Source organism: Stegodyphus dumicola, chromosome 9, assembly GCF_044657685.1.
Source record: "Stegodyphus dumicola isolate Sdum_Otavi_A_Nest chromosome 9, ASM4465768v1".
Lineage (NCBI taxonomy): Eukaryota > Metazoa > Arthropoda > Arachnida > Araneae > Eresidae > Stegodyphus > Stegodyphus dumicola.
In genome coordinates, this window is record NC_140776.1 from 152,069,631 (window position 1) to 152,120,161 (window position 50,531).

Here is a 50,531-nt window from a genome sequence, read left to right on the forward strand (position 1 = left end):
ACTTCCCAATGATTCGACCTCGGGTAAAAGCATCCAGATGTCGTCTAAGAGATTGATTATTCGCCATTTCTCACTGAGGCAGCAACTCGGCGTGATTTTAACTGCTATACGGCGTGCAATCTCTTTGCCAGAAATACTGATCTTACACCGACAACATGCTTTATACTACTCAGACACTCCTCCATTACGTCTACCTGCATATCTGCGCATGTGCTACCATACATCACCTTACTTAATCTCCTGATTAGTCTTTCTGTCCGCTCTGCCTCTTTGTTCAGCTGATATGCTAATTTTTCGACTTCGTCCTTAATTTTTGCACACCAGTGTAGTACCTGACCTCTAGCCACGTCTTTCGCAACTCCTACCATTCAAATCTCCAGTTCTGCTGGATAGGTTTGTTGGAAAATCAGTTGTTACGGAATGGCAACGAAAGAGAGATTGTTGTTCTAAGGATAGATGACTTAATTCAGTTAACTCTTTTTTGCGGATGTTGCGTGTTGTACATGAACCTATTACACTGTGCTGAAGAGAATTAAAATACTATATTTTAATTCATCTTTCATCTCGTCTAATTTTTAAAAAGTAGCTCATTATTTTTGCTTTCGTTTTCATACATTTTTCACCACCAGACGAGTGAAATCCTTTTCGGTTCTATTGTCTAATACTTTTTTAACGGTTTTTAGTACCAGACTTTGGAACTAATTGACTTCATGGCTACCTTCGCTACTAAAATGTGGTTTAGGCCTTTTCTCAGGTTAATCATCATTGTAATGCTAGCCATACTTACAGTTATGATCAAACGTTTCGTGTTGTTCTACTGAGGATCGGGCAACCGCTCAGGAATTTCTTCAAAGTGATCCAGTTTACCTAAGTCCCGGGGGTCCTACCTAAGTTACCCGGGGGTCAACGCAGAGAACTATGTGAAGCTAATGGCTAGGATCTGTACCTAGACAGTCTCAGCCAGGGTGTATAAAATCACGAGCCTGGCGGTTCCAGAACTCGGAGTTGGGACATCTGTAATGAATTTACTTGAGGGTTTGACGTAAGTCGTAGAACTGATGGTTCTATAGCTTGGTGTGGGAGGCTCCACGGTGTTGCACTGCACCGAGTTTGCCAGGTAATATCCTGATGTGACGTGCTGTCCGCGTAGTACTGGTGGGAGCATTTAAACCACCAGTGAGTCCATCAGGTGTTCAGGTCACGCCCTCACCAAAAACCGAAAACAGGGAACCTCGGCCACGACTCGTCGGAGGGGGTTAAAAGTGGAGTTAAATTCGTCTGCGGCTTCAGACATAATGTGCTTGTCAAAACTCCTGCATGAGCAATCAAACATGTGCGAGTTGTTTACTGTCCCATAGAACACTCGGTAATATACCTAAAACACATTAATTATACCAACTCTAGAAATTAGGTGGTGCACATCATGAGTTTGTTTTATGTGATTACGGCAAAGCCTCGAGGGATATCTGCCTAACAGGAGGGATCCGTTTTTAGAAGATTTTTTAAAACTGGCTCATATACCAGTTACAAATGGGAAAAACCAAAAAAACGCCCATGTAGCCAGCCCGTTTGCGGCATTCTAACCTGAGACAGAACTACCAGTGTTCAACGACGCTTCGGCCACTAGTAGGCCCGTGCACTTAATTGGAAAGTACAATTCATTATGCAAACAGACATGAAGGAGATAATCAATTGTGCACTGTTTTAAGTAATCAAATGCTATAAATGCACAGCTGTTACATTTCTTATTATTTATTATTCATGTTTATATTACGTAGATCATACATATGATATAATTATGAATTAACACAATGACAAAATGTGTGCACTCTTTAGCACTCAAATGCTCATCAATTATTTTTTAACTGATTATTACATATCCATAATAATTTGCAAAGAACTGATGACTACAGTTGCTGCCAATTACATGATCGTTATATGAATTAAAAGTTACTTCAAATAAACTTTTTGGCAATGTTCATTTTTGTATTCATACATACATACATATATATATATATATATACATCTAATAAGTCATATATTTACATACAGATAGAGAGATGCGATGGTTTAGAAGTTGTTAATAACGTATATTTATTAGTATTAATGTAATGAATAAGATTTATATTAATGAATGTATATACAAATGTTTTTCATTATGCATAATAATAAATCCATAAATTTCCAATGTTTCAATATGTAGCATTTACAATAAAAGTATAGTTTCTAATGTAATTCAGAAAGTATTTCATTAATAACAGAAAAATAATAGACAAATTTTAAGTATTCTCATTATTACATAAGCTATGCTTTTCTTTTTTTATGCATCTTTTATGCCGTTTAAAATGTGTCATTGATTATGCAATTAACAATTTAAAAGATAAGTAATTAGGAGAAAAGCCGCGCATATACAAACGGATTTAAAAAAATTATTCAACTTAAATTTAAGAAATAAAATTCTATTATATAACAGTGTTATAATACACGATCAGCACGAAATACGGCAAATTTGGCGAACTTTTGGCGACAAACAATTTGTAAACAAATCCGAACTGCAAGAACGTCGTAAAATACTATCAACTCTGAAATTTCCACGATTATATATTTAATGAATATATAAACATTTAAAAAATGACTCAGGCAGTTATATTACAACAAAACAGCAATAATTAAATCGGCTTCTATTTCCACCGTCCATGACTTCACAGTGAGAGCCATCGCCATATTGAAAGTTACCCTTGATCCATCAGAAGCAGAACTTTCGTCTGATTGGTTGAACGTTTGAGGAACACGTCTCCAGCCGGAACATTTTCGGAAAAGTTTTAAAATGTTGCTCGTAGCCGGGACATGTTCCTCCTAGCTAGACGAAGCATTTCTATGAAGCCTCCCGCTTAAAGCAGTGCTACTAGAATTTCGTTTCTCGGAATTGTCCCGCGTAGCCGCGCGCGTCCCTAGAAGTGAGGTTTTTGCGGGCTGCGGCTAAGTTTTGGAGTTTGCCGCCCAGTACTAGTACTACAGTCTAAGGGAGAGTTCAATTTGTGATCAGACGCACTGTGACCTCCCTCTGCCTAATATCGCAGTGGCTAATCGCACCGACGGTGCGAATAGCACCACCTACGTTCACACCACCTACGTTATATATGCGCACAATCAGCCCAGGCACCAGCATTTTACGCCGATTTCCGTAAGGCAGGCGATAGTGAGAGCTAAGATTGTTAACCCTAACTCAGCAATAGAAAGGGTTGTTAATAGTTTACCAGCAAGAGAATAATTTTCAAGTAATAATTATTAGTTACAAAGATGATGTCAATCTATATACATGATAATGTTCAGGAAATGATTAGATAAAATAGGGATTTAATTATGGTTCTAATTGCAAGCGAGGACGTGTAATTAGTTAAAAAATCTTTAATGTACTGACAAAAAGGCTACAGAAATTACTTAAAATTCTTTTATTTAACAGAGGAATTTTTATGCAAACTTAGACCCTAGTCTTATAGCATAGGACTGCCAGAATTTATTATTCAATAAGAAAACTTACTAAAAATTATAATATTCTTATATATTCATCATTTTTTCAGTATTCACTCATGTTTATAGGTTCAAATGCCATATTTCAAAATCAAAGTTATTTATGAAATAAAACCTTATACAATCTGATAAATCATTTGTGTGTGCAAATTTTTAAATCTAAATCTCTCACATTAATTTTTTTCTGTCTTTTAAATTTCATCCCATTATTTATTTCAATTTAATTTATTATTGTGCTTGTACTAATATTTCAAAGTTCTTTGAAGTACTTTATGTGTCATGAAAATGCCAAGTATTTCCATAAAAAAAATAAACAGGCATACAGAATTGTTGATAACCAGTATTATATGATTAATTAGTCATTTAATAGTTGATTTAATCGCTTTTAACTTATTTCATGTCTAAATTTTCAACACAGAAAACCTCTGTCGAATTTTTATTATCTTTCCTCGGACGAAGATTTTCAAAGAGGAATGAATTAAAGTCTTGATTGCGCAAAACACATCTTTGAAGCTAACCGTATTCTAAGAAGTGCAAAAAATGTAAACAAGATTTTGTTCCCCCCCCCCAAAAAAAATCAGTCATTTAAACTATTTCAACTTTTCAGGAAAACGATAAACATTGCGAACATAAAAATCTACCCTTTTTTATATGTACTTTAATAAAAGGAAATATGTTCCTTTTTTTTATAAGAAAAGGAACCCATTTTCCTTTCTAAACTTCTGAAAGTCGCTAACGCTTAAAAAATGATAAACTACGCCAAGGTAGTAACCCGTCTTTTAAAGAAAAGACTCACTACAACACTTAGACATTTCGCATACGTAGTATCCGCTATGAATCTAACAGTTCAATGCGCATGCGTGGTTAATGGTGGTACGAATAGTTTGAGCGGCTAATCGCATCGCTGGTGCGAATAGCATCGGGCGCCTAATATGGAGGTTTTCAGCAAGGCCACCTTGATAGGAGATCCCATCAAGATGGCTTTGTTTTCAGAAGGCATCAGTAGCGTTACTTGCAGAAGAGGAGTCTTACCCACCTAAGTTAGTTGGTTCTAACTTTCTAGCGGAAACTGGCTGAACCAATCCCAACTCAAAGCATTCAGAAAAGTGAATTAATTCGTTCTGAATTAATTTTAGATACGATAATCCGAAAACATCACAAAAAGTGTGTTATTACAATTTTCCACGTTTTAAATGTGCAAATTCAGATTTTCGACTTTGGCCGACCTAAAAACGAAAGAAAAGGTTTTTTTAGTTTTTGCCAATTTTATGCTTTATTTTGTTTCTCTTCTCTCTCGAAAACAAAATTCAGACTTTTAAATATTAATCACGAAATGAGAGTAGCAATATCGTTTTTATGCCCAAATATAAATGAAGTTATCGAAAAAAAAAAAAAAAAAAGAAAACACTCATCTCAAATTTTGCTTTTAATGTAATTTGTAAATTAATATTAAATAAACATTTTGCTTACTGTAATGCAATTCTATTTCGTATTTATTGAAAATTATGATGCTATGCTTCTTTTACAAAACATGTTATAGGTACACTAATCAATTAAGCAGGAAAGGACTTCAAATGCAATGACCGTAAATCGTTGGGAAGACATTCGCATGCATGTACGTTTAAGTATGCTGTCCACTGTAGTGAACAATCTGTAGCAATTATTTAAAACGAAATTTGAGTACAATTATTTTTTTTATTATTACTAAGGTTATTTTAAGTAGAAAAAATCTGATGTGTACACCACATGCCTTCCTTGTATGGAATATTAAATTATACGCATTTTTTTCTTGCATTTCATTTAAACTTATTGGATTGAATTAAATCTACTTCGCCGACAGCGCATAAACCACAATAGAATAAATGCATTCTTTAAAATTCACTCTAGTATTATATTTCGTTCATATTATAACTCATAATGCACAAAATTTATATCATTTAAAGAATAGAATTATCTAATCGTTGCCACATGTTCTATTCAAATACTATAATAAAGCTAGAACGATGTATAAAAGAAATTAAGCAAACAAAGCAAAAAAGAAACAGTTTTTCACAGACGATTGAGTATTTCTCATTCAATTAATTCAGTTCTCACTTCGCGAGAAGGCAAAAATACATAAAAACTCAAAATATCTATATTAAAAATTACGAAGTAAATCTTAAACACTTATTTCCTCGAAAAAATTCCAGAAAGGATTAAGCATGATTTAATTGGCAATAATAAATGAAGGCGCTATCTTTGTTGTTGCGAAGCTAAGTTTCTCTAGATTGGCAACAAGTCCACTAGTCTGCTGTTTCAAATGTAAACAATCAATGGCCGCCATAAAGAAGGCTTAGCGGCACTTAAACAACATTAAAATTGTTGATAATTCTATGAATATTGCATACAGATTTACTAAAGGCATAAAAACCTTAACCGGAAGATAAAAACAACATAATTCAATCATTTTGAAAGAAAAAACTGTGCAATTTACAAACATATAAGAGTAAAGAAACCGAGATTACTGAGCCGGGTAACAGAGAGAATATATATATAAATATATTTATATACGTTTGGTGCGTTCGATTGCAACCAAAGTACGAGGTGCACATCTACATGTTATAACAGTCCCATATACAAAATTTCAACGTTCTGAGGCAACTCGTGTTGTAGTTATGCGAGATACGTACGTACATACGTTCATACAGACGCCACGAAAAATTGTCTTCAGAATTAATTTTAAAGCAGTTTTATGATTTTTTCGGAGGAAACGAGTCTTTTATTCTGTTCTTACTTACAGATATCACGCAAAAACAGCGTTAAATTGCATTCGATTGCAGTCAAAATGGATATTTTCGTTGAAATATGCTGCCTTAAACTTTTCGCGATTACAATACTTCCTTTTTACTTCGTACAAGGAAGTAAAAATACAAACATTTTCGTTTGACTTCTCTAGATTATTTGTATGCAAAAAAGGGTTAATCGAGGCGCCAATGCAGCAGAAGCTACCCGAGAGATTTCTGTAGTGGATGGAGAAGGTGCAATGCTTGAACGAAGTGCAAGAAATTGGTTTGCCAAATTCAAAAATGGAAATTTCGGTCTGGAAAATGCTGCTCGTTCCGGACTACCAAATGAGTTTAATGAAGAGCATTTGAATCAACTTCTGCACGAAGACGCGTGTCAAACAACTCGAGAATTAGTCGAACGAATGGGTTGTAACCAAATGACTATAGCTCGACATGTTGGGTTGATAAGGAAAGTACAAATACTCGGATATTATTAACTAATTTATTGTTTCTTGTTTTATTAAAATAATTTTTTAATTAAAAAACTGCCGTTTCTTATGTTTCAACCATATTGCAATGAAATTATTAAATTCTTATGAGATCATATAGTTCGCTTTTCATATTAAAAATTCGCTCTATTATGAGTAACATGAATTTCTTTGTAAACATTGAAAATTTGTTATTTTTCCGCAAAACGAATTTCTCAGTTCTGACTCAGAACTATTAGGCATACCCAGATTAAAACCTACAGCAAGTTATGCGTTACTCAAATCCGAAACAAATTAAATTTTAAAAAAGTGTAAAATACTCGTATATTTGTTGTAAAATCACTTTTAGTGATTTACAGAAAACTATGACTGACAGAGGAACTAATTAAGTTAAAATCCATTTATTTTCAAATATGATTTTCAAAAGCCCAGCTATCATGAAAACATTGTCATAATAGTACTAATTTATGCTTATTCGCAAGCTAATTTAACTAACATAGGTATACTATGTGGAACTTACAACAACAAGAAACTTAGTTTCCTTGACTGACTTCCTCATTTGCGCTCGTTTTGCTTGATTTACAACCTATGTGTTTTTTACTGGTATTAATTCGTACAAATAATCAGGGCAACTGATGACACGACTCTTCAAGACAAGGAAATTTCTATTAGACTATTTGTCATTAAGATAACATGAACATTTCCTTAAAATTCGAAATAAATTAAACGACGAGTTAAATTAACTGATCTAGAATTCTATATCGATTTTGATTGCAGGTATCTTAAATTGTCGATTAACTGGCAGAAATGATTCATACTTACAGTTCCTTTTTGCGAAAAATTCCTTAAAATGTATGGGACTTCTCCTAATTTGGAATAGTTTGAATAGTTAGTAGGTAGAGGTGGTCTGAAGTTTATGGTGCAGTATTGGCCACTCATGAGAACCTGTCCATAGTTATTCTTCACTGTTGTATCTACGCATTCGTCGTAGGATCCAAAATTAGTTACAGTTCCAGATAGCATACCATCGATTGCCGTACCACTGGAATCCAAAACTGGATGAGAAAAGTATTTTAGTTATTGAAAAAAATATGGTGGAACCGTATGTAAGAGAAACGATGTTAAATATGCATTTAAGTAAAAATCTCACAAATTAAAAAAATAAAAAACTTAAATTGCAGTTCAAGACTTAGGAATGATTGTCACGTAGACGATATCTTATTGAGTCAGAACCCGAGAGAAACGTTTCGCAGAATTATAACTAATTTATCAACATTAAGACCGTAATAAAACGCCATTTGATGAAGCGTAGAAAATACCTGAGATGTACCTATAACTTAAAGGTAAACTACAGCTTTTACTCTGACAAGGAATGCTTTAAGTACTAAACAAATTTTTGGACTTCAAAATTGAAAACGGTTCAAAATATCTTAGCATTTAGTCAAACAAACAAATTATATTGGTAATATTTCACGTCAGAAATTAAATTATATGATTCATCTACATAACGGCTTGTCTTATATGTACATCAAAGGGAGTTGCAGTAGCATATGAAAAAAGATCTTACAGCACAACTACATTAATAATACCGTAATTTCCGGAAGAAACGCCGTGGCGTTTAAGTGTTTAAAACTTAAATTTTCAGCGGGTGCGGCGTTTCTACCCATGCGGCGTTTAGGTGCACTGAAAATAAAATATTTCCTATGATGGTCATTGTACATAGTTTGGATGGCCTTGCCATTGTGCATAGACTGGTGCTGTTCCCACACAAAAGATTACTCAGTTGCTTTTTGCGAACGTTATTTTGTTTACATTCTTTCCCTTGAACGGACCTACATGCCTTATTCACCCTAAACGAGACCTCAGAACAATAACATTCTTCCCCCTTTCAAATCAACATTCTCATCGGTTTGAATAGTCTCTCTCCTCTGTGATTCGATGAATCTTCCAGGACCCATCCTCTCCCCACCCCTGCCTTTTCTGCAATTTTTTTCAAATGCGGACACGACACCACCTGCTTCGCAATAACGAACTCTGACGTATTTCTCCTTCAGCATGAATAGATTTTTCTTGGCATTCTGCCAAATACAAATCCCATCAGTTTGGGTACAAGTACTTGTTGGATAGTTTTTAAGTAAGAAGGGAACGGAAAATTTTTGAAAATGTCTCTAAAGGGCACAGAAGCTATACATTTCTTACCTTTAATTTATTTTTGAGTTATGGTTTCATTTCATGCATTTTTCTTAACTGGTATGTCATATATCAGGACTTAGGTTGAGTTTTTGCATCTATACGGCCCACGACGATGTCACGCTCAATTTAATCTATTGCGGCGTTTACGCTGATGCGGCGTTTCTGTGTAATTTTAATTTTTTTCCCGCCATTTTTCTCGAGTGCCGCGTTTACGCTGATGCGGCCTTTCTTCCGGAAATTACGGTAATTAATTTATTTGAACCTTAATTTGTCGTCAAACTTGAGACAAAGCAAAAAGCAGAAATTGAAGATTCATTAATGCACTTCGAATGCATACGTAACCATTGATCTAAACCCGCTAACAATATATAATTCCTACTATGAAATCAAATGAATAATTTTATGTATTCTTAACTAATTTAAACTTATCCCGGAAAGACTCTCAAAATTATGGTGCACGAAAAAATTCTTAAAGTCGAGGAGCGGCTCTTGGAAAATAAAATTTAAGGCATTCTATTGTCTCCGAGTTGAATATTGTAAACTTTGGTTATTTTGGTGTCCATATGAGGGTGAATTCCTGCCACCTGATGTTCTATTATTTCATTGTCTCAGGAATCGGGACATATTGCTGGAACTCTTGGTTCTTTTGGCTATTATTGCTAAGGCTTTTTGTTGCTTTGATATCGCAATGGAATACTATCTTTTAATTCATCTCCATCACTATCATTGGTACCAAAACATGAGGTTTGCAATCCATTTGGAGCCCACCAGTGACCAAACGGTAAAGTCCCTGAACACTGGCAGTTGACCTGGATTCCATTCCACGCGAACAGGCTGGCTGCATGGACGCTTTCGTAGAGTTCCCTAAATATAATGTGGATACGAACCAATTTCTGTAAGAAAGTTATCCACGAATGCATGTCTCACCTTAGATAGATAGCCCACGAGTGCTTTGTTATAATCAAATAAAAAAAGCCCTTTGGCTACTCGTACAAGATATTTGTTATTCTTATTGTTAGTGATCGATAATGTCCTTATTTATACATGTCCGTTCTTAACTCTTAAATATATTACGTTGCAAATCTGTTTGTGGAAATATCATGAGCGTATTCAACTCTTTTCTAAGCCATGTTTGGGAGATTACAAATCGTTTCATTCTGTACTCGTTGTTTAGTTCACAGGCTGGATGATTTCTGAAATTTTCATGACGATTGTAGCTTGGAAGTGCTTTTTATTGGAGGCATTTTTTATTCGTTGCTGTTTCTCTTTGAAACTCTTGCATGAGTTTTATCTATATATTATTATCCTGAATAACTGCCGCCCAGACGGGAGAGTAATTAGCGACTCTAACTGCCTTACCAAAAGGGCCGGGTTCGATTCCTGGTGAAGATATGGATGTAATTTGTCCTTTTATGTCGGGCACTAACCATTTTTAGTCTTTTGCCGCTACTAAGGCCAGAAGTGGTGGTCACTTTGTGATGGAGGCACCTAATAGGCGGCCACGGTTACATCCTATGAGGGGATAGACAATTTACATCCAGGCCTTCTCCAGGATTCGAACCCAGGTCCTTTGGTATCGCACTCGGTTCCTCCAACCACTATACCCGTTTGGGCGGAATGGCCCACCTAAATTAAATGTCTCACTAATAAAGAGACCATCACTTCCAGTTTTTGTAGTGGTCAACGCTTATAAACGATAGAACCTGCAATTGGAAAAAATAAAAATTAAATAATTTATTAGTCCAAATGGCGTTAGCGACTGCTAGTCCTAAAATGGCATTTTGTGTTATCACTACATATAATAAAAGAAGAGTCTGTGTATCTTTCGTTCGTGCTGCGCGTAAGCTAATAGACCCAGGGCTATGAAATTTGGTATTAGGTGCATCTAGACAAGAGCCAGTGCACCTCAAAGCGATTTTTTCAAAATTCGAATCAGATTTTTTTATTTCATCTTTTCGATTTTATCGTATCAATTTGAATAGTTTTATTCTTTTAGAAATGTGGTTTTGGCAACAGTTTTTCATTCAATTATATACTGGACTGCTGACTGTGGAAAATCAGCACTGTTGCCACTTGGAAAAATGAGGGCGATAATTCTGTGCCTTTTTAAATTTAACTGTTTCTCTTGGATACTGGACGTTTGTGGAAAGAAGGCAACGGGAATATGGTTAAGTTATTTATTAGGATAATTAACATTTGTATTAAGGGATACTGCTTATTTCATTTTAATTTTGTTATATGTAATACACTTTTTTATTTTTATTTTTATTTATTTATTTATTTATTTATTAGTCCAAAGGGATTTGAATCCCGAAGGACTATTAGTTTCGTTTTGGCATTTTGCGTCGGACGGATAAATGTCGGTTCACTTTTCAAACTGTTGCCACAAAATGATAGAGTCCTGCATTATATTTGAAGAAATTAAATAATGAAAAATCTGCATAAATGTATATATATTTCTCGTATTGTGATAAAACAACGGTACATAGAGTCATCGAATTTTGAATAACGTAATGCTCCAACGAATATGAGCATGTGGAAGACCAAATTTGAAATTTGAAATTTGTTTTATGATCGATTTCCTATTTTTTAAAACTTTGACGAATTTTTGATTAACAAACTCAAGGATTTCAAAGCGAGCAATGGCAACGTTGTGCAGAAAAAACATTTTTATCTCCAGCGCGTGAGTCTCTGTATCGGAAATTCTAAAGATATGCTCGTTTTAAAACTATTTTGCGATATTGCTGTTGCACTGGATCTTATGGTTTAAGTGCGAGGAACATGATATTTAATAAAGAAAGGTAACACACAAAATGTTAAAAAAACGCCCCTTTGGACGTAATTTAAAATCTGAAACATTTCAGATTTTGTTTTTTTATTTTATTTATTTATTTATTTATTTATTTTTTATGAAGTTGTTCTGCAGAGTAAAATTATATTTATTTTACTTTGCCCTTTTATTCATTTTATTGCTTGCTTACCCTTTTATTCAATAATAAATTAAATTTTTTAAACATTTTCTTTATCAGTATTAATGATAATATTTCGTTTTTTTTTTTTTTTTTTTTTTTATCATTACGGTTAATTTTTTCGCATATCCTGTTTAAGCCGTCGCGGATATCCAGGGATACGCATACTTTAGGTTGGGAACCCGTGTTACGGGTACCCCTGGCGATACCACAGGTGTATGATGTTCGGTTGAACTTCTAGATGAATCCTGTGAAAACAGTGAGAACAATGACAACTCGTGCGACCCAAATAACGGATATTTAATGCATTTAAACTCCAAAGAGCATAGTAGTAGTATATGGGAAAGACGACTGAACATTTGAAGTTTAGCCTGGATTCGAAGCCAATTAGCACGAGCTGCCTGCATGGCCGATTTTATAGTTTTCCCTCTGTGGAAGGCCCTTGGAAAGAAAGTTTTCCCAGAGCTCTGCCCATGAGTAATCAGCTATTTTACCTAAAACTCACTGCATGTAACATGAATACGAACCTTATCCTTTAGAAACTGAACCCAGAAGCACTAACCTTCAAGTGCTTGGCCATAAGAAACATTTTTAACTCAATTTATAATATTTCTGAAGTTTAATGCTATAACTGTTTTTCTGAGCATAATTCTATATGGCATATTTATGAGTAAAAACTACTGTGTGAAAACATTTATATGCTTTAGTGTAACGAAGCTAAATAACATGAAGAGGGAGAAACATAAAATTGTAAAAATAAAGCGCAAATTTCAAAGTAATTTAATTGCGCTAAAGTTAAAAGTTAAAAGTATCTCAAAGCTTATTTTATATTATGCCCAAAGGAACGCTTATTTTCCCCCTATTTACATACACATGCACGTTTCGAGAGCATTTAGGCTAATGATCCTTTGGGCTAAAATATTTAAAAACATCCTACGTTTAGAATTTTTAATAGACAGTCTCGCTTGCTGGACATAAACATTTTTTTTTGGCCGTACAGTGTTCCCATTGCTCGCTTTGAAATCGTTAAGTTTGTTAATCAAAAATTCGTTAAATTTTACAAAAATTGAAATACACAGAAAAATATTTATAAATAGCATATCTTTAGGGGTATTCTTCAGGAAAGAATACCCTATCTTTAGAATTACCGATAGTCACTCTCGTGCGCTGGAGATAAAAATTATTTTCCTGCACAGTGTTGCTATTGCTCGCTTTGAAACCATTGAGTTTGTAAATAAAAAATTCGTTAAAGTTTTACAAAATATGAAATAACAATAAAAAACTTGGGCTTCTAGGTGTCCATATTCGAGTGGAGCACTACGTTATTCCAGTGGAGTAGCGATCATAACTGGCGCCTAGGAAAAAATACCTTTTTGGCGCCCCCCCCCCCGAAAAAATCAGTGATATGATGAAAATCTTGTTTGGAAACCATTTGGCGCTCCTCTGCTAGCGGCGCCCGGGGCATCATAAATTCCTTGCCCTCCTCCGTCGGTACGCTACTGCGTTATTCAATATTTGATGGCTCTAGGTATTGCTGGTTTTTCACAGTGCGAAAAGCGTGCCTACATTCATACAAATTCTTCATGTTTTAATTTCTTTAAATGTAATACAGGGCGATAATATTTCGTAGCAACAGTTTGAAAAGGGATTCAGATTTTTATAGTATATATACCTCTAGAGCCTTATTATAGTGATTCAACGGAAAATCCCGTTTTGAGACGAATAGTCCTTCTAGGCTAACCAAAATAACAACAATAAAAATTTAGAGATATTTAATGGGCTAAAGAATATAGAAATAACAGCAATAAAGGATAGTAAATGATTTATAGCTGCTGATTTTACTCAGCACTGTAACCATTGTCGAGTTTTAAGTGAAGCGTAATGTTTATTATGATTATGATTCGGATTATTGGAGGGTGCTGCGATCACCGAGGCAAGCGGCTGCTCCTTCGCAGCGCTCTGTATAAAAGTGAAAAACATTCCTTTTCCCTTAGTGATTATCAATTAAATTACTTTGAAATAGTGTTTTTTCTACAAAACCTATACCTTTTTCAAAGATTTTAACCTCCGATGTTGATGACAATAAAACAGCGGACAATGTGCGGACTACGAAAGCCTGGAATTTTAAGATAAGTACCCTTCTTTCATCTAAACTAAATCAAATTTCTATAAATAAGTACCTTTAAATAATTTAATTTTACTTTTTCATCAATTTTTAGCATTAAACAATACTTGAAATTGCTCATTGCTTGTGGCTTCCTTTGTGGTTACAATTCCAAAGAGACGCCAACGTTATCAGTTCACGTCTGTCATCACCTACAAAGCCCCTCTTATCTTGTTTTGAGGAATCTCGTGAGAGGAAAAATTGGGGATTTGGGGCATCGCGCTACTTCCCTCTCGGATCTTTTGGTTCCTCCGTTTTTTAGATCGCTTAAATATATTTTCGCCTTTAAATAATATTATACCCCACCGATTTTTTTTCTCATACTGTTCCTTGCTATGCAAATGTAAGGGATGGATTATTCTTCATTGCCTTAAATAAGTTCTTAGAACTATGAGTTTATATAAATAACAGTGTGCCTCAATGTATTAAACTAGCATTAATTAACTAATAATAAATTATGATAGTAAAGTAATTAAACTTGTAATAAATTATGATAGTTAAATTAATAAATACCATGTTTAATTTATGTTTTTAATACATATACTCTGTAATTTACACACACACACATATATATATATATATTTGGTATTTGCTCGGTTGTGGTCTTTTATTGTGTATGTTTCTATGTGTTATGTAAGATAAAATATATGAAAGCAAACTTCTAAACTTAATTCACTATAACTTCCATTATTTTCTATTTCATTTCAGAACTTCCTCTATCTGTCCTAAAAATAGCGCTTAAGTCTAAACTGCGTCATTCAAATTCATCATGCGATCTTACTTAACCCATAATGCAGATCCCTCTCGACCAATCACCAAATTGTAAACCAAAACTTTTCTCTTCGCATGCTTCCATCTTGCATAACTACGCACTTCAGCTTCTGTCTGTGCTGTGCTTGGACGCAATTTCGCTACGCTGCTTCCTATTGCAATAATATCAATAATGTAATGGTACGAACAGGCACGATTAGGGTGCCAAGTGATCTGTGGCCACATAATGTCAATAGGAAATAAAAATGGAATTAAAATCGCCTCGACTGCCAAGTTTTATTTACGAAGTCAACACATTAGCTTACGACGCAATCGGAATGCTTCCTCTTCAATATAGCATAACTACGCATCAACAGTGCTCCGTCTTTTTCCATGCTTATATAATGTCAAACTTCCTCTTCAACATAGCATAACTACACATCTACACTGCTCCGTCATTTCCTTGTGCTTTTATTATTATGACATATATATATTTGGTATTTGCTCGGTTGTGGTCTTGTATTGTGTATTATGTTTCTATGTGTTTTGTCTGCTGCTGTTTTTTTTTTTTTTTTTTTTGAAAAATGTATGAAAATGTTGGGAACAAAAATAGCAGAAGTTGCTTTAGTTATATTAATATATACTTTTGTCTGATGTTATGGGTCTTTTGCTGTTGTGTCTCAGGATGCAAGTATACATATTACTTTGTATTGCATGCTAAATACCTTGATACGAAGCTTTTTAACACTGTCACCTTTTTTTTTTTTTTTTTTCTTTCCCAGTATCACATCTATTCAGCATTACCAAACACACTCACTATACAAACACCTGTGAGACACTATTTATTGTAAATGAAGACAGCTTTTTCTCCTTTTAACTGCACTCATGGACACAATCGTATTTTAGGATATTTTCTACAATTTTTCCTTTTCTTTCTATAGGCACTTCCCCCCTATTTTTTTCGGGCCATTTATTTTAAATTTTGTCCCATCTTTTCTTTTTGACCTTTCGAACTTGTACAAAATGTACGAAGTTCCTTTTTACTCTCCTCTGAAATATGAAATTGCCCCCCTTTCTATATACCTTTCCTTCGCACCTTAGCTTGATTTTTCGCTCATCGGTACAGAAAGACTTAGTAGGCGCAAAACGAGACATCTGTCTGTCTTTATTATGATTCGGATTAAGAGGTATTACTGCCGAAGTTGGCATCAGAGCTGACCGCCAGTAATAATTGAATCCTTTATTTGTGTATATGTCTTTAAATGTCCGAAGCGCTGCACGAGTTTAATTTCTTGTTAAAATATGGCTGAATCGAACGGTGCAGAATTTCCTAGGCAAGTTAGTATTATAATATTGTCTTATGTATGTTATTATATTTGATAATACGGAATTTGTTTTCTCTAAATGTTTTTCAGATCTTAAATCTGCTCGGTGGTTTTAGGCAGTTTTCAGATAACCGGCCCTTGGCGATTTGTTGATATCTCGAGCTAACTATATAATATGTAAAGCAGTGGTTCTCAGCCTATTTTGCCCACCTTACCATCGTTAGAGGTTCATTCCCCCTTTCCAAAACTCAGAACATACATGCAGCGGCTCCCAAAAGTATTCGTACACTTTAAGAATTTGTTAAAAAAGTACTGTAAGACGGCACTGAATTCGAATGTAATGAAGTCCAGTATTTTTTCATATCATCTCTGTGCGATTTTGAACAAAACCAAACTTTTTTCGATACTGATTTTCTTTTTTAAAAATTAAAAATATGAAGAGGTGTAGATAAAACACGTCACAAAAGTTATCCTACACCGAAATATTTTCGTCGAATTTCATAAATAAAATTATCGTCTACCATTTTTTTAAATTTTTGCATTTTTATGATATTTAAAAAATCGTTTGACTTTATTCTCTGCTTGCTTGCTTTGTTATATTTTATTAAATATTTAAAAATGGTTCATAGTCGTATGGAAACAATAAATGGCATTCAAAAATTGATCATTTTTCATCATAAGGGTGGAAAAATTGATCCAGGATGCTGCTAAATTAGTAAATTTATCTCATTCTGTGGTGCAATCTATGATAAAATGTTTTAATGAAGAAAATCAGATCAAAAATAAAGGAAGAAAGGTTAACTCAAAGTGATCAGAGAGTTATAGTTGGAAAATTTGTTAAAATTCCATCTTTAAGTGTTGTAAAGACTTCTGCAGATTTTTATAGAAAAATTTTCTACTTCAGATTCACCTGAAACTGTCAATGAGTACACAGATCAGGTGAATTACATGGGTGCTCTGCTTGAAGAAAATTTTTTTATAAGTGTAAAAAGTAGAAAGCTGATGTTTTCCTTCTCGGTAACAATGGTAACTAAGTCCAAAGCATGTTGGAATCATGTCTTATTTGCAGATGAAAGCACATTTAAAATTTTTGGGGTTGATCTTTACATTACGGTAACTGGTAGTTTGGCGACATTTTGGAGGCGATAAAGGTTACTACCTGGGACTTTGGTAATAATGTGAACAGTACTGAGTTCCGATTACGCATTATTTTGTGTGGGGGAAATGAGAGATCATGGGATATGTCATGTGATATTAATGGACGAATTACGGTTCTTTAATCGGAAAAGGGGGGAAATCGGGAAAAAATTTGGAAATTTTGTATTTGGCTTTATTCTGTGTTGTGTGAAATAGTGTTTGTGAATTTTTGGATCCCATGGCCGTAAGTAAATTGAATTCGAAATGGGTATTTAGTGGTATTGAAAAGGATAGTAAGAAATGTTTTTTAAGGTTGTGTGAGAGAGAAATAAACATGTTTTATTATGTTATTTATTTTACCTGGTATCTTGCTTTGAAAGATAAGTATGATTTTAAAGATTCTGAAAGAGAATGAAGAAAAGTGTATCCGCCACGTAATGAAGATTCTGAAGGAGATTAGGTAAGTTAGTATTTTTAATTATTTTTATGCATTGTTGGAAATGTAAGGTGGAAAGGAATTTGGTATTATTGGGAAAATTGTTATTAGCAATGATTTAGTTTAAAGTAATTAGGATTGTAAGGTAATTTTTATTAATTGAATGTATGTGCTCATGTATATTTTAAGTGGTGTTTTTGAATTTAATTATATTTTAATGAAATGATAGTTATTTTGTGAATTTTATACTTGTAGGAATTTGGTGTATGTTTAAGTTGAAATAAATGTGCATGGAAATAATTTAAATATTTGATAATAAATATTTGTAATGCTTCATGTATGAATTCGTTGGTGACGTGTATAATGTAATAGATGATTTAGAGGTAAAAGTTTTTGGATATTTTATTTATTTTATATGTGGAAATGTTCATATTTGTAAAGGGTAAATACTTTTTCGCGATCATGTAATTTCATATATGTTCTTTTTACCGGGTTTAAAGATTGAGAAAATTGTCATGTATTTTCGTGAAATTTTTTTAATTTATGAGATAAAAGCAGTGTACATGGATATAGTGAAGAGTGTGCGCAATGCCATTTTTGTGCAATTCTGGGATGTTTTTTTAAGTAAAAATAAGTCGACGTGTACATGGTTCAGTGATATTTTAATGAAATGATAGTTATTTTGTGAATTTTATGCTTGTAGGAATTTGGTTTACGTTTAAGTTGAAATAAACGTGCATGGAAATAATTTAAATATTTGATACTAAATATTTGTAATGCTTCATGTATGAATTCGTTGGTGACGTGTATAATGTAATAGATGATTTAGAGGTAAAAGTTTTTGGATATTTTATTTATTTTATATGTGGAAATGTTCATATTTGTAAAGGGTAAATACTTTTTCGCGATCAGGTAATTTCATATATGTTCTTTTTACCAGGTTTAAAGATTGAGAAAATTGTCATGTATTTTCGTGAAATTTTTCGAATTTATGAGAAAAAAGCAGTGTACATGGATATAGTGAAGAGTGCGCAATGCCATTTTTGTGCAATTCTGGGATGTTTTTTTAAGTAAAAATAAGTCGGCGTGTACATGGTTTATGTGTATGTGTTATTTTGAAAAACGCGTAAGGTGTATGGTATTGTGCACTTTTTCCGAATTTTGCAGTGAATATTTGTCATGATTAAGCAGTTTTGTTTGATAAAATTTCTAGCATAAGTGTAATTCGGCTAGTAGATTGTTGGAAGAAGTGTTCAGTAGATAAGAAGAAAAGAAACATGTCTTTACTTCGTGAAGACAAAATGGCGGCGGGGAAAAAAAAATAGAGGGTTGCTGTAGGGGAGTTGGTCGCCAAATTTTCGCCAAAAAATCGCCAAGTTACCGTAATGTAAAGATCAACCATTTTTGGTTTGGATGGGTTTATAATTGTATGGAGAAGAAAGGATACGTACGTATTATTGCAACCAGGCCAAAATTCGCATAAATTGCCAAATTTGGCGACCCTACTTACGGCAACCCTACGTGTTATACGTAGTTTTGTAAAAAGAGCATGTTGAGATTCACAAAATTTTCCTGCATTTTCGTGCAAATTTTTGTAATTTATGAGAAAATAGCAGTGTACATGGATAAAGAGAAGAGTGTGCGCAATGCCATTTTTGTGCAATTCTGGGATGTTTTTTTAAGTAAAAATAAGTCGACGTGTACATGGTTATGGCGATTATGGTTTTTAATCAGTGCTAAAAGCAATAGCCAAAAGATTTCTGGAAAAAAATAATTCTGCAACTTATTCAAATTCGAAACCGGAAGGGTTTAATTGCTATTTTATATTTTAAAACAAAATAATATAAAAAACTGTATTAAAAATTATCTGTAATTAATAAATGTACATTTTCTTTCTATTCATACTTTTTTACTGAAACTTACAAATAACGCCAACCTGGTTGCGATAATACGTAAGTACCGAAGAAAGTATGAGGAACTTTTGGATATTGGCAGGTTTGGCTTTCTGCTTTTTGATATAAGCATGTTTATTTTTTATCAGGATAACAATCTAAAGCACACAGCCCTCAACGTTTGCCTTATATGTTTATCCTATCAATGTATCTATGTTTGTCCACAAGTTCTGAAAACACCACTTCAGTCATTATATTTAAACTAGAGGCTCTGATGTAGTTATTGAAAAAAAAAAAAAAAAAAAAAAAAATGATGCACTGTATGCCCAAATGTTTGAAAGTTGTCATAAATGTTGCAAGATATCCTACAAAATGCTAACTAAAAAAATACTGCAATATTTACTAATACTATGTGCATATTTCTTTGTGCAAAGACTTTTGCGAGGTAATTTTTCTGTTACTTTTTTATTGTTGGGTTTCCAAAAAAAAAAAATTTTTTTTACTCTGACCGTAAAATAATTAAAGTAGTTTTGCTAAGAAAAATTTATAGATGCAGAGGTCACTCTGAAAGTTTTGAGATATACGCAGACAATAAGTGGCAGAAAAAAATTAATGGTTAGATTTGGAAATATGAACTATTTTGTATTACTAGATGATTTTTATTGGCCAACTATAAGCAGTTTAGTGCATAGACTAAATTTTAGGCAGAAGGAAAAATGGAATTGAGAAAAGTATCACATTATGATTTTCTATGACTTTAAAGTGGATTAAATCAAGAAGAATGCATTCAGTATCTACAGTTAGCATTTGGAAATGAAGGCCCATTCTATGCTACTGTATTCAGATGGTTTACAGCAGGGTTTCTTAAACTTTTTTCAGTTGTGACTCCTTTTTATCACTGAGATTTTTTTGCAACACCCAGGATACCACAATATTTACAAGGCCAAAATTCGCATAAATTGCGAAATTTGGTGACCCTACTTATGGCAACCCTACGTGTTATACGTAGTTTTGTAAAAAGAGCATGTGGAGATTCACAAAATTTTCCTGCATTTTCGTGCAAATTTTTGTAATTTATGAGAAAATAGCAGTGTACATGGATAAAGTGAAGAGTGTGCGCAATGCCATTTTTGTGCAATTCTGGGATTTTTTTTAAGTAAAAATAAGTCGACGTGTACATGGTTATGGCGATTACGGTTTTTAATCAGTGCTAAAAGCAATAGCCAAAAGATTTCTGCCGAAAAAATAATTCTGCAGCTTATTCAAATTCGAAACCGGAAGGGTTTAATTGCTATTTTATATTTTAAAACAAAATAATATAAAAAACTGTATTAAAAATTATCTGTAATTAATAAATCTACGTTTTCTTTCTATTCATACTTTTTTATTCAAACTTACAAATAGCATCAACCTGGTTGCGATAATACGTAAGTACCCAAAAATTTTGTGGAACCCCGTATTGCATAAATCCAACACACGCGTAAGTGAAACTCAATTTTTTTCACTTGTACTGTAATATACTATTGCAGTTTTAGGTCATTAACTTCATTGTCTAATTTTAAGACATAGAACAATGAGAAAATTTTAAATAAGTAACAGATGAAATGACAGCATCACATGCAAAGCAAGAAAAATGAACATTTGTATTATTAAAATGCGTTGAAATGTTTTCGTTTCTTCTTTGTCTGTATTATCTTATCTTTATCTATTTTCAGATACATTGTGTGAAAATATTTGTTAATTGTAAAATTATTATAAGTCAAAGAAATATCAAAACTGCTAAATTTTTTGGCAACCCCTTTGTGAGTCGTGACCCACAGTTTAAGAAACCCTGGTTTACAGAATTTCACAGGGTCATAACTCTCTTCAGAATGAAAAGGACACAGGAAAGCTGCTGTTGGCAGTAATCCTGGATAATTTATCTATGGAAAATGTTAATTAATGATAATCACTACACCTACCAGATTATACAGAAGATATTTAACATTGAATGTGCCACCATACATAAAATTATTTATGAAGAATTGCAAATGGAAAAACTAGTTTGCCATTGGGTTTCCCGTAATTTAACTCTGTACCAGAAGGAGGAGTGTGGAAGAATCAGTAAAGAAACCCTTAAATTACTTAAAGATGGTGACTACTGCATTATTTCTAAAATTATAACGAGTAAAACCAGTAAAAAATTCAGACTCCTGTAATTTTAAAGACACTGACTCTGACTTCGACTCCCTCATATGTATAAACATAAACACATGGGTTACAGCTTATTTTTTTTAATATAAAAGAAGTAATAGATGCTACAGAAAAAAGATGCTACTCAAAATCTGCCTGACTCCACAACCCTGGTTAAAACATACATACCATTTCTTGTACCTGAAGTACAGGACTGGTCAAAGCCATCAAGCTGGAAGGACAGAAAACAATGGCTAACTGGTACGCCACTAAGCGCCTTCCAGATATTCTCAAGAAGTGATTGTTAGAGGACTCATGCTGCACCGTGATAATGCCTCTTCTTATTCAGCTAGATTGACAGTTGAATTTCTTGATAAAAACACATCAGAGTGATAGAACATCCACATCTGTTCACCAAATCTAGCTATGTGTGACTTTTAGCTATTTTTTATAAAAGAACTTATGTGGTCAGAGTTTGCATTTTGAAGATGATATTGATGAGGCTATAAATGCATTTTTGTCATTGATTGCAAGAAATTAATGGCTTGAGGCATCTTTGGAAAATTCACCTACAGACATGCTTTAATGCTGGAGGAGACTGCTTTGAAAATTCCTAAAAATTCATTATAGCTTTAAAATCCTATGTCTGGTTCAAAAATTACACACACAGAAAAATTGAATGAAAAAGGATTTATAGGTTACTCTGAACCTTCTTTATTTATAGTAGATGGCAGCTCAACACAAACCAGTCCATATATTTTAGCCTTGTTTAGTTTTTTAAGACTCTCATTTTTCAAGGAAATCTTCCAGATTTTTTTAGGGTATAAAAGGAATTGTTTGAAAAGAAATTTCTATGTTATTTTTTTGGCTGTATGCTAATCTCCTTATTCTATATTAGTTTTAAATTTTTACCCTGAAATCTTGCTTAAAATCAAACGGCAAATGCTCGTTTCAGCACTCTTTTTGAAGCTTTATTCAACCAGTGTGCCCACTTTGGGCACACCCACAAAATTAAACGATAAGTGCTAGCTTCACAAAATTTTACTTGTGTACTCCTCTAGGCCTAATTAGACCTTTTTTTTTTTTTATGAAAACTCTGACTTTAAAAGGTAGCGTGCCGGAAAGAGTTAAGTGCCCTCTAGCCACAAAGACACTACACACTTACAAACACCCATGTCTTTTCCAGGATTTGAACCCAGGTCCATCAGTATGCGGTGTAACTAACCACTATTCTTCCTGGGTGATGATGTAAATGTAGTAAGATGGCAAGGCACACTGGGGGTCTTTTGTTATTGTATAAATCAGTTAGAGAATGCTAACCTCCCAACAATGCCAATGCCAGAGCCAGTGTGGCTGTATCAGGTGGTAGAATTGATGGCAAAAATTTTAAAAATTAGAGGATCAGTCAGCAGCAAAATTTAGGATGACAAAATTTTTTGGATTAAGGTAATGGGCAGGAGAAATGAGAGAATGCAATTTTTTTTTAATTTTTTTTTATTTAATGAGATGAGGTATCTGGCAGGAGAATTTAAAATCTACAGTAATAGCACCCAGTGGTGAAATGTGTAGCACCAGCCCTGCCTTCCCCCCTCCAACAATTCAAGGGCTGAAAGTGTAACTGGCCAACATTAGATGTAACGTCAATCAATATGTTGTTATTGCCCAATTCCCTGGTCATCAAATCTTTTACAGTACAAAGCAGAAATCTCAGTTAGATGGGAGAATTATTGCGTTTACTGTAAACCTGCTTTTTTTTTTTTTTTTTTTTTTTTTTTTTTTTTTTTTCAGTATTATGTTCTTCATTCCTTGATTTTGTTGGGAGGAGGAGAATTTTTTTCGTCGTGTTCTGTTATTTATATTTTGGGTTGTGTTCTGGAGGTTTGGATTTCAGACATTGTACTTTTTATAATATAGAGGTTTTTAATATGCATTTGTAAAAATATTAAGTTTCTAATTATTTCGTATCTGATGCTTTATTTACCCACTTCCTAATATTTGGCACCATTTCAGATTTACATGTAACATATTAGGAAATCAAGATTGCTAGTTTTGGTGACTAAGCTCAATGACACTTTTAGAAGAAGTTATCTTTTAGTTTTTGTATACCCTTGAAAGTTTCTTTTTCTGTTTTGATTTAGTAAAAGGAAATGTTTTAAATTTTATGATTTTGACAGTTTTCATAGGCTCAACTTTACAAGTTGCAAACAAAAAACGAGTCTTTAAACGAACAAGGATTCCTTCTTTCTTTTCAGTTTTGGTCTATCAAAAAATAAATAAATAAATAAATAAAAATTTGATGTTTTGGCATGAAAAATGCCTTTAGTTCATGTTTCTATTTTTTTTTCACCTGTAAGAAAAAGTCAGAAAAAGTTCATTTTGTGTGAAAATAATGTATATCCTAAGTTGCACTTACGAAACATGAAAATCGAAATTTAATTTTGTGAATCGGCCCAGTAGTATGAAAAATATAAATTTTGTCTTTTTTTTTTTTTTTTTTTTTTTTTTTGAGCAGTGTACTTTCATATTAATGCAATGGCCTTGCTTCAGTTTGCTGATTTTTTAGGAAGAAACAGAATAATGACCTTATGGTTGTGAAATATTATAGTATTTTTTTTTTTTTTTTTTTTTTTGCTTTAACTGTATGTTGATCTCCAAAACAATGAATTCAACTGCTTAAAATATGGTTTTCTTTTTTTTTTTTGTCCTGGTGGAAATTTCATTATGGTAATTCAAGAGCTTTGAAGCAGTGGTTCTTTAGAAATTTTATGGCAGTATACTCTTTTTTTTTTTTTTTTCAGAATTTACCTTAGTTTCTTCTTCTGTAGGGAAATCCTTTAATTTCGTAAGGGATATGTGGATTCGGAGTGAATAAAGAACACACTTTATTAGTCAGTACTATTCAAGACAGCTCCAAACACGCTTTTACAGTAGTCAGAAAACTACTATAAACACGCTGGAACAATCAGTGACACAGCCTTCATACTGTCAGGCTACAACAGTGGAAACAGCTTCACTGCAAAGCACCAGACTACAGTTTCTGACTATGCTTGGTCATTCTCGGAACTCCACATACTCTCGAGACATGCTACAACTCGTGATGCACTAGAGTGCAGCTACCGATTCCTCGGTTCAGTCATTCCCAGAGCTCAACACACTCTCTCGACTATGCACTAACTGCGATACACTGAGACTCTTTTGGTGCAGTCGATGACCGACTGTCAACTCGATCGACTCCGAATGGACTGACTAACTCTCCATGTACCAGCAGGGTTTATATTTTGTCGCAATTTGTCGGCCAATTTTGTCGCCGAGAGGGCAACCCTGGCTTCCCTTGTCATTTTCTGGCAACCCTAAACCTACTTTATAAGGAAGCTATCTTACCGCGCCTTGACATTTCGTAAATATATTAAAATCAATTTTGAAACAGAAAATGTTTACAATTTAACCTTAAAAAAACTATTGGAATTTATTGTGTAACAAAAAGAATGCAAATGGTGTTGTTGGATGTTAACACTGAAGAACTGTCATATGCATCATTGCCTACAGAATGGTTAACCTTCCAGCATGTGCGCTTGGCAATTTTACATGAGCACGTGCGCGTCGTATTTTTTATGACATCCATTATTCTACCATTTTGGGCACGAAAAATGACAAAAATGAGTGAATATTGATAATAAATTTGTTAAGAAATAAAATATTAATATTATTATTGCAAAATACAAATGATATCCCATTCAAATATAGTAAAAGTTCTTATGTTAGTGAGAGAGAAATGCAATACAAAACTGAGTTTGTCGTAAATTTTGTGCATACGTGAGTGCTGGAAGGTTAAATGCATGGTTGCTAGAGCTTGGTGTATTTAGAAAATTTAGCAGTTTTCTTAAGATGATTGCAATAATGTATAAGTATTCTTTGCTGTACTGTGGAAAATTTATCAACTGTATGGCCTGACAACCGGGTAGAGGTATTGCTATTTGATGCTTATAGATTAATAATTAGCTTCTGCCTCATTAACTATTGTGACTAGTAAGGCAGAAGTTGCAGTTACATTTTCGGTTCTTTCTTATTATTCACATCCTCATGAAAAATTGTGAAGACATTGGTAACTTTGAGAATTGGTGGAAAATGTTTGTTTGGATTGTTTATGGCTCTTGGTATTTATTCTGTTCATAAATAGTAATGATGAAAAGCATTTTACAAAAAGAAACTTTATGAGAAAAGACTGTCTGTAGGGGAGGGTGGAAAACTGTTGAGTGAGATGGTAAGCACAATCTATAGATTAGATGTTGCCACTTAATAGTGAAAAATATGTCAAAAGCATGGTGGTTCTACAGAATATTGAAATTCAGACTGTGGATAGTCAGAATACCATACATTTTTTTTTTTTTTTTGAAAATAAATATCTTAACCTAATCCAGTTGAAATTTACTAGCATTTTTCAAATGTTATATGCAATATTGAATTTAGTAATTTTATGTTATGCTTTTGACCCAAACATTATAACATTTTATTGGTTCATAAATCATTCATTCTGCAATTATCTTTTATTTTTCTTTAGAAATGTGTGGAGGAAATTTTGAAATTGCATTTTAAGAATAAAAGTTTTAAAAGTAAGTATTAGTTTACAAAATGTTTACTAGATGATCATAATAAAGAAATTGTGCTTTTATAAGTTGCTGATATTAGTATTAATATGTCATGTGAAATCCTGTGTAATAAGTATAGTTTGGAGCAGTACGTTATTGCCATTGAATTTACAAATTAAAATACAGTCAAAAGTCGTTAATTCGGACACCCATAATCCGGACCTCAAAGCTAAAAACTTTCTGCGCATGCGCCGTGTTGACACATGCACATTGGCGTTTACGCGTGCGCGTAAGACCTATACGGGCACGCGCGTATGCGTGTGCGCAAGTGCAGAATACGTTTTCGCGTGCGCGTTTAACGTATAATGGACGGTATATGCTAAAATTATACAATTATCTATTTCAGTTAATGTTCATGCTTGCGTTATTCCTTAATCTTCGAATTGGATGCAGCTTATTATTTTTTGCAGACTGTAAGAGCAATTTTATAAAAGTAAACTTGAACTTTTGATTATGTCAATTTCCGATTCTGGAGCTCCCAAAGGATCTACAAAACGAAAGTATGTCTCGATGTCCGTCAAACAAAAAGTGGAATTGCTGCAAAAAATGGATAAAGACATGAAGAAGGTGACAGAGAGGTTAGTGAAAACGAAAAAATTTCGATTGACAAGTTAGTCGGTATTCTCGGCACAGCAATTACGGGACTTGAACAGTGGAGCTTTTTAACTGAACAAGAAATTACGTCTGTTTATAGAATTAAAGAGAAAGTATTATCACATAAAACGAAACAACCTTCATAGAAAGAAATGTTTAATAAAGTAAACAAATAAATATTAAGCTTCTTTTTTTTGTAAATTTTGATACCCTTTAGATCATAATTGTTCTTTATTTCCTTAAATACGGTTTCATATTTTTAATTTTAGAATTTGTGCATGCCATCTTACGAGATTTAAACTGATGATCTATAATCCGGAAAAATCGATAATCCGGAATCGCCGAAGTCCCGACGAGTCCGGATTAATGACTTTTGACTGTATAACAAAGCAGCGTTGCTGTAAATGAAACAGATGAGCCATGCATAGTGATTGGTGAAAAACTATCGTAAAAAGTGTTTGATGAGAAAAACTGTGTTTTTGCAGATATGTTAGAAAAATTTGTATCAACTCAAAGTAAGCTGCATAAACAAAATTGCAAAGGCAGAGTTTAGTTGTCATAAATGGGGGGGGGATTAAGCTTATAATGTCACAGTATATTTTTGAATTTCATACTATGTGTGATTTTCTACTGAAAATAACAATAATCAGTCATTATTAATGTAAATTAGCGCTAAATTCTGTAGTAGCCCCAATGACATTGGCCAAGAAGGGTTATTCGTCTCAAAGCGGGATTTTCTGTTGAATCACTATAAAAGTCTGAATCACTTTGCAAGTTATTGCCACCAGATATTATCACTCTGTATTATATTTAAAGAAATTAAATAATAAAGAATCTGCATGAATATATGTGTGTTTCTTGCATTGTGAAAAAACGACGGTACTTACAGCCATCAAATTTTGAATAACATAGCCGTTAACCTAAATATGAGCATCTGAAAGCCCAAATTTGGAATTTTAAATTTGTTTTATTGTCTATTTTATATTTTGTAAAACTTTAACGAATTTTTTATTTAAAAACACAAAAAGACCTATTTGGGCATAATATAAAATCTGTAAACTTTCAGATTTTTTTTTTAAACTTGCATCTCTAGCAATTAAGCTTTGGTATCATTCAAATAAATATAATAAATTGTTTATTTTAAATTACTATCATAGAATAATTCAGTTATACCATTTTTTAAAAAGTTAAATAATTAATGTCTCAGTCTCGTATACATGTATTTCAGATAGCTCCAAGATTTTCAAAGATTTTCAAGCTTTGACATTAATACAAATAAGAGCGATTTTTTTGTTTAATATTTTATTTTCATCATAGATCCCTTTAATTCTACGATTTTCACAAATGACTTTATTGCTACACAATCCCTTATGTACTATTAAGTCAACAATATTGGGTGCTGTTCTGTTATTGGGACTGAATTCTGAAATGTATGTATGTATGTATGTATGCACATGTGTATGTGCATATATGTGTGTATACACATGCCTACATATTTATGTATGCGCATACAGGAATACATATATCCATAATATATCCGAATCCATTCCTGATAACAGAAGATTATTCAGTATTCATTATTTTATAAAAATTGTATGCAGTAACTATATTAAAGAAAGGAAATTTTTTATAGCCAGCGAACATTATACACAACTTTGATTTTATTTCTTAGATTCCTAAAGGACTCTTTACTCGTATTAATACTCCATGCATGAATAACTGGCAGATATCTAATGTCTCACAATTAAAGAATTAAAATATGACAATAAAAACCATGAATTTGGAACAATATGCAGTGTTTCAAATATAAAACACAATCTAAAGTGCAATTATAATAGCAATCACTATGTATTAAAATGTATTAAAATAATAATGAAGTTACTGATCTGGTGAAAATTAGCAATTTTCATAACTCTTTAAAGATAGTTGAACTATTGAATATTTATTGGAGGTTGAAGACATTATTGACTTTATTGAAGAAAACAATGAAAAATTCAATTTAAAATAAAAAAATGATGACTAAAAAAACAACTTGCAGTTAATACAATTTGGACCATTATTAGTAAAATATGTGGAATAAATTTCTGGCAATTCCTTCAGGGTGTTCATGGTTCACAAATATTAATGTATGATTTATCTGACCAGGCAACTGTGTTCCATTGTTGCATGAGCAAATTACAATGTTCATACTGTACTTGTAAATATTGATAATGTGAGGTAAGAGATGCACATTAGAAGAGCATCTGCTGCAAATTTTCATATCTGGAAGAGTCTGAACTGTATACTTGAATATTCTTGTACTTGAATGTACATTATGCTTAGCTAACTGTCAGTTTTAAGTCACCAGCAACCATCAGTTTGTCTTCTCAAAATGGACAGTGTGCATCCAGCTTGAGATGTTATCTGTTGAATCAGTCAGGGATATCCCTATCAATGCCCTTGCATTTTTCAAAGGTATTTAACATAAGGTTATAAATATCCAATAAGCAGTGCTTTTGTGAATGCATTAATTTGGGAATAACTTTCTTAATTACAGAAACATGTAGTTAGCAAAATACCTTGGTATCCCCAACAGCCATTAATTAATATTCCCATCGCTTCACATGTTATCTGCATCATTTTGTTGAGTGCATCCTAGCAGTATAGGGGGAGATTTAATGAGTTGAGTAATTGGTGTAGCTTTAAAATAGTGAAAAATTCATTGAAGTGTGTATTGTTTATGCAATGTGTTGGATTTTGAAAACTGTCCATCTTTAGAACCGGGTAGACCAATATTTTATCCATTATACTGTTATTTATAAAAAAAAAAAAAAAAAAAAAAAAAAAAAAATTAAATTCATCTTATACATAAAAGATTAAAGATTAAAAGTTATACACTAAAGATTAAAAGTATGGCTGCATTAGATACTTATTGGCAAATTGAAATTTTTTATGCTTATTCTAACTTCCAGTTCTTCATAATTCTTAAGTACTTTAATCTTTTAATTTTTCCTGCTTTTATATATAAATCAATTTGTTACATTGTTTTAAAATTGTTTAATATTTTTTTAAGTTACAAATGATGCTGGGATGCTTGTTGCTGAAATTATGAGAGATTTTATTAAAGGTATGTATTTTTTTTCTATATCTACTATTAGTCAATGAGAGTGTTTGATTACTTCCTTATTAAAGCAGTTATTACATAATTCTCTGCTAATATTAAAAAGTTGGGCCTTTCAAATTTGACAGTTGAATTTACTAATTTTGGAAACTGTGATGGCTGCTTAAACAAGAAAGTACTAAAATTTGTTTAATTCTTATTTTATGAAATAGGCATTTATGTTATTTATCAATGTTGACATGGATATATGAAATTTATAAGGATTATTTATAATAGTTTTACTTTCCTTTTCAACTTTTTATGTTTTCCTTTTAACTTTTGTATCATCTTATAAGTAATATTGGCATATATACAAGTAGCAAATGATTTGATAAAATAGTCTTGAGACCAGATGGAAGCCAATTGGGATGTGTGATTGGAACAGCTGTCGTATTGGTACATTCTGTTTCTATCTGCATGACAGAAAAGCATTAAAGGATGTAAGCAGTGGTGTAGCTAGGGTGGGGCAAGGGGGGACATCTGTCCCCGGGCGTAGCATCCAGAGGGTGCCAAATTAATGCTACGAAATCTTTTAAGGAAATGTTTTCCATTCTTGGCACACAGAAAGGGGCACAAATTCTTCAGTTGACCCTGGGCACTGGAAACTCTAGCTACGCCCCTGGATGTAAGTGACTGCACAGTAGATGTATGTGCTATTTTCAGAAACCATGACATAAATCTTTTACACTGTTCATGGCCTTGCCAGTGGCCGTGTGATAAAGACCACCGAATACAGGTAGTTTGACCTGTTTGCGTTCGAACCTAGGTGAGTGGGACTTCATGGGACTTTTTGCGATCTTTCACATCTGTAACATGAGTGTGAGCAACTTTTCCTCAGAAAGTCCTCCACAGAGGCATCCCTCCTCTTAGGCAGATAGTCTTCGTGGCTTTGCCATAATCAGATAACCTAAGCTAACTTTGTTCCCTGTGTTAAGGGACGTCAATATAGCAAAATATCTGTTGTCTCCAGCAATATAACATACTTTTCCTAGATTAAAATCCTGATGGTGAAATCTATTTAAATAAGCTGGAAAATCTCCACGATCGGTTTAAATCAATATCCAGTTTTGTCATAGTAGTGATTTTTGGCAACACAGGTTGCTTTCCAGTAGTTTGCTTCACCTTTCCATTTTGCTTGTTTTCAGATGGGTAGGTTCTTCTCTCTTGAGATGGTTCAACATACTGGTGCGAGTAGACTTAATCAATTTAAATGGAAATTTGTTACTGTGCATCAGCTTAGTTAAATCATGCTCTCTGGGTTTTATTTAATTTGAAAAGATGGTTCCAAATATGGCTTGATTCAAGATTTTTTTCAAATTTTTCTGACATCAACCATATGAAGTTCTTACAGCCCTCTCTACCATCCTCAGAATCTTTATGCATCATCTCTGCCGCCCTCGAGCGACCTCTCAAGTGGTGCGTTTCTTGGCCAAGGGGATACGAGACCTTTGGTCAACGGAGTTTGATGTCCGATACGACCAAGTAGGAGCAAGCTCCTTCGGCAAGTCTCATCAGACCCTCAGACAGGCGAGGTCCCGGGTATCACCCGAGACCGCAATGCGCGTTCGAAAAGTCAGTAAGGTTAGCTTTCATCAAATCCTTGTATGTAAGTGTTACATTTACAGGAAAGTGAGAATCTGGTTACTCTCTTAACCTCTCGAAGCTGGCTGGTACAGCAGTTGTACCAGGAGAAGATTTTCTCAGACGCCGGCATTGGTACAACTATCGTACCATCCATGCCCTCCCCATTTTAGAGAATCGCCTATCTGTAGATCTTTGGGTGGTCCATTGTCGCTGCTCAGAGTAGCCGCTGGCTATGCATTATTTCCCTCTTCTTATCAGTTTGGCTACATTTTGGCAAAAACCGCAGGTTTCGTCTCACGCCAATATACTTGAAAATTAAATAGAGGCCATCTCATTCTCAATCTGTCTCATAATTTTAATGCTAATTTTTTTAGTACTGACTTTTGCTATGATTAAAACGTCAGCGATTTTGCACGCTCTTTAAGCTTACCATATTTAATGTTTTTTAATCATAACAAATAAGAATAGATTAATATTTTAGATTTAATGCCCTTCTAGAAAATAGGTAAAACCGCTTTTATCGTTTACTTGCTTTTCATACTTATGAATAATAAGATTTTATTTTGACATTTTTTTGTGGAGTGCATAAAACCCTTAAGAACTGTTAACTCTTTCAAAGTGCTTCTATTATGCAGGCAATTTTGTCTGATTTATCAGGAGATAAATAAGAGACAATTGTATGCATAATAGTTTTTGTGATTTTCATTCATTCAGTGATTGATTTCAATGATTTTCATTGATTGTAAATTAAATAAAATCAATTTATCTTTAGACCCTCTTCTAGGATGAAATCTGCCAAAAAGTATTTAAACATCAGTAAAGCTCACGTTACTTCTAAATTGAATATAAACATCAGTTACATTTTATAAAATTTCGGCTAGTTTCATTTGCTGAAATTCTTATACTCCTCAAGAGATAAAGGGAATTCAGACAAGTTGATAAAAAATATCTTTAAAAAAGGTTGTTATTTTGTCTGTAATAAGGTGTATGTCAACTTACTATTAAATGTATGAAAATTAGGATTGGATTACAGAAAAGCACGCTACCTGCTTAAGGGGATGGATGCTTTTGTGTAAACCTTTTTAAGAGAAAACTGCTCGCATTTACGTTCCTGGTGGAAAACTCCACATGTAATCAACCCGTTCTTCGGTATTGATTGGATTAATTTTGTTCGCTTACTGAATTACATCAAAGCACACAACAATTACCTGTATAAGGGGAGTTATGCCTTCGCCGAGGACTTTCTAAGAGAAGCTGGCTTGCATTTACGTTACACAAAAACCGTGAATCCAACTATTTATCCGGGATTCAAACCCAAGCGAGGTACAAGTGTTCAGCCACCTTTACCGCTCTACTGAAGAGCTCGTAAAAATATTGATAAAGGAAAAGTATTGAAATAACCGGTTTAATTTACTAACCTATATTTCTCAATTGACAGTACATAAATTACGCATATGAGGGGGATTATTTGTGAATAAATAAACTGTATTGCACTTTTCTCCACTATTTCATATTACGATGGAGTTATTGCATTTCAAAGTTATTTCTCATGAATTAATTTTGCTCTTTTTGATTTTTGATGTTTTCAAAGAGAAAATTCCACACTTTAAATAAAAAAATACACGAGAAGATACTTTATGCAAAATTTGGCATAAACGGTTTTCTTAATTTTGCTTTGAAAATATTCCAGGGTAATCGTTTTCATTACTGGAAGAAATATGAAAAACAGATTTACTACATTGTGTCAACACCCAATATTTCCTTATTCTTTTGAAAATGTGAAAGATTACTCTTTCTAAAATAAACTAGAAAATATATTATGTGCAAATAGAATATTCGTTGAAAATGAAATAGACTTCAACTTTTGGATATAATGATGGTTTTAGACGAAATTTCTACGTATGAAAAGAAATTGACGTATAATTAATTCTTCATGAACATTTAAAACTGTTCTCAAAATTCTTTTGATGATTGCATGTATAAGTCATGGATTTTTTTCTCTGCTAACATAAACAAAAGCCAATTTTACAAAGAAAAATTCTCGTTAAAGATATACCTTCTTTGCCTGATAGTCCAATGTAATATTTGTTAAATTTAAATGATTAAACGCAACCAATGTATCTCGGATTTTGATTTTTATATTATAATAACAAAATTATCGAAAAAAGCAGATTTAAATCTCTGTTATTGTTATGTAGAGCTTTATTATTGCTGTAAGTTCATCTCAAAATCTAATTGTATTGAATCTCATTCTAATCATCTAATGGTAATAAATATTATTATTTCATTAAATTAGTCATTACCATTGTTTTATTAATGAAAATATGTTATTAAAAATCACATTCCAGCCTGCAGACTTACAAATCTAGTCCGTATTTACTATGTTTTGTTAAATTTTGTTCTCGCTTTCTAATTTCTAATACGAAAATACGCGAATATAAATGAAGAGTGAAAACAAAGTTAAAAAATTCACAAATTCTTTACGAGATTGATTAGAAATAGTGAGTGAAATATAAACATTGCATATATTTTGTTCTAAATAAAGTGTGCACTGGATATGCATCCAGTACTGCATATTTATTTATAACTTCATTTAAATGAAAGCAAAATAATCATCGAAAAAATTGCAAATCTAGCAACCCCTCTACTATGTGACGTAAGCGTCCGACAAACATGTAAATTTTACTTCATCCATGGAGGGGAACTAACGACTTTTCTCATTAGGAAAATGTCAAAGAGGGGGCAAAATTGTTTCGGATCGCGCCGGTCTGAAGGCTATATTATGAGAATTTCGGCCCGGTTTTAGAAGGTTAAGCCATTGTAGTGGTTGCAAAATCATATAAATGAAAAGGTGAAAATTGAAAAATACTGACTGATCAAAAAATTGAGGTTGTACAAATAATGAGGTGAGAGCAAGGAAAAAAATTCATGCTACATTCATGGAAGCCATGATTCAAATGATCTAATGCAGTGCTCCGCAACCTTTACTCACCTGCGATGCACAAAAAATCTTCCTGGAATTTCGTGGCACACCAAAGAGTTCTGAGTTATCAAGGAAGTGCCGAAAAAATTCAAATACTGACACACTTACAATCACACACACAACCACACAACAGTGAAATATATAAAAACATTTAAAATAGACATTATTAAGGAAAAAAATTGTCATTGTGTATTAAATACATGATAAAAAATTGCAAAATGTCAAATACATGTATTTGATTGCGGCACACCTATATCCTACTCATGGCACACCAGTTGCAGAGCACTGATCTAATGCATTATTACACTAATAATGAACTAATGAACTATAACTATGGTTCACTGACATACTTTCACTGGTATTTAGATAAAAGTATAACTGGAGATCTTATTCTTAATGGATGAATGGATGGACATTTTTAATTTTCTAATTCTTTATTGTTTCCGTTTCTTACTGCCCATTATTTCTTCAGATATTTATGTGTTTTATGGTTCATGCTGTCCAGTTGCATTCTGAATTCACCCATGTCTGCCTCTGCACTCTTGGGTTTAGCTATCATGTTTATAAATTAACTCATTCATGTATTATATTAAATAATTTATGCATACATTTTCATTTTATACTTTGTATCTGTTCATTTTTTCAGAAAGTGCTGCCAGAGCTGTCATGCAAGCTAAGGTAAGGTTGCATTTTTCTTTAAAGTTGTTAAGATAAAGTAAAAAACTAAAATTATAACTTTTCACTGAGAAAATTGCACTGTAAATCTAGTTTTCAGCTATCTACCTAAATAGTTTTTTTTTTTTTTTTTTTTTTTTTTTTGTTTGTCTCAATGAACATGAAAAAATATGTGGCAACACTTAACACTCTAACCAGCTTTCTAAAAATAAGCTGTTTTTAAAGATTTTGTGATTTTGCTTTTGAATTTTATGTGGCATAAGTATGAAGAAAGTGGTATTAATAAATAAAGTTAAAAAGATTGTGTAAGTCATCTTGTTAAGAAAACTGAACTCTGAAATAATAAAAAGACAGAAAAAGTGTGGTATAATACTTAATGTTTATGAAATTATAGAAATATGTTGTTAAAATTTTTGTAGTTTTATCGTTGTATTTTATATGGTGTAAGGGCAAAGAAAGTGATGTTTAATAATAAAAAAAAACACAAACAAACAAAGAAAAGTTGTCCAAGAGCAGGAGCGAGTCCAAGAACAAATTGGTAAACTATGATCCCGAGAGAGAGCAAAAAAAATATATATAAATAAATAATTGAAAATAAATAACAAACTCTCTGGTGTGACATTAAAATCTGAATCTTTAAGCCTTTTTTTTTTTTTTTTCCTTTTTGGAAAACTAAAATAAAAATAATTGCCGCAGCGAATAGTTTCATAGCTGTTAAAATGCTTTAGTTTTTGCATTTTTTAAAATTTCATTACTGGCAAGAATTTTATAAAATTTGTAGTACATCTTTTAGTCGTATTAAAATATCTGTTTTGCTGAATAAATATATTAGTGACAAATGTGCATCTAAGACTTCATTTGGATTGAAAATGAATAAAAATAAAAAATTGTACTTGTTTTTGTAGCAACCTTGATGACAGAAAATGTCATTTCAGCAATTTTTTTTAAAAGAAAGTGTGATTTTTTATCAAAAGTTGTAAATACACATGAAAAAGAAATTGATAACAGCACAGGATAAATTGTCAATTCATTTACAGTCTGTGCAACACAAGTTATTTAATTTATATCTATATGTGGAAGGTATTTAATATAAATTTATATTTGAATCTTATTTAATCTGTAAACAATTTATTTAAAATGGCACAATTCAGTGGAACTTATTTAATATATATGTTCGTTATCATATCATATTTGATACAATTACATAAACTATTTATTTAAAATTGCATATAAACATGCAAGAAAGTTCTGTTTGGTTTTTTACTGAAATACAATTTTGTTAGTGCTTTGTTAAAAACAAATATGTATAACCATACCGTAAAATTCATTTTTTTTTACAGATTCTTTCTGGTGACCACCACCTTTCATCAATTGTTGCTAACAATGTCTCAAACATATAACTATAGCTTCTTTTTCCACTGATGGAAATTTGAAAACAGTAAATATAATGAGTCTTTTATAATTGAAATGCTCTTTATTGACAGAATGCAATAACAAGAAACCAGTTAGGTCATTAACAGTTCGTATACTGCATGTGCGCTGATCAGTAATCAGTTTGTTTCCTGCAAATGCAGAAATAGGCCAAATAAAATTATTTGCCTAGGCTGCTACAGAAGATATATAATAACCTAAAAATCACTCCTCCTGCAGAAGGGGAAAAACAAATTTGATGTAAATATTAACAAAATATACCATCAGATGGGATTAAAAGCCCATGTAAATAAAGGCAGTGTGGTTGAATTTGCAAAATGTTAGTAGTTTCAACTATTTGACTGACCTGACTGCATGAGTGGTTTTTTGTAGTGTTTCTGAAATGCACCATAACTGCAAGCCTGTTTCCTTTAGGAAATAAACATTGAAAGCATATAGTTCTTAAGTGCTTTGCTATTGCTAATAATTCTAACTGAGCTAGACAGGGAATTATAGACAATTTAACACTATCTAACTTTTTAGTATCTGTTGATTAGTTATGTATAGTCAAACTCCAGTTATCAATTCTAACTCTGACTGCAGCCCATTTGGATAAGGGTCCGAGGTTCGAATCCCGCGAATGGGCTGGCTGCATGGGAGTTTTCATGGTTTTCCTCATGTGTAACGTGTATACGAGCCAGTTTCCCTTAGAAAGTCCTCCACGAAGGCATCCCTTCCCTTAGGCAGATAGCCCTCGAGGCTTTGCCATAACCACACACACCCATCTGGATAAGTGGAAAATTAGATTAATTGGTACTCTATTGTACTATTGCAGTCTTAATTTACTTTACATAGGGCAACTATGTATCTACTGTAATACAAATGAATGAAATTAGCCTTTTTCATTTACGGCATTTTATTTCTATAAAGTATTTCTCCCCTCCCCCCCAATTCCCAATAAATCTAAAAGAGGCTTATTTTGACTAAATTAAAACATAAAAATGATTTTTGTTTGTGTAAATTGAAACTAAACACTTACAATTTTCATTATATATATATAGAGAGAGAGAGAGAGAAAATACATAATATTCCTGCTTTTTTAATTCTCTTATAAATAAATAAGTATTTGTGGTGGTTAAATAATTGGCAAGAGACAATGTTTGGTACACGGATGTTGTATTGATGTTTTAAGCTGATCAAATAATGCAAGTCGACGAATTGAATGAAATAAATACATGCTAAATTAATTTAATAGATTAGATAATAAATTTTAATAGATATATATGTAGTGTACTATTTTTATAAGCTTTTATTTAATTCACTGATGGTGTTTGATTCTGTGATCAAAAGTTTGTCATCAATTTTTGAACTACTTCCTGACAAACTAACAAATTAAATTTTTACACACAATATTTGTGGATGGCAATATAATGTGATGAAGAGAATTTTCCAAAATTTGCTTTAGATTTTTAAAATTTAATTTTGAAACTATTTTTTGCAACTTCATCTAAAGAACTAACTAAAGATTGCTGAATTTTATTGTGTGCATCATCGATTAGAATAGGGAAAAAAAAAAAAAAAAAACTTTTATATGAAATGTGTATGAAATTTGTAACATAATTTCTGAATTTTTGGAGAATTTGCAAAAGTTGCTCAGTTTTTTTTAATATTTGATGTCTATTATTTAAAAATTATTATTATCATTATATTAAATTATTTAAATCTGCTTTGAAGCAGAAATGGAAGTATTGATTCTTACTTTATTTGTATTTATGGGTAGTATGTCATTACATCACTTTATCACTGAATTCAATTTGTATTTTGAGTAAGTTGAAAAGAAAGATAAAAATCACCGAGATAAACTGATGATCTTGGTGATTTCTGTCGAGCAATTTTTTGTTGTTTATTTTTATTTATAGTTTAAAGCATATTTATAGCTGCTAAGTTAAAGAAGGAGGGAATTAAAATTTATTGCTGAAAAACTAAACTATTTCTGAAAGCATGGAAAATGTAGTACAGACAACCGTTTATGGATGGCAATACAGTGTAATGAACCAATTTTTCCAAAATTTCATTTAGATTTCTTTAAAATTTAATGTTGGAAAGATTTTTGCATACATATTTCTTATTTAAAGAAACAAAATAAAAAAAAACTCGGAATTTTATTGTTCAATTATCAGATAGAGTGGGGGAAAAATCTTTTAAATCAAGTTCATATGGAATTTAAACTTAATTTCTAGTTTTTTTTTTTTTTTTTTAATTTGGAGATTTAAAAAAATTTTTGTTGATTAAATTGTTGGAAATGAAAAAGTAATTATTCATTATTGATTTTTCAATTTAGTAATTTGTTCAATAATGTATAATTGAGACTAAGTGGATAAAAATTTTAAAAAGAATATAAATAAGCTTTTTTTTAAAACTTAAAAAAAATAATAAATTAAATATAAGTAAGGCAAATGTAAGGCCAGCATTTGTGAAATACCTTAAATATAATGAATTTCTTATATAAAGTCTTATTTTATAGTGTGAAGGCAACGGGCAGCATCCTTTTGTAGTTACTGTAGAGCATGTGGAGAAAATACTTCCTCAGATAGTATGTATAGTATAGTATTAAAGTAATTATTTAAATTTTCAGTTTAAAAAATACAGTTAAGCAATCTAATCATGTATTTATTTCAGCTGCTTGATTTCTAATCATTTCCTGACTGGGAAAAATACAAAGAACTGAATACAAAGATGCATATATGAATTTCAAGGACCACTTTTCTTAACCCCTGCACTTCAACATCAAACATGTGTTTGAGTTAGATATTTTTGTTTTTTTGAAGTTAGCCAGATTGCTGGCTAGTTTTAACACACTTGTCTTATGTAAAAACTGGATATATATAAATCAGACTAGGTGGAAAACTCTGACTCACATTTCCTCCTATCTTCTGTTATAATTTCATATTTTATATAATTGTGTAAAAAAATACTAAATGCAGGGCAAATTTAAAATTGAGTCAAGTTTTCATTTGTTCTGCTATATACATATATAGGTTGAATTTAAATGTATAGTTTCAACAATTGTAAATTCATTGTTTAAAAGAATTAAAAGATTTTGTATTGAAATTCCCTTTGAACTGTTCTTTTATTGTTTTAATATCAGTTTATCCTGCTCATCTAGTACACAGAAAAAGAATGATAAAATAGTATTTCTTCAAATTTTGTTTTATTTAAAAAGTTTAATAAGTTTTCCCTTTTTATTTGAAGGCTTCAAAAATATTTTAGAATTTATCACACTTTGAAAGAGTGATTTTGTTCCATTATATATTTGATATACATTCACTACTAGTGTAATAATCATATTATACTGATGAAATTTTGAAAATGTATTGAGACTAAAAAATTGGGTAGAGATACCCGAAGGAAATTTCTAAGTGAGGATTTTGCACCCCTGTATTAGCATAAAACATTTCTGGTGTCATTTTAGGGAGTTTTCTTGAATGATGAGGTTACATAAATGTCCAGCAGTTTCTCAAATACCAGTGCATCTCTAAAAATAAAAGCATACTCACCTTTTTACCAATACAGAGATGTTTACATATTTTTATGATGATTTTGATAGAGAACTGAAGAAAAAAATCAGATGTTTTAGAATAAAAATTTCTGGCAACAGCTTGTTATTTGAAATGAGAACTATCATCTATTACTTTTAAATTTCTTCTTCTTCTTTAAAAATGTCACGAGGAAATGAACTGCAGATTGAAGTATATGTTTTTGCCCTTTCCAAAGAGAAATATTCCTGTTCTATAGTTAGAAAATGTGAAATGCATGGTATTAAAATTTCCAAGTGCAAAATAAACAACATTATTAGTCAGAAAGGGAAAAACTATTGATCATTATTTCTACATGGAAAGAAGACTCCAAATGAATACCTAAAAAGGGTACGTATTGTTTCTAAAGTTAAATCATTGGTAACAAAAAGCAAAATCTAAATACATCTGTAGCAGCAACAAATAAAATAATTAACTAAGACATTTTGGTGAGGCATGTGGCTCAACGCAGAACAATTTATAGAACCCTATATGAAAGCTGTTTAGCAGGAGATAAATGGAAATACATTGCAACCCTTGACGAAGCATGGATTTACCTAAATGACTGCAACAACAAAAAAGTCTATTTTAGGAAACACAGAAAAAAAAATTTCATAGCTAGTTCTATCAATGCAAAAAAAGTTTTAGTATGGTTTATGATTGTTGTTAAATTCTGTTACAGTGAGAAATTAAAAATAAGAAGCTTGGGAAAAAATTTTAAAATCAACTGAATGTTCTATCAAGAGAGAGTTTTATGTCTGATATTTGCAGAAGAGATTCTGTTTCATTATCCCTACTACTTTTAAAGAGTGAAACTTCAACAAAACAAAGCAGCAAGTCAGTCATACTTCAAAAAATACCACTGCATTCCATGAAAAAATGAAGATGGATTCATGACAAACCTTTTATATATCTTTTTAATGCATTCCTGTGAGAAGTCCCCTGAGGTTTTACCTACAGACTGTTCTGCCTTTAGATTCCTGAGAAGAGCTGGTCCAAACCCATCACGATTGATGGATGGATTGAAAGTGGTGGAAGAGGAATGGAACTCAATAACCTTGAAAATTTGTGAAAAGCACTTCTTTTATGGGAATCATGATGCAGACTTATAGTTCAGAAAAAAGGCTATCAAACTGAATATTTAAAAAAATACTGTTTACATTTTAAAAATTAAATCTCCCTGAAATCATTCTAAAGTTATGTAAAACCCTCTGTAGATGTAAAATATTATTTAACTTTTTTCTTCCTGCCATATCTTTTTTTCACTGAGCTAGTAAACATTAATCTGTATTAAAATAATATAGGAAACCATAATGATATTGTTGCATGTATATCAGTTCGTAATACAAAGCTGGAATTTTCCTCAAATATTTGTACAATATCATGCAATTTAATCAGTAGCTATAATTTAAACTACTAAAATGCTAAATAGAATGCAATCCACAATGCAGAGAAAGCTAATCCGATTAATAAAAAAATTACATCAGCTAAGCAAATGACTGCTCACAAACGAACTGAGCTGAGATGTTCTTTCTCTGGCTTTTTAAATTGGCCATGCGAGATAGTTCCAGCAATTCTGGAAAGCAAAAAGAGTAGAACTATAGTTACAGCTAACACAGTAGTTGATTACATTTATTCAATTTAAATATAAATTGCTGAGATAAACTTTTATTCAATGTTAAATGCACATGCTCCTGTATTTTTACTTCCTTGTACGAAGTAAAAAGAAAGTATTGTAATCGCGAAAAGTTTCAGGCAGCATACTTCAATGAAAATATCCATTTTGACCACTATCGAATGCAATTTAACGATGTTTTTGCGTGATATCTGTACTTAAGGACAGAATAAAAGACTGGTTTCCTCCCAAAAAATTATAAAACTGCTTTAAAATTAATTCTGAAGAGAATTTTTCATGGCGTATGTACGTACGTATCTCAAACTCAAAAACGAATAGCCTCAGAATGTTGAAATTTTGTATATAGGACTGCTATAACATGTAGATGTGCACCTGGTATTTTGGTTGCAATCAGCCGCACCAAACGTATATAAATATATTTATATATATATCCACTCTGTTACCCGGCTCAGTGATCTCTTCTTTACTCTTATATGCTTGTAAATTGTACATTTTTTGCTTTAAAAATGATTGAATTATGTTGTTTTTATCTTTCGGTTAATGTTTTTATGCCTTTAGTAAATCTATATGCAATATTTTTAGAATTATCAACAATTTTAAAGTTGTTTAAGTGCTGCTAAGCCTTTTTTTTTTTATGATTGATTGTTTACATTTGAAACAGCAGACTAGTGGATTTGTTGCCAATTTAGAGAAGCATAGCTTCGCAACAACAAAGATAATGCCTTCGTTTATTATTGCCAATTAAATCGAGAAAATAAGTGTTTTTTTTTCGAGGAAATAAGTGTTTAAGATTTACTTCGTAATTTTTAATATATATATTTTGAGTTTTTATGTATTTTTGCCTTCTCGCGAAGTGAGAACTGAATTAATTGAATGAGAAATTCTAAATTATGTATGAAAAACTGTTTCTTTTTTTGTTTTGTTTGCTTAATTTCTTTTATACATCATTCTAGCTTTATTATAGTATTTGAATAGAACATGTGGCAACGATTAGATAATTCTATTCTTTAAATGATATAAATTTTGTGCATTCTGAGTTATAATATGAATGAAATATAATACTGTTAAGTGAATCTAGCGCCAGAGTTTCGCTATGGTAAACAAATACTAGAGTGAATTTTAAAGAATGCCTTCTATTGTGGCTTCTATAAACCACAATGAATTCTATTGTAGTTTATGCGCTGTGTTGGCGAAGTAGATTTAATTCAATCCAATAAGTTTAAATGAAATGCAAGAAAAAATGCATATAATTTAATATTCCGTACAAGGAAGTCATGTGGTGTACACATCAGATTTTTAATTTTTGGCATAACCTTCTCTTAAAATTTGTCACGCACTACATTGCACAGTTAATAAAACAATTTTAATTATGATTTTACTAAAAATATCTAACTAAATGCAAAATTCATAACTATATTTAAAAAAGCATTTACATTTGCTTTTTTACATAGTTAATTTTGCTTTCACTTGAATTATCATTGACATTTCAGCTTAAAGTACAGAGAAAAAATTTCTTTTTCAGAAAGAACATGTATTTCATTTTGGACTAAGTAAAGGCAATTTTATTTCCATTGTATTTGAAAATGCTTGCACCATTTTTTGAACAATTGTCCAATATTTAGAGACAATACGGATACTTTCAGCAAGATTCTGCCACACCCCATATGGCCAATAATTTTCATGACAGAATTAGTTCTAAAGGTTTATGGTTCCCACATTCCCCAGATCTGAGCATGTGCTACTATTTTTTGTGGGGAACCCTAAAGAATGAATCTATCGAAACAACTCCCACACTATTGATGAACTCGCAAACAACATTCAAATAGAAATTCAAAGCATTTTGGAAAAAGAGCTTTTGCGTATTAATGCTAATTTTATGAACAGGTGTCTGTGAGCAAATTGACATTATTTTAAACAGCTTCTATAATAGAGGTGAATACTCATTACATCATAGAAAGAAATAAAATTATGTGTATGAGGTTATTAATGGAAGTTTCTGACAATATAATACAGGAGTTGGCTACTTGCCACTGCCCGGGACAAAAATATTTTACATAAACTACCTGCTGCTTGACATAAAGATGTTTGAAACTCTATTAGAGCTAGAGAATGATCTTAGACTTTTTAAGAGATTTAGCTTCTATTTACATAATTTAGAATCTGGCATTGCTAGAAATGATGGAAATTTCTTTAGAATTTGTCCTTTCTCCTGAATACTGAACTTAAAGAATTCATTAATTAAAGAAAGAGTAATGATATTAAAATTCCTTTTATGGTATTAGTCTGAAGTAAGATAGTGATAGACATGGATTTAAATTACAAGGATTTTTATAAGGTTTACCAGTGTCTTGATTGAATGAATTCAACTTTTAATGATGAATAAATTATAACTAGTTTTAAGAATTCCATTGTGAGGTAAAGATATGAATAATAAATTTTGTATAGGTTGACAAAACTGCTATGATGCTAGAAAACATTGATGCAGCACAATAAAGATAATTTTAGATGTCATATTGCAGTATCTTTCAGAACTTCAAAGATCCAAGTTTATTGAAAAATTTATATCTTTTAAAAGTTCACAAGGTATGTGTTGAACTCCGGGCAATTTATTTCATATTCGTGATTCGTGTCAAACGAACTGTTAAGCCATCTTTAACATCGAAAACAAAACCACCAACTTCAAGGTCGCCGCTTTTTCAGATGATACATACTGTACTTTCACAATTGATGGGGAATGGCTGATTTATGTTTCATGCGGAATTCTATAAGTTTTATATAGAAAATCTTGCAGAAAGGAAAAGGACCTTCATATGTATTTTTTTTTTTTTTTTTTTTTTTTTATAACATTAAGAAAATTGTAGACAGTGGCCTTCCTCTTGTTTTTAAGGATGAGTGTGGCAAGTTTCATAAAGATTGGGATTAAACTGTAGATTTGTTAAAAGGCAAACGAAGAAATATTCATTATTATGTATATAGATAGATAGATATGCTAAATTTCAAAACGAGCCAAAATATAAATTCACGCATATCTTTGAAAATTTTGAATTAAAACTTATTTTTTTGCAGGTATGCCTTGAATACGTCTACTTTAAAATGATGGTAAACATTTTATAGGTTATAATTCAATTTTTTTTTTAAATGTATAAAAATTATTTTTTAAAAATATAAATTTTTATAAGTAAGTCAGAAAAAAATTGTGAATTTTACTTAGATTGAAACTAAATTTAGAGTTTATGAATGAATTATGAAAGAAGAAATTAAATAGGTTCAAGTTAAAAGTCAATATTATTATAATATGCCAAATCGAGTTAACATAGTGAGGTTAAAATGTTTCTTGTTAATAAAAAAAGAAATGCTGCTGCTGTGATTTTTACAAAACTTGGCAGTTTGGTATAATTTGAGGTACAGATCGAAATTAAAAAAAAAAAAAAAAAAAAAAATGGTATGTCCTTTCAGAAAATAAAAACCGATTTTGTATCAATTTATGTATGTTAGAACAACGTTATATAAAAATCTAATATGCATCATAAGTCATGCTTTCGAGACATGAAAAAAGTTGAATTTCGTCAGTCGGTCGATTAGAAACAGGAAATATAAAATTGCCCTCTTTTTTGTTCTCATTCAATGAAAAGAAAAATCCTAAGCAGCCATCCTGTTCGCTCAATGAAAACCGACACTAGAGCCGTTTTGTCATTTGATACAGCACAGCCACTTATGAGTTAAGAAGGACACAAAAAATTGCTGAAATAAAGGACTCCTGTACTATTTGTTCAGTCAAAAATGCCCATAGGAGGTTATTTTTTAACTTAAATTCAATGTTAATTTAAAGGTAAAAAAAATTAATGGCCGAAAAAATGAGTTCTGAGATAAATCATTCACAGAATACATATAGTTTTTTTAATGCATCAGTATAAAAGTCTGTCTGAGTTGCTGAGGAAACAGCAATAGGGATTACCAAATATTGGGTTTTGGTAAAGTGATTTTTTTTTTACATGAAAGAAAGAAGAATAAATATTTTATTGAATTATATATTGTCCATTCTGGCTCAATACCTTTTGAAATCTTTCTAGCAATAGCATGATTCCATGCTCATATATATATATATATACATTCTTTTCTGGGAAGCAAAAATGATCCAGGTGATTTTTGACTTCCTCATTTGTAGTAAAGCTTTTACCATCTAAAAAATTTTGTAGAAACCGAAACAAATAATAATCAGAAGGCGCAATATCTGGAGAATATGGTGGGTGTGGCAGTATATCCTATCTAAGCTGTGCAAGCTTTTGGTGGGTTACCAAACTTGTATGTGGTCTGGCATTTCCTTAGTGGAACACTACACCTTTTCTGTTAATTAATTCTGGCCTTTTCTGTTAAAGTGAATCATTAAGTTTGTGCAACTGATGGTTCAGAATTGATCATCGTTATGTTGTCCAGTAGAAGCTTTAAAAAAAAAAAAAAAAAAAAAAAAAAAAAAAAAAAAAAAAAGAGAGAGAGAGAGAGAGAGAGAGAGAGATTCCTTTGAAATCTCACCAAATGGATTGCATCACTTTTTTTATGAATATCGGATTTCGAAGTGCTTTGAGCTCGTTCATCTTTTTTGCTTCATGATCTCTTGCATTTAACATTGTTGTAGACAACCCACTTCTCGTCCCCAGTGATGATAAGCTTAAAAAATGGATCATTTTCTTGATGTTTGAGAGGCAAATCACAAACGTTAATGCCTCGGCACAAATTTCTTTCCATGAGAACATGAGGAACTGATATGCTTTGAGATTAAACATAGGCGTTTCAAATGACCATGAACGGTCGAATTCGATAAATTTAATCTTCTAGCGATCTCACGAGTTGTTATTTGCCAATTTCCATCAATTAATGCCTTTATTGTGTCTTCAGGAGCTTCAACTGGCCTTATAGAACGTGGTGCATCTTCAAGATCAAAATTGCCTGATCGAAATTTTGCAAACCAGTTTTGGCACTGGCGTTCTGTCAATACATCTTTTCCATACACATCGGATAATTTTTTTTCTTGCTTAAACAGCATTTTTTACCATTTCGATAGTATAAAAGTAAAATATACCGAAAATGGTGCTCTTCACTTTCCGTATTTGAAAGGGCACCAACCAAAAACTACTGCGTATAATCAATCGAACTTTTTCACCTTGCTATATCAGCTGTCAAAATATATAATGATTATGTAGCTTAAGTGGGAAGCTTCTGTGAAAAAATACACTTAAGCCTTCCGATGGAAAAAAACGGAATTACTTTCCGAGCAACCCAATATTTCTATACATTACATAGAAAGAGAGAACTATTGTCGATCTAAGAAAAAATTCAGTTGCAATGTAAAGAGCAAAATTAAAACGATGGGGCTATTTTATTGTTTCACAATTACATATTCGAAAAATTCAAAGACTTCTTAGCTGTCGAATATTTATTGTAGAGGTTATGTTAGTACTCACGATAATTTTTAGTTACTGACAAACCACACCTAATTTCATATTAGTATTTGTCCATTATAGATTGTCAACAATTTTTCTTTTGGTGCACGCGTGTGTGTGTGTATAAAAATGAAAGAATAAATAAGGCCATCATTAAATCTCATATAAGGAGGTTTTGTTGTCCAAACGATATCATAGTTTACATTGCAATTTTTTAGCATTAATTCGGCATATATGTTTTGCGTTTTTCTTTTCCATTAACGGTAGCCAACGCAAATAAAACTCTTCTTATCCTTAACTTTCATGAATGCCTTTTCGGGAATGTAAATATTGAATATAAATACAGGACAGAGAGATGATATGTATTAAAAATTTGACTTCCAGGTTAAACAGTGTTCGTACGGTCCTTAAAAGTCCTTAATTTTTTCAAAAATGATTTTTGGTCCTTAAAAGTCCTTAATTTTCGCCAAAATGAATAAACGGTCCTTAATTTTGCTCATTTGACATTTCTTATCATTTCTAATGATTGCCATTCTAAGTGTGAATTACGATTTCTCATGAATATGGAATTAAAATTACACGGCTCTTAACCAATCTGTTGGCGGATTTGCATTACAAATTATATATTAAAAAAAAAAAAAAAAAAAAAAAAAAGTCCTTAATTTTGGCCAAAATGAATAAACGGTCTCGGTGTCTGATTGGCTATTTACCCAATCTTTCGAAACAGGTGTTATCCATAAATTTAGGCAGATTGTGACGAAAGCGTGAAGCCGGAAGTTGTTTAAGAGGCGAAAGTGATGATGAAGGTGCTCGAGAAAAAAAAAGGGGGGGGGATTCTGAAAATATTTGAATATTTGAAAATAAAATATTTGAAAATTTATATACATATTTGAATATTTATAAAATATATAAATATTTGAAAATAAAAAAAAAAAAAAAAAAACTGACTACAAAGACTGGATATTGATGGATGGCAATCCTTAAATGTGGTCTTTGTCTGAAACAAATTGAAATTTCTAGAATGGGAGAGTCAGCGCTGAAAATTCACATGAAAATTAAGTTTCGTTTTATCATTTCAATTTGTTTTTACACGGTTTTGCTTAGCTTAATTTCTGTGTTTGTTTCAATTAAGCCATAAATTAATTTTTATCACATTCTACGAAGTTTATTCTCTTTTGCACATACTATATGTATGGGATATCGGGATTATGAGTTTATTTCTGCAGAGGGTCTGTTATCGATTTCGCGGGAAATCTGTTGGCTCCATTTCGATTTTAGGTCGCCAAGGGCAAATTCGGTAGCGCTAGCCGAGAAAATGTGAAGTTCGGAAATACGTTTTGAAGCTTCAATAGACAATTAAGTATTTGGTTTAAACCTATGTTGTTGATAGTAATGCATAATTTTTGCTAATAATATTTTTAAAGCTGAAAACAACTAATTGAAACTAATTTTCATGAATTAACTAGACGTAAAATTAACTTTCATGAATTACTAAAGTTATTGGGTAGATGTTTAACTGAAAATATACATTCCGTATTATATATATATATATATATATATACAGTACAAAGTCCAAGGTCTGGACTCATCGGGACTTCGGCGATCCCAGATTTGAGATTTTTCCGGATATTAGGTCATTTTAAATCTACTAAGATGGCACGTAGAAATTAGAAAATTGAAAATATGAAATCGTGATTTATGAAATAATGAAGCATTTATGATTTAAAGGGTATCAAAACTTACAGAAGAAAAGAGCTTAATATTTATATGTTTACTTTATTAAACATTTCTTTCAATGTGAGTTGTTTGATTTGTTTTCTCTGCTAATACTTTAGACTAATACTATAGACATATAATTTCTTGTTCAGTTATTAAGTTCCATTGTTCAAGTCCTGTAATTGCTGTGTCGAGAATTCCGAATAACTTGTCAATCAAAATTTTTTCTCGTTCAGTAACCTCTCTGTTACTTTCTTCACTATCGGTAGCTGTATTTTCTGGATTTAGAACCATACTACAGATTTCGCCCTCCGTTAATTGATTGATGATTGGGCATTGTCATCGCAATGAAAAACTTCTGTTTAACTTCGCTAAATTCTGCCGCCTGGTGCGGCCATGCGGGCGCTGGTTCTGGCTTTATGTGAATAACAAATCAGTTATTCTTAATTCAAATAGCACTAAATATAATCGTTTGTCCTATGAGTATCATTAATAAAGTCTATTTTTAGCATAAGGAAAGAAATTTCTGCTAAATCTCCCCTTGTCAACATTTTAGCGCATTAAACTTAAATCTGTAATCGGATAATACTCTATTATTTGGCGTCGCTGCATGATTCATCACTCAAGTTGTCATCCGTTGATAAACATGCGGTGATGAAAGCAAAATACAATAAATAATGATTCGCGATTTCGGCATCAAGGATATAAAATATTAGTTGGTGTAAAATTAACAAATGTTTCGGTTTGAGATTATGCCAAGCAGATACGCAGCTATGGAGTCAAGTTACTAATCACACAAATTTATACTAAAATAATTATTTCTTCAATAATGAGATATTTTATTTAGCGCCAAACTGAGATTCAGAATCGGGATTTCCGACATGTTTTTTTATTATGAGAAAAAAAATCGAATGCGCGTGCTCAAAGCATACCCCTTCCCTTCAAAAAAGCCCTAAAAAATTGGTTGGTGGTGGCTTTGAGGTCCGGATTTTAGATCATTCCAGATATTGCGTGTCCAGATCTCGGACTTTGGATCTCGGATTTCAAAATATAACTTACCAGTATGGATTCACTCTTTTAAAATAATTCTACTTTAATTAAACTTAGGAGATAATATAATCAATTAATCAATATTGCTTAGGAAATAAAATATATATATATATGTATATAGTAAAAAATGTATATTTTCACTATTCAAGTATTCACTGTGACAAGTAATCTTATCTTGTCACATGAAAAGGCTTCTGTGGAAAGGGGCTTCTCTGTAAATAAAGCAATTGAAATTGAAAATTTAAATGACTCATCATACATTT

The 50,531-nt window shown here is 32.0% G+C and overlaps 1 protein-coding gene across 2 annotated transcripts; it reads left to right on the forward strand.

Moving 5' to 3' along the window:
• Positions 1-16,043: 16,043 nt before the first annotated feature.
• LOC118203501 (centromere protein X-like) lies at positions 16,044-39,964 on the forward strand. 2 transcript variants are annotated; one of them, XR_004760578.2, is made up of 7 exons: positions 16,044-16,198; positions 26,381-26,432; positions 30,115-30,168; positions 35,415-35,446; positions 36,784-36,881; positions 39,378-39,446; positions 39,533-39,964. XR_004760578.2 is itself a non-coding variant. In XM_035375785.2 (6 exons), exons 1-6 carry the CDS (start codon positions 16,163-16,165, stop codon positions 39,545-39,547), a joined length of 258 nt encoding a protein of 85 aa, XP_035231676.1. In that variant the 5' UTR covers positions 16,044-16,162; the 3' UTR covers positions 39,548-39,964. The 2 variants fall into 2 exon arrangements, 1 of the variants encoding a protein (XP_035231676.1); XM_035375785.2 differs by lacking the exon at positions 36,784-36,881.
• Positions 39,965-50,531: the final 10,567 nt, after the last annotated feature.

Excerpts from the sequence above, each read along its gene's own strand:
- LOC118203501 (XM_035375785.2), top strand. The coding sequence starts at position 16,163 with ATGGCTGAATCGAACGGTGCAGAATTTCCTAGGCAA. Across the intron at positions 26,433-30,114 it reads TAAGAATAAAAGTTTTAAAA|TTACAAATGATGCTGGGATG; the intron begins GTAAGTATTAGT and ends TATTTTTTTAAG. Across the intron at positions 35,447-39,377 it reads GAGCTGTCATGCAAGCTAAG|TGTGAAGGCAACGGGCAGCA; the intron begins GTAAGGTTGCAT and ends CTTATTTTATAG.